Source organism: Denticeps clupeoides, chromosome 5 (genome assembly GCF_900700375.1).
Source record: "Denticeps clupeoides chromosome 5, fDenClu1.1, whole genome shotgun sequence".
In the NCBI taxonomy this organism is placed as follows: Eukaryota; Metazoa; Chordata; class Actinopteri; order Clupeiformes; family Denticipitidae; genus Denticeps; species Denticeps clupeoides.
Window position 1 is genome coordinate 25,569,740 of NC_041711.1, and position 56,887 is coordinate 25,626,626.

At 40.2% G+C, this 56,887-nt stretch overlaps 7 protein-coding genes across 11 annotated transcripts; 2 read left to right on the forward strand and 5 right to left on the reverse strand.

Moving 5' to 3' along the window:
- Positions 1 to 4,406: 4,406 nt before the first annotated feature.
- On the reverse strand, positions 4,407 to 9,453 carry pafah1b3 (platelet-activating factor acetylhydrolase, isoform Ib, gamma subunit). 3 transcript variants are annotated; one of them, XM_028979121.1, is made up of 6 exons: positions 9,366 to 9,444; positions 8,203 to 8,291; positions 8,008 to 8,097; positions 7,797 to 7,913; positions 7,486 to 7,608; positions 4,407 to 5,088 (listed from the first exon to the last, which is right to left on the reverse strand). In XM_028979121.1, the coding sequence occupies exons 2-6, from the start codon at positions 8,281 to 8,283 to the stop codon at positions 4,819 to 4,821; spliced, it is 681 nt and encodes a 226-aa protein (XP_028834954.1). In that variant the 5' UTR covers positions 8,284 to 8,291; positions 9,366 to 9,444; the 3' UTR covers positions 4,407 to 4,818. The 3 variants fall into 3 exon arrangements, with proteins under 3 accessions (XP_028834954.1, XP_028834955.1, XP_028834956.1); XM_028979122.1 differs by lacking the exon at positions 9,366 to 9,444 and adding an exon at positions 8,674 to 8,727; XM_028979123.1 differs by lacking the exon at positions 4,407 to 5,088 and adding an exon at positions 5,095 to 5,686 and having other exon boundaries at positions 9,366 to 9,453.
- Positions 9,454 to 9,643: 190 nt separating this feature from the next.
- prr19 (proline rich 19) lies at positions 9,644 to 13,139 on the forward strand. 3 transcript variants are annotated; one of them, XM_028979117.1, is made up of 5 exons: positions 9,644 to 9,761; positions 9,999 to 10,132; positions 10,257 to 11,551; positions 11,693 to 11,832; positions 12,209 to 13,139. In XM_028979117.1, exons 3-5 carry the CDS (start codon positions 10,285 to 10,287, stop codon positions 12,725 to 12,727), a joined length of 1,926 nt encoding a protein of 641 aa, XP_028834950.1. In that variant the 5' UTR covers positions 9,644 to 9,761; positions 9,999 to 10,132; positions 10,257 to 10,284; the 3' UTR covers positions 12,728 to 13,139. The 3 variants fall into 3 exon arrangements, with proteins under 3 accessions (XP_028834950.1, XP_028834951.1, XP_028834952.1); XM_028979118.1 differs by having other exon boundaries at positions 9,655 to 9,702; XM_028979119.1 differs by having other exon boundaries at positions 9,660 to 10,132; positions 12,213 to 12,334.
- Positions 13,078 to 17,061, reverse strand: tlr21 (toll-like receptor 21). The gene is made up of 2 exons (XM_028979116.1): positions 16,977 to 17,061; positions 13,078 to 16,325 (listed from the first exon to the last, which is right to left on the reverse strand). Exon 2 carries the CDS (start codon positions 16,267 to 16,269, stop codon positions 13,330 to 13,332), a length of 2,940 nt encoding a protein of 979 aa, XP_028834949.1. The 5' UTR covers positions 16,270 to 16,325; positions 16,977 to 17,061; the 3' UTR covers positions 13,078 to 13,329.
- Positions 17,062 to 17,603: 542 nt separating this feature from the next.
- On the reverse strand, positions 17,604 to 18,222 carry cnfn (cornifelin). Its single transcript, XM_028979408.1, has 3 exons — positions 18,102 to 18,222; positions 17,778 to 17,914; positions 17,604 to 17,696 (listed from the first exon to the last, which is right to left on the reverse strand). The coding sequence occupies exons 1-3, from the start codon at positions 18,220 to 18,222 to the stop codon at positions 17,604 to 17,606; spliced, it is 351 nt and encodes a 116-aa protein (XP_028835241.1).
- Positions 18,223 to 20,301: 2,079 nt separating this feature from the next.
- Positions 20,302 to 32,969, forward strand: cxcr3.2 (chemokine (C-X-C motif) receptor 3, tandem duplicate 2). The gene is made up of 6 exons (XM_028979409.1): positions 20,302 to 20,318; positions 20,519 to 20,582; positions 21,704 to 21,821; positions 21,914 to 22,993; positions 31,069 to 31,419; positions 31,822 to 32,969. Exons 3-6 carry the CDS (start codon positions 21,789 to 21,791, stop codon positions 32,572 to 32,574), a joined length of 2,217 nt encoding a protein of 738 aa, XP_028835242.1. The 5' UTR covers positions 20,302 to 20,318; positions 20,519 to 20,582; positions 21,704 to 21,788; the 3' UTR covers positions 32,575 to 32,969.
- Positions 32,970 to 39,093: 6,124 nt separating this feature from the next.
- cxcr3.1 (chemokine (C-X-C motif) receptor 3, tandem duplicate 1) lies at positions 39,094 to 41,751 on the reverse strand. The gene is made up of 3 exons (XM_028979472.1): positions 41,661 to 41,751; positions 40,118 to 40,498; positions 39,094 to 40,022 (listed from the first exon to the last, which is right to left on the reverse strand). The coding sequence occupies exons 1-3, from the start codon at positions 41,670 to 41,672 to the stop codon at positions 39,294 to 39,296; spliced, it is 1,122 nt and encodes a 373-aa protein (XP_028835305.1). The 5' UTR covers positions 41,673 to 41,751; the 3' UTR covers positions 39,094 to 39,293.
- Positions 41,752 to 45,872: 4,121 nt separating this feature from the next.
- trim35-28 (tripartite motif containing 35-28) lies at positions 45,873 to 52,500 on the reverse strand. Its single transcript, XM_028980556.1, has 6 exons — positions 51,936 to 52,500; positions 49,200 to 49,295; positions 48,833 to 49,063; positions 48,586 to 48,608; positions 48,258 to 48,376; positions 45,873 to 47,519 (listed from the first exon to the last, which is right to left on the reverse strand). Exons 1-6 carry the CDS (start codon positions 52,353 to 52,355, stop codon positions 46,984 to 46,986), a joined length of 1,425 nt encoding a protein of 474 aa, XP_028836389.1. The 5' UTR covers positions 52,356 to 52,500; the 3' UTR covers positions 45,873 to 46,983.
- Between the last annotated feature and the right edge of the window lie 4,387 nt (positions 52,501 to 56,887).

The following is a 56,887-nucleotide window of genomic DNA, read 5'->3' on the forward strand; positions in this document are numbered from 1 at the left end:
GTGGACATGGTTCACAATTTATTTTTCTGCAATTCATCATATACTATTATGCATGTAATATAACAAGCAGATTACAGCACATGCTGTTTAATGCATAATATCATTGCAAACTTTGCATACTACTGATATGTCATGAATGTTTAGCCAACCAGTGCCCCAAACAGTTGCTTTGCCTTAGTTGCAAATTTCATCTTTTTAAATTGGTGCTCAATACGGCAGGATTGGGTGCACAATTTGTATTGGTTTTGGGACTTATGAACATTGGTATTTGTAATAAAATTATTTTTATTATCATGAATAACATCTTAAAGTATCCAAGTAAATGTTGACAGTGAGCTTGCTGCTAACAACAATTTCAGAAGTCAAACAGAGAACACGTGAACATCAAGAACAATAGAAACAATCATGTAAAGCAAACTGGACAGGAAATTTAAGTCCAAAAAAAAGTTGTGTGACAGCATAACTATTTACAGCTGTAATATACAAAGTTTCATAAAGAAAGCACCCGACCAGACAAGATGGAAATGGGATTTATTGTCCTCTATTTAGTGTCCTCTATTTCCCTGGGTCCCAGTCTTGCTAAGTGTGTCTTGAAATCCTTTGTAAAATTGTGGTTGATATTGTGTACTTTCATGTAGAACCGTGTTATGCTTAATAATAATAGTATTGTTTTAAAAGCAAGTTGCACAAACACATGTCTAATGTATGCATGCCATACATTACAATCTGTTACCATCTTATTTTGGACACCGTAGGGCAATGCAACGAATTCCTTGATAACATCAGTAATTTTTTAGTCATGATTATATAAACTAGCCCTTGTTGGTAAGGGCCAGCTTTGCTAAAGGCTGTACTTGTAGGGTGTGACATTTACAAAGTGTAGAGGAAGTATGAACTGGGAACAAATCCCAGGTGCCTTGGTAATGGTGGAGGTTGGGACAAATGGAAGTGTATTTAAAGTTGTAAAAAGGCACATTTATGAAGACCATGTGGTGTGGAGAAGAGAATAGAGTGTGTAGAAAAAACTCTTTCTCCCTCCACACAAAGCACTGTATTCAACCACTCCAATTTGATGTTACCTGGCAGAAAGAGGCATGGCACAACAGAGGTTAGAAATGAACAGTTTCTAATTTATTAACACCGGTAAATAATTATTGTAGTTACATGTGAATATTGAATGTAAAAAGGTACCAAGGTTACAGAGAAAGTAAACATGAGAAGAAAGAGTAAAGAGGGAGAAGAGAAAGAGAAGGGAAAGAGAGGGAAACCCCCCTGAGCAAGATAGCTCAGAGCCCCTTTTTCACATGTGTGCAGACATTTATACCCCTGGCCTACAGGAAGTTGTCACTGGCCTACAGGAAGTTGTCACTGGCCTACAGAAAGTTGTCACTGACCAATCAGAACCTGTTGTTTCTGATGTCACGCCCCCGGTGCCTCCCATTTGGTGAAGACAAAGAGGGTGGGTGGTCCTGACGGCTGATACTTCGCACGTTGACGTCGGACAAAAGACATGTAAAAACCGGGGTGTCGAATCTTCACCCACAACCGTCGACACAGGAATGTTACACTTCCCCCTGCAGACATCTGTTATGCAAGACAAAGCAGGCTCCCGCGATGTCCATTCTTACAGACGGCCGGTTGATCCCCTGGGGCACTCGAGTATTCAGGGTCCATGGGGATCACAATTGGGTCATGATTGTGTATCTGCTTGCTTCCTGGTCAGTCGGGAATTCAAATGTAGCCGATAGTTGTGGTTCTGTGTTCTTTGTGATCCTCAGGCGTCTGAGGTCACCCTTGTAGGGAAACCTGTCTTCTTGGCATAGATCAAACACAGCAGCATACATAGAATATTCAACTGGATCCAGGGCTTTTCACACTTGGTTGGGTTCTTTGTCTGGAGTGTGATGAGGTTTGCATACAGATTGTGCATGTAGAAAAACAGTGTTCATCGTACATTAAAACCAAACCAGAAAAACAAATGACAACAATGATCAGATACTGTAATGCAAAAAACATGTAAATATAGTGGGAGGCTTAAAATGATATCAGGGAATTCATAACTCCGCAGATTTGCACTGGCTTATCAAGTCTAATCAACAACAGTGGCCGGAAAAATAAATACAAATAAATAAATAAAAAAGTCCCGCTTGTTGCCATGTGATTGGAGAATTACACCTTTATTAGGGAATTCATAACTCTGCGAATTTGCATCGGCTTAACGAAGTTCAATCAACAACAGTGGCCGGAAAAATAAACACAAATAAATAAATAAATAAGTCCCGCTTGTTGCCATGTGATTGGAGAATTACACCTTTATTAGGGAATTCATAACTCTGCGAATTTGCATCGGCTTAACGAAGTTCAATCAACAACAGTGGCCGGAAAAATAAACACAAATAAAATCCCGCTTGTTGCCATGTGATTAGAGAATTACACCTTTATCACTAAAAGCTATTATTTGAGATTATGGCATTGTTGAGGTGTTCAGAGAGAGAAACAGTTTCACATAAATTCAAATTCTGATCCTAAACATGTTGATCATACTGAACATGAATTTAAAATAAAAACAATTAAGTTTAACAGTGCAATTTCTAATCCCTGATCAGTTATTATCAAATTGTTCACCGTGGGACATGGTTTATGATGTTCAATGTAATACCAGTAATCTAAAATGTCACAAATCCTGGTTATTACTGGTTACAGTTTGGTTTGTGGGTTCATCTATTGTGCCAGCCATATCTACATGCCACATTGTAAGTGATACAGTAATTAGTCTATGTTCATTTTATACCTTGTCGGACTGGATCTGGATTTAGAAATGCCTCGGTTTCTACGGTCCCTGGCTTTTTAGGATATGTAGATCCTTTTTATTTAAATTAAAGCACATAGATTCTATTCCTCCCTATGCAGTAAAATTCAGATAAAAGAGACTTACGGTCACAGATCCACATCCGAGCAAAGGTATCACGTCGGGATCACCATTTGTAAAAAGGCACATTTATGAAGACCATGTGGTGTGGAGAAGAGAATAGAGTGTGTAGAAAAAACTCTTTCTCCCTCCACACAAAGCACTGTATTCAACCACTCCAATTTGATGTTACCTGGCAGAAAGAGGCATGGCACAACAGAGGTTAAAAATGAACAGTTTCTAATTTATTAACACCGGTAAATAATTATTGTAGTTACATGTGAATATTGAATGTAAAAAGGTACCAAGGTTACAGAGAAAGTAAACATGAGAAGAAAGAGTAAAGAGGGAGAAGAGAAAGAGAAGGGAAAGAGAGGGAAACCCCCCTGAGCAAGATAGCTCAGAGCCCCTTTTTCACATGTGTGCAGACATTTATACCCCTGGCCTACAGGAAGTTGTCACTGGCCTACAGGAAGTTGTCACTGACCAATCAGAACCTGTTGTTTCTGATGTCACGCCCCCGGTGCCTCCCATTTGGTGAAGACAAAGAGGGTGGGTGGTCCTGACGGCTGATACTTCGCACGTTGACGTCGGACAAAAGACATGTAAAAACCGGGGTGTCGAATCTTCACCCACAACCGTCGACACAGGAATGTTACACTTCCCCCTGCAGACATCTGTTATGCAAGACAAAGCAGGCTCCCGCGATGTCCATTCTTACAAAGTCAATGGTGGAGGTATTCTTTACCAGAGGTGAATATTGTAATAGGAACATATCATGTATCATTTTCAATGGCATATTATTTAAATGTGATTTATTTATCAGATGACTTATAATGAGAAAAGTGTCCCATAGGTTAATAAACATTTTACTTTGCTCTACAGTTAACAATCTATTTTCATGTTTCCACAGAGCTGGTGTATCTCCTGACAAACCAGCAGGTACAGGGTGGATACTTGTGCCCATTGGCAGTAAATTAATGCATGTGAGCTAACACCAAGGCCACATAAAATGTATTAACTGACTATGTACTGTGATTATATGGCCGTCTGTAAAGTGGCATGCCTCATGCGTGTAAGGGTAAGGTATTCTGAAAATCATTGCAAGCATTGCATTAAAGATATTTAAGTTATGTAAGAGGAAATGGCAGAAGTTGCTCCAGTAATGTACTTAAAGAGCAGTGTCTTGGTAAATGAGGCCAGTGAAATGGTATTGTGACCTTTCAGAACCATCACTGATAAAGTGTTCTAGTGAAACAACAGGCCTCCTTACAAACCAACCAGAACAGTGATCATTATTTGGCAGCTGTGAGTGACAAACCTTTAAACAACATTTTTTTTTACAACATTTTACCAATGGGAGATATTTTAAACTATTATCAATAACAATAAACAACTGGATTTTGTGTATTAAGTTATTAATGACTTCTCCAGTCTTCCCAAAAGAAGAAATATAGTCTATGCTGACATAGATGTATAATAAAAATATTTACAAGAATTAAGTTTGTACTGGTTTAATTAACAGACGTGGTATTAAATTATAGTTTACAGAAGTCAATGTGACAAAAAAGACTATATATAGCCCTATATGTTTTTATCTAATGCCTGCATAGAGATAGCACAGTTTTACCAAAATGTCTCAGAGGAACAAACTTTGATAAAAAGCAGTCATGTTTCACAAGGATGTTTTGTCTGCTATTCACCAAACTCATATTGCAATACATGTAATATAACAAGCAGATTACAGCACATGCTGTCAGATGGCTAGAAATTACAGTGATGATCAGTACTGGACTAACAGCAAACAAAGCATTCTCTAGGATGAGCATATTCTGGCATCTTAGCACATTAGCAGATTCATTAATAACAAGATCTGCAGCCAAAAAAATTCCCAAGTGAGTTATTGCATATTAAGGGCCCTTGTTCTCAGCTGGTCTCTCCAGGAGGGTCTTAATACAGGTGTACAGTGGCTGGCAAACTCTCTGGTAAGCCTGTGGTGTGAGGTGAAGGTAGTCATAGAGGTCCTGGTGGGAAATGGTGCCATCGGACTGCACAAAGCCAGGGTCCACATCCAGGTAGGATGCACAGCTGAGAGAGGACAACTTACCCTGGACCAGCTCATTCACTTTGGCATTACGCTCCCGTAGTCGGTTGGGACTCTTACCTCTTGGCAACAAGCCCTGTTGGACAGCAAGGATGTTCAGTTAACAAATTCTTTATAAAAAATACAGCCCCCAGGTAGTCATGTGGGGTCATAGAAACTACTGTGTACCATTCTGAAGTGCTGCAATGAGATTTTGGACTTGCCTGCCACATCAGTTTTTCCAAATTCAATTTCTTCCTGACTTAGAATTAAGCCACACACCACATTTAGCAGATTTATTCAGTATATATTACCATGCCAAGTTCTTACATAACTCAACAACGGAAGACTAATGGTATGTAATCACACTACCATGGGTTTGCCATAGCGGAATGCATTGCTATCTCTTCCCAGGTAAAAAGTGCACAGGCACCCTGGTAGGGATAAATCAGAACATGAACACCTTCTTCCAAGCTCCAAGGTCCTGTTCTGAGGTTCATGTGCTTATTGTTGGTGCTTACAGTCGTGGATACAGGATAGAAGGGCCATTCTGATTGAACCTGTTGTTGTTGTTGTTGCTCAGATCCTCACTCCTGCCATTTTTCCAATTTACAGATCAACTGACTTCAATTTCCCCAGCAGAAGTTTTGTTGTGGCCTATCAAATTGCCTCCAAAAATTGGAGGCAATTTGAACCTGAAAAGTTACCAAAAATGCAACAGTTTTCAGTTTAACTTGGTCTGTTCAAGCATGTTTTCTTGTTTCAAATATGTCTGGAATTAATTTTTACATTTATTATCTTATTACAGTCCCTGACTGTAGGAACAAAGTCTTGTCTCTTGTGTACAAATTGACCTCAAGTGCCGCTGAAATATATTTCTAATCAAGATTTTTTTTTCACAAGAAATGGCTCATTTTATTCCCAACAGCTTTTGTAATAATGTTTCAGTGCAAAACGAAACTCTAATATTCAAAGCTTGGTAAAGCCCATTGAGTCAAATATTTTTTATTTTTGAGTCAAGTGTTGTCGCCTTGTCACCTGTGACTAATAATGGATGTCTCAATTATGTCTCAGGTGTGTATAAAATGTACCCCAGTACACTAGACCTTCACATCAACTTCAACTAGACCTCTGCAAACATGCCTAAGACTCTGAGACTAAAGTGTTCATTATCAAGAGGCTGAAGACCAGATCCACTGCTGATGTGGCAGACACCTTTAATGTGTCTCAGCGTCAAGTACAGAGGATAAAAAAAAAAAGATTTGAAGAGACTGGAGATGTTTTTGACAAGTACAGGTCAGGCAGTCCAGGTCACCCCGCAAGACGATTGCTCGAGAGAGAAACGTTTGTTGGTTTGAAAATCCAAGGCCAGCCCATTTTCCACTGCACCAGAGCTCCACGAGACCTGGTCACCTGAAGTCCCTGAGTCAACCAGAACAGTATCGGATTCTGTCTCGAAATGGCATTTGGTATTTGCCAAGGCCCACAGCCTGCTAAAAGATGGATGCTGGAAAAGTGGCAGAAGGTGGGTTTTTCAGATGAATCTTCTGTTGAATTACATTTACATTTACATTTACGGCATTTATCAGACGCCCCTTTCCAGAGCGACTTACAACCAGTAGTCACAGGGACAGTCCCCCTGGAGCAACTTAGGGTTTAGTGTCTTGCTCAGGGACACAATGGTAGTAGACAGGATTTGAACCTGGGTCTTCTGGTTCATAGGCGAGTGTGTTACCCACTAGGCTACCACCACACCACAGTCGCAGCAAATATTGCAGTTCTACTGGAGCCTGCATGGATCCAAGGTTCACACAGAAATCTATGAAGTTTGAAAAATAATGGTCTGTGGTTACATACACCTCCTGTATGGGGGTGTGCAGGGTGGAAGGCAACATTATATCCCATAAAAGAGGCCAAATTCTGCAGCAGGATGGTTCTCAATCACATACTTCCATCTCCACATCAAAGTTCCTCAAGGCAAAGAAGATCAAGATGCTGCAGGATTGGCCAGCCCAGTCACCAGACATGAACATCATTGAGCATGTGTGGGGTAGGATGAAAGAGGAAGCATGGAAGACGAAAATTGATGAACTTTGGGAGGCATGAAAGACTGCTTTCTTTGCTATTCCTGATGACTTCATCAATAAATTGTATGAATCCTTGCCAAACAGCATGGATGCAGTCCTTCAAGCTCATGGAAGTCATACAAGATCTTTCTGTTTTGATTAAATGATAAATCTTTTTTCAGTGAAACTAATACATTTCAATGCATTAAACAACATTTGGTAGCGTTTTAGGTTTTCATATGAGCTATTTCTTACACCAATTGATTAATTAAAAGTCAGGTTAATAGCAGGTGTTTCTACAAAATAGAAAGTGACTAGACTTTTGTCAGGGACTGTATATAGTCACCGAACACAGATAATGTATTCCAACAAATGACAGAAAAAAGAAAGAGAGAAAGAGAAAACAACTAAATATTAGAGAAACTGACCAGCACAAGGCAATGAGTGTGAGGGAGCTTTGTGTGGATCAGGTGTACAATTGCAATGATGCCCCCACATATATCTTCAGGGCTGTGACCATGATTGTTGGTTCCAACCCACAACACCACAACCTGAAAAAGAAAAGGATCATTGATATGAGCAAAATGAGTGTGCTCATTTTCTAGTGTCATTATTTAAATGTAAAGGTTTATTACACTAATGCTGCACCATACATTAGAAACTGTAACAATCCAAAATTACAAAGATTACCCAATCACCAAGATTACAGTGGAAGTAAGAAGAGGAATTGCGTTTGTACCTTGGGACTAATATATTCAAGTTCTCCATTGGTTAACCTCCACAAGACATGCTGTGTGGCATCACCACCAATCCCAAAATTCAATGCATGAAGGGGGGAGAACAATTTTCTCCACACCTGCAAAAAAAAACCACATCAGTCCAAAATGTAATATAAAAGTTAACATTTTTATACTGTGCTGACATTTGGACAATGATACTCAACATTGTACCTCAAATTCATGTAGGAGTTGAACAAGAGAGTCTCCAACAAAAAGTACATCAGGTTCTTTGCCTTTGCTTCCTGACACAAACCGATTGTGCTAAGAAGAGAGTGAGGACAAGGACGGATGAGCTCCAAAAAGGGCACAGCCTAACGCAACACAACAAAGGATACTCGCTTGAAATGAAAAATTATTTGCACTCACCATGCTCATCCATCGGCCATCTCCCTGCGTGTCTTGGCATGGATTAGGAGTAGCAGCAGGATTGGAATTAGTCGGGCTCATTGCTGCAGCTGTCAGAAATACAATGGAGGTCAATGTGTCACCTACCCTGTACACAAGCATGTCAACACATGGAGCTACAAAGAATCCATTTACAACCACAGCATTGGGCAGATGCTCTTATCCAGAGTGACTTACAGTACAGGCCAAAAGTTTGGACACACCTTCTCATTCAATGTGTTTTCTTTATTTTCATGACCATTTACATTGGTAGATTCTCACTGAATGCATCAGAGCTATGGGTGAACACGTGGAGTTATGTACTTAACAAATAGAGGTGAAATAACTGAAAACATGTTTTATATTCTAGTTTCTTCAAAATAGCCGCCCTTTGCTCTGATTACTGCTTTGCACATCTTGGCATTCTCTCGATGAGCTTCAAGAGGTCGTCACCTGAAATGGTTTTCCAACAGTCTTGAAGGAGTTCCCAGAGGTGTTTAGCACTTGTTGGCCCCTTTACCTTCACTCTGCGGTCCAGCTCACCCCAAACCATCTCGATTGGGTTCAGGTCCGGTGACTGTGGAGGTCAGGTCTCCACTTTTTGTTAAGTACATAACTCCACATGTGTTCATTCATCGTTTTGATGCCTTCAGTGAGAATCTACCAATGTAAATGGTCATGAAAATAAAGAAAACACAGTGAATGAGAAGGTGTGTCCAAACTTTTGGACACAGAACAATTATCTAACTATATTAAAACAGAATAGTTGATTTGCGTCGTATTTAATATAAATAAAACCAGCTCGTCCACCGGACACCAGCACAGGAACGGGCAGCTGTTAATGATGCTCCTCATTTAGCGTTTTGCTGATAAATATTGCCAGCCACTGCTGCTGAATCTAATGAAATATGCCTGTTGAGGATTGGTGACGAACATCCATGCAATTAAGATTAAGATTTTTTTTTACTTTATTTCAAAAACCATAAATAGGTGCATGGCTCACAACCGGCCGTGCTGCCATCACGGATGCCACATTTAAAGTGGCAGAACCAGATCTGCACTGAACCAAATAAAAACAATGAAAAGCACACGAACGACCGTTTATAAACGAATTAATAAATGTAGCTGCACCAAAAGAGTAATACCTCATGCACTTGGCGTTTTCTCCTTCCTTACTGAGGCGCTGAAACCAGTTTCACGCCCAGATCACACCATTTAGTCAAAATAGGTAGGAACAAAATCGCCTTGAACAGAGTCAAAACCAAAATATATATTTACAATTACAAAAGACAAACCTTTCAGCAGTCAGAAAATATAATCATCTTTCACATTGAAATGTGCATGTTCAATATCATCCAAAAGTGAATTTTGTCGTGTTGTCTTTTACATCCACCCCCCACGGTTGGAATCGTCTGATTGTCATGAGTGCGGAAGAAAATGCTTCATTATCAGCTCGTTGAAAATAAAAGGACAGACTCGGCAGTAATAGGAAGAAGTGTTTATATATATATACATATACATATGTTTCTACACTTACCAAAGTAATTCTAGCAAGCAGTCTCTTTTTGTTTGCTATGTCGGTCTAAAACAAATGCGTCTACTGTGTTCGCCATATTAAATGTGACTTATATTATGCGTGAATTTAAATGTTTCGTTATGGTTGTCGGTCCACAGTTATCCTCGCTCACCTTTATATAATATAAGCTCGTCCGCCATGTATTTAATGTTCGTAAAATCCGAAACAAGATTCAGATGAACATTCCGTCCCTTTAAAACAGGTGTAACAGGAAGCTGCCATCGCACCTCCACGGGTGACCACGACTACACGTTACTTAGCAACAGACGGATTTGCTCCTGGTGTCGGGATGAGAAACTTCAGATGCTGAAACTGTTAACTAGATTTTAGTTGAAGGTAAGACTCTTGTTAATTTAGCGGAATTAGCTTTCATTTGGGTAAATTAGAGCTGATAAGGTTGCTTGCTGACTCATTCAGAATATTAACATTTTTTATAAATATGTTTTCCTATTTTAAACAGAATATTGATTCAACAAATCTTTAGCACAATGAGCTGTCCACACAGCAGACAAATTAAAAAAGGGGTGAGCAGCACTGGCAGCAAACACTTCAGATCACAAGAGAAGGCCACAGTCTCCATCAGCAACGCTGTCCCCTGTTGTGACCGCTCTGACATGGCAGGGACGTTTCCTGCTCAACGCAAAATGAAACGCCTGAAGACCTATAAAGAGAGAAGCCAGATACGAGATGGACAGAAACTGCGCCAACGTCACCACAGCAAAGCAAAAGGACACAGCCATGGACACAGCCGTGGACAGTCTCAGTTTCAGACTGCAGTTGCAAAGATCTTTCCACATCTTAAGCCCTGCATCATCACTGAGCGACGTCTTGTTGGACACCAAGGCTTGTTCAACCATGAAGTTAAGTCCTTTGACATTGAACGTCTGTTAACTAAAAGCAAGAAAGGAACACGGTCAGATACAAGAGGGATTCAAAACAGCAAGCACAAAAGTTCTGATTCTCAGGTTCTAATGTCTCCTTCTAATGTAGGCGACTCTGATGGAGGCATTGATTGCGCTGCCAGTCCTGAGAACAGCATACAGCACCGTGCATCACTGCACACTGCAAATGCAGGGTCTATACCGCAATCTGCTGCTTGTGGACAAGCGCTTCAGAGAAATCATGATGCTTTGCTTAAGCATGTTGGGAAAAGTCTCACATCAACTCAAAGTGATGAGAGTCCTGAATGTTGTGCTAAAGGTGAGGATTCAGGAGCCTCACTCATCAGGAAAGACTGCATGGCTTTGTGTTCCTCAGAAAGCGACCCTGACCCCTGTTGTCCCTCGAGAACCAGTGCTGTGTCTAACTCTACAATGAAATCAAGAGCCAACACTGCAGTACCTGAAGTTTCAAGGACTTTTAAAGTGAAGGAGCAATGCTCACAACAGGCTCTTAAACCCCAACCAGCTATTCCACTGGATCTGACCCCTGGGTCACATCCGTCTATAGGTGATGGCAGTTTAACCTCAGATGGGACACAGAGGGAGTTATTAAGAGCAGATTCCAAGGAGGTTTCCCGGCAGCAACAGGTAAGCATGGTGGCAGCCCGTCTGTGTCAGTCTCTGAAAATGCCACGCAGAAAACATCTATTGGATGAGACCAGAGGGGTGCTGCTCCAAGCTTTGAGAGAAAGACACGGCGCTCAGATTCAGGAGAACATGCTCAATCTACAGAGACACCTCTTTGAGCAAGGACAAAACAATAGAGGACACATATCTTTGGGAAAGACCCCAGCATTGGATGATCAATGCATAGGTACAGTATTCTGCAATCATATATGCCTTAAATATTTAAATACTATTAAACTTAATGTTTGAGTTCTCCAATATTTAAAAATGCAGATTTTTATAGATTTTTTTTTTTGTATTTTTGTTGGCATACTCAATGTTGCACAAGGCACTGGACAAGATTGCATGGAGCAGCCACACCTTGACTCTCAAAGGAAGCCTTACTGTAACAGAAGGAGGAAGCAGCCATGTCCACAAAGACGTTCACCACTTCCACTGGCTTTCACACCACAGCATAGCTCTGAGCGGGTGAATGCAAACACTACACAAACTAATAGTGTCTTGATATTTTACAAGTACATTCTACTGCTTAATGCACTGCTTTTGCAGATCATTTATTTGGTTTAATTTAAATGTAATGCACATGAAATGTGGGTAAATATTAACAGAGTTACTCAGAATGAGTTTTAGTGATGATAAGACTAATTTATTTTAGGGGTGGCATTTGGGTGTTGGGGGAGGTTAATAATTAATTTTGGGACTGGTCTGTCCATAAAAATAACTATTGCATGTTCTAAATGTGCTTTTTTTGCAGTGACTCAGTAGTTGCTGTAGATGCTAAGTGTAGTCTGACCTTAAATCAGCATTTATTAGTTACAACCCGTCACTGCTTTATTGTCCTAAGGCAGCACCCTGGAGTCTTAAACTGGGAGCTGAAGAGGAGGCCATTAAGCCACCGCTGAAGACCCCATCTTCTCTGCTCGCAATGGACATTCAGCACACTTTTACCTCGTCACCCTGTTCTTCGAACTGGGGCTTACAACAAAACCAGATTTTTGGTGAATCAAATGTTCTGTTTGATCAAAAGGGTATCAAATTTCAAGCTCAAGGTGACCATTTGGAATGGAGACTAAACTCAAGTTTTTTGTGCCAGTCAAAACATTTTGAGGATTCGTTTTCAAAGAATTGCTCCGTGGCATCAGATATACATATGAAAGACAAGAATGCAATTTTTTTTCCAGAAAACCCACAAATTCACCATCACTCTTCTGTTATCCATTCCCAGCCTTCAGCCAGTAATATTAACAGGTTCAACAGAGATTTAATGTCGTTTTATCCTGCCTCAGAGCTGCTAGAGATTGGGATGTCTCCACTACTTCCTAGTCCAGAGCATTGGTCATACCCCAGGATGAGGTTGTACTGACTCTTACAAAGCCATTTTTCATGACAATCCCAGTTTGTCAAAATAGTTTGCATTTCAAATGTTGCAATAGCATATTTTCTTATTTTCTATAGAGGATTGGAAGTGGCAAATCTCAATTAGCTTATTACTTCTGATCCAAGTTAGTAAACCATTAATAAAGACTTAAGCAATTATGTCCCCCAACAAAATGCATTTAAACATGCTTTAACATTTTCATTTACGATTGCAAAAACAGTCACTGATCTAAGAATAAAATGTGACAGCTGAATGTTTAGCACATTAAATACATAGACTTTATTTATATGCACTATAAACATTAAAGAAAAATGCTACTGATTAATTTGTTCTGCTCTATTCTGTTCGGGTTCTTTTTTTCCTGTAATAGTCAATTTATCATTTCAACTAGTCATTTAAAAACTTGTAGTAACAAATGTTGTTGCATTCATGATATTTGTACTCAAATGACAATATTGTTCTTTAATCAACACAAATAAAATTATATTGAGGTTTCACTGGATTAAATTCCACAACTGTCATAATTATTTTATGTTAATACAAATGAAAATCATATATCAAATTTTCTTTATTACCATCTAAAATGATCATAAAAGCATGTGCTCATGATTTTTCTCTGGCTGGTGTTCAAAATTTTCCCTCTCCAGTCCATCATTTTTCTTTCTGTGCTCCTCCACCATTTCATCATCCTCTTGGGATCTTAAATTACCACTTCTCAGTGCTCTCTTTAGTTGATTCCAGAAGATCCCCTGTGCCTGGTCTGGATTGGAAGAATCACATCCTGGCCATTGCAGGTAGGTCTTTTTAAGCATGACATTTCGCATGCGGTGGTAAGCAGAGATCTGCCTTTCTGGTATTGGCTCCAAAAAAACTAGTACAAGAACATCACAGAGCTCATGGAAGAGGCGGTAACTAGCTAGCTGGATTTCAAGTGAGCACCACTCACTGCGCAGGAAGTTCTGACTGATCACACACACAGTCTTGCGGCTTTCGTACACAGCTGCCACTATGTTGTCCACAATGTAACGGCCTGGCTCAAAGTCACGGTGATGAAGACAGAGTTGGAATCCATCCCCTTCCAAGTTTGGCAGCAGTTTTTCTAGGACCCAAGGTTCATCTGCTGAGTTGTAAGAGATGAATGCATCATATTTGCATTCCTTCTCCTGCTCCCGCAGCCTTCGCCATTGCTCCCCCAACCATGACCGAAGAGCATAGTAGCCATACTTAATATGCCAGTAGAGCTTGGTGTAGAGCAGAGGTATAATTGAGAACAAAAGGGTTAAGCTGCTCGTTGTGGCAAACAGGTAAAGTCCAATGTCCAGGTAACAGACCTTTGTGTCAAAGTTGTGGAAAGTTGATCTGTGGTCTTCAGGACATGTTAAGCTGTAAAGATAGACCATCTGGACGTTCTGGTTTTTGTTGGTCCAGTTCTGTAGGTCAATGTTGGGACACGTGCAGCTGAGTGGAGTGTTTCTTAGGTCAAGATACCTGAGGTTGGGAAGGTCTTCCAGCACAGACAGGTCCATAGTCTGCATGGCATTGCGGTTTAGCTGTAATTTCTGCAGCAAAGTTAAATTCCCAAAAACGTCCTTGGAAAATGAGCCAATCCCCATGTTTTCAGCACTCAATGTTACCAGTTTTTGCAGATTTTTAAAAATTCCTGCTGGGAGTTGTTGAACCCCAACACAAGAGTTGTCCAGGGTAAGAAACTCCAAGCTTGTCAGATCATCAAAGGTGTCTGATGCAAAACCAGATATATGATTATTTGTGAGATACAGAGATTTTAGAGTACTTAATCCATGAAAGAATGCATGAGGAACCACGGTAATGCCGTATGGTTGCTGTGAATCTAGTTTAAGGTCTTCGAGTTTGTGAAGATGTTTGAAGGGAGAAGTGGTTTTTCGAGAGAGGTACTGAATTTCATTTCCTTGCAGATCCAGCACCTTTAGAGTGTCACAAAGCCTTGCAAACAGGTTGATGTGAGTATTTTTAAGACGATTACGGTCAAGGTAGAGATTGGATAGGTTATGAAGTCCTGCAAATGAATCTTTTTGAAAATGACTGATTTTGTTCCCTCCTAGATCTAAAATCCTTAGCTGACTTAGATTTTGGAAAGTGTTGTTAAAAATGACAGCAATCTGATTATTACGAAGGTTGAGTGTCTTCAGTCGTAGCAGATCAACAAAACTCTTTTCATAAAGATCAGACAAAAGATTATTATCGAGCCGCAGGGTTTCAAGATGTTTTAGACCACTTAAAGCATTGGGGTGCATGTACGCAATTATATTTATATTCAGTTTTAGGGTTTTTAAATATGGAGTGGACCTAAATGCAAGCTGATTGACTTTTAAAATGCGATTGTAACGATAGCTCAGGCTTGTCAGATTTGCTGTCATTAAATTGTTCTGGCAAGTCTTCAGTTCAGTCAAATGGTTGTGCTCCACAGTGATGTTCAACAAACGTTTATGATGTTTTAGGAAGCTGAGGCAGTTCATATCATTTATCTTATTAAAAGAAAGGTCTAAAAAATCAGTGATATTAGGACATGCAAAAAGGCTGTTAAAACTCTTGAGCCCATTCCTCTGTAGTATCATTGTGTCCACTGTTTTGTGTGACTTTGTTAACATTGTGCAGGCATTTTTTAACAGTGCATTATTTATTTTTAAGCCAGAAAAGTCCACTTTTGCAGGGTTTAGGTGTTTGCTGAGGTTAAGAAGTTCTGTCAAATTCACACTTGTGTTACACAAGCGCAAATATGTAATTTGACCTAAATCTAATTTATTGAAATGTTTGGATAAGAGTCGTCTGTTGTAAGAAAGATCTAGCACATGGATGTTGCACAGAAAAACATCACCACAATTCAAGGTCACCAGACGGTTATTGCTGAGATAGAGGTTAGTCAGCGACAGTGGAAGATTAGCAGAATTCTGAAGGGTTTTTAACACATTAAAACTCAGATCCAGTTTTGTCAGGTTTGTCAGCATCTTCACTGATTCAACCACATCCGAAAAATTATCCAGGCGGTTTTTACGAAGACCTACGCTTTCCAAAGTAGTAAGACCATTAAAAAGGTTTTTAGGAAGACTTTGTAGCTTGTTATTACTTAAGATGAGTTCAGCCAGATTTGATAGGTTGTAGAATGCATTGGGAAAAAGCTCTGTTATATTGTTAGATGAAAGGTTCAGAGTTTGCAAATTGTCAAGTCCTCTGAATGCATCATTTTCTATGAAGCTTAGCTGGTTGACATCAAGCTGCAAATTAATCAGGTTTGGAAGATGCTCAAATCCACCTTGAGGGACATGGTTGATCTTGTTATGTGAAATGTTGAGATGAGTAGCTGAAGTTCGTAGGTCTCTCACAATGTCACTGATGGAAATGTTTGGGACAGGACGGTTCATACATTTGAAGGCTGTGTGATTGGACCTTGGGTCCTCAATACAGTTTCTGAAGCTGTAGCTGAAAGTGAGCTGAATAAGATGAACCAAAAGAGTTGCTGATGTGACTCCATGGTATTTGCCCTGTGCCATTTTCAACTAACCCAGATAGAAAACCTATGCTGGCATGAAGTCATCTAGTTGGTAACCTGTAAAAAATGAAAAGTTACAAACAAAGTAAAATTATTTGGTTTCACACATCTATGGGGCAAAAAGATCAATCATTATATATTTTTGGTTTTGTAATGCGTATCTATCATACGCATAATTACTGTTATTATAATTACATTCTAAATTTTTTATTGTGCGATATTCAAGGTGTAGCAGCATTTAAATGTTTTTTTTTGTATTGGACCTTTGACCATTTCTTCCAATAGCTGTGTTGCATGACAATATTTAATACATTAAGGGTGTCCCTCCTTTTTTGCAGGGATCTATAATACATTATAAATCTTCTAATGTTGCATGACTTCTTCATCAAGCCTGTTTGTCATCTCATTTTGCTGCTCACTTGCCAATATTCTCACAGAACATAATAAAGCCAAATTGTCACATCTGCCTAATAATGTTGTGACGGTGAAACTTTCAGTTGTATCACCACAAAATTCTTTTTCTAGTGAAATAATTTACCTTTGTTGACTTGATGTAATTTGTAAAATATTTTATGTAAAATATTATACATGACCGATTAAACAAAATGCCACTCTATCAATTTAGGATATCATCAACATGATCAATAACAATTAATGCATTGGAGAGGACATTGTGATAACAAAACCCAAGTTATTGATTTGTCTTACCGGTATTCAAAGTCTTGATCTCTAGAATGCAAGTGTAAGAGACAGCATGTTCTATGTCTGTCTTTCTGAGTTCTTCCTAAATTACAGATTCTACTTCATGTGAATAGAAAGAGGAACATGAAAGAGTGATTCTCTGAATTATAAGGAATTGTGCACCACAAGGATGTCAGCAGCCATTTGCAAAACATGCTTTCTCCACGTTATAACAATACTTTGGCAAAATAATCTACTATAAATTCACATTTTAGTTTGTGCTGATATTTGCCATACTTATTTGTACATGACATACAGGAGAGGCCATGTTGGAATGCTGTTTTTTTCTATGACTGTGGATCAGAATTGATATCAGACAAACTGGAAGCCCATTGGGGGGGGGATGTGCTCCAAAAAGAGGAACAGAGCATAATGCATAATGTAAAATTGGGGAGGTAAGACAGAGAACACAACTGGAAACAGGCCAATTGATTTGAAATACATTTAATGAAAAATATATTTTAATAAACATTTAATTATGAGTTCAGAAGTTAAAATCACATGTTAAAATCATAACAGCATTGAATGTAAGAACTTTGATTCATACGAAGCAGTTGGGTTATAATATAAAATACGGACCCACATCTCTTTCATTTACACTCCTCTAGTCTTCTGCTCTCTTGCCATCTGGCAGAGTCCACACAGAGGACAGCAAGACATGACTATCCAGTCATCGCAGATGGAGCCCTGTAGGGGGAGACATATCCAAATTTCATAGTTGAAATATCCTGACAAAGTCTCTCTTGAAATTGGAGCTGTCATACTTACATTGATGCTGTATCTATTTCTGATGCCGGTCCTCAGAGCAATTAGGGCACCGGGAAGGAAGGGTAGACAGCAGCTTTCACCATGATCTTGAGCCACTTTGCAGCCAAGAATGCAGGGTATAAATGCCCCACACAGACCTATGGATGTTGAAATAAGACTGGACATTTCAGTGTATGAGGTAAAATACATAAAAATATTTATTTCAAATGTATCATAATAAAAGTATGTGTCAAAATATTGTGCTGGTGCTTGAATTACTTTTAGAAGCTTCTACATATTTAATTGATAAAATAATGGTCTTTAACATGCAAACGAAACTCTTACAGATGCCACAGTCTTCGCAGCAATCACACACATTGGAGCTCCAGTCGGAGGAGCCAGAAGTCACTGTGAAGCTTGTTACTGACACTGGCTGAGTGCTGATTATTTCTGTTTGGTATGCCATGCCTGGAAATATAGGCTGTGTTATCACGACTTCACATGAACATGCATGAAATGATCTGGAGATTCAGGAATCGTGACCCACACTTTCTAGATGTTCCCAAAATGTTAGAGTATTGTGGAACAGCCACTGCTGAACCGTGTACTAAATTAAGCAGCTTACCTGTGAAGATAGAAGCCTTTCAGCATCGGGTGGTGTCACACGTCTTGAATGAACACAAAGATAAGGTAGAAGTAGGGACTTCTTTTACTCTCTTACTCTCTTATATCTGCAGTGTCGTCATAGCTGGAACTGACCTTACAAGCAATGTATAGTGTTTGGTTTTGGGGTGTAGGAGTTTTTGTTCTTTCCCCACCTTCACATGACGTGTACTGTTATCAAGATGTTGTTATCAGTCCATTAAAGGGATGGATGTGTGTGTTTATTTCTCAGTGTGTCGGTTGCGATTGGGCCTCACCTTTCTGTGCCACATTATCAGCGCTGTTAATGACAGACTAATGAGGTACTAATGAGGCAGAAAACTAAATCTAATGCTGCTATGTGTAATAAAGGACTAGTCCAGTTCAAGTTTTCCATTTAAGTGTACTAGACATGCTAAAAGTTGAACATGAATCCTGTCACTTTGTTAAGAGTCAAAAGGCATCAAAGATTTATTTACATAGTGTATTTGTGTTGAAGGGAGTGTCCATGGTACAGTTAGATAACACCTAGTACTGTTTAATTTTTTTGTAGAGATACCTTTTCTACTTTGCAATGCACAGCTTAAGATGGATCTAAGTCTATTTAACAAATCACAAAATGCATTGGAGAATGGTTCAAAATAAGCCTAGGTCTGCTATGCAACTCACTTTGTGAGACCACAGAGACACAAACACATGATGCTGCATGTATAGTACACTGCTCAGCCATTACATTAACACCACCAGTCTAATTTAATCCTGTCTATTCGTATTGCCACCAAAACAGTTCTGACCTGTCCAGGTGTGGATTCAACTGGACCTCTGTTTTTGGGGGAGGCAAAGTCAGCACCTTTAACTCTCTCTCATCCTCCTGAAATTATGAGGGATGTTACGCACTTGGCGGCATTGTTCAGGTTAGATGCGTAAATGTAAACATAAAGACCCGAGCCTGCAGTGCTTCATGCTGCCTCCTCTTTCCCAGGTGAAAAAGTACTCACCTGCCAGTCCACCTGATCGAGAGTTCACATGGCCTTTGTACACAGTTTCTGCAATGAACAGGTACCCATGCTGACTGCTTGTCCATTTTGGGTTCAGTATTAACCCCTGCACACCAGAAACACCTCACGAGATGTGCAAGAGGCTTGCAGAGGCTTGTTGCTTCGATCAATGGTTCTCAAAGTGGGGTCAACAAAAAACAGCAAACAGCAAACATGTGTATGCCTCTTGGATACCTAATGATCTCATGGATCTACAGATCACTCATACTATCTCATACTATACTATATTCACTCATACTATAAATAAAAGTATGATATACAAAAACTAATCACTGAAAAATGTTAACATATTAATGTGTTACATTTTATGACACATACTGCGTTTCATGGGAAGATATGGTTACACAAATAGAAAACCACAGGTATCTTTAAAGAAATCTTCTGGTAACTGTGGAAAAGAGGACAATTTTGTTGTGTAAAATAACCTGTTCAAGACCTGGTCAAGAGCACAGAAATGCCCTCTTCTTCTAACGATGTTGGGCTCTGTTGACCTATTTAATATTCAGTGGGTTAATATTAATGGTTATGTAAGTTTTCACCAGAAATGTTTTATTCTTTCATCATTAGTGTATAAAAACCAGGAATCAGAAGCCCAGGCACCTCAACCCCATTGACAACCTGGGAAAGAGGATATGTAGACAAAAGAAACTATAGAAAACTACACAAATTCTATCCAATACCCTTACTTACTAAGTAATAGTAAACAGTAAAACAGTCTGTCATCATCACAAAAATGTGATGTCATGTCTAAACGGTGAAATTGCCTAATCACATGCCATAAGATCAGCAAAGATTTTTTCCAGAAAATAGTGATGCTATGTTAAAAAGCATAGATTTGCTTTTTAATTGGATATGTATAAAGGTAGAATTTTCATGTTTAACAGTTTAAACTGTTGCACAATATTGTACCTATAGTATTAATAAGTAATAATATATTACTAATAATTCTTAATTTTCCAACTATTCTAAAAGTAACATTGTGCTTTGGGTTCACAGCACATAAGCCACTGTGTGACTGTAATGCACAGGAAGCTTAAATAGGTTTCCTGTTCTCTTTTACAGCTTGGGGTTCAATACAAGAACAGCATCAGAATCAGGACCTAGAATCTCCACCGTTAGGAGACGGGTGAGATCATGTTCTTTTTCTTATATATTCCAGTTATATATACCACAGAAATGACTAGGACATTTTAGATGATTATTTGAAAATGTAATTGATTATTGACAAATGTTGTATATGTTTAATTTGGAGTAATGTTAAAGTAGACATATTGGTGTTGAAACATTCCTACTAAGTTAACCAAAACATTAAATTATACAGATTGTGTACTGTTACTATTTATACTTCAGTAAATTAACACTAAAATGGTTTTGACAAAAATCCATGATGCATGTTTATCTACTGTGAAATGAATTCATATTTAATATACATATTAATAATATTTCATCTAAATATTTAATGTTATTGTTTACATGACATCTCAAAATTGGGTGCTCTACTAAATTTCTAATATGTCATCAAAGGTTTCTGTGGTACATTTTGGTTGTCCTTTGCATTATGAATGACATTATTACACACAGAAATTGTAAGTGGACAGCTAATTCAATTATCTTGTCTTCAATTATCTGCATCCATCATATGCAGAAAAAGCTATTAAAATTATTTTAATCGTTTGGCACATTGACCCATTATAAGGTTTGGGTCTGTATGTATGTACCCATATACGTAATGCATGCCCCATAAATAAAATATACAAAATCAAATTTTAATTTATTGGATAAACCCCCAAAATGTATTGCATGAATCCAAAGAGCTGCCAAAAAAAGGACACCAAGAATTTCACTTCAGCACAAAACAGTGCAGACCACAAGGAAAAACCACACACTTAACGTAAGTCTTGCACATTGTCCTACTCAGCACTCTCAGTTCCCCCTCGCCATGGTTTGTATGAGTGTATTTACAACCCCAAAACACCCCGTTCTTACAATCATCTCAGCTTCTCTATGTCTGAGATGTTGGTGGTGACTTTGGTGGATTATGGATTCTTATGGCTAGTGGTTATGATCCATCTGTTTTCCAACTCCATTTTTAGGCAGGTTCAATCACATGTTCAAATTACAAACTGCTCTCTTATAATAGCAGCCAGGTGCCATGTTTCACACCAGTGGTGATCCAATGTAGATTCACTTCCTGAAATGTGACCTTCTTCTTTACTTCTGTGTCCTCTGTTTTATTCCAAATTCAAGAAAAAGGAAGAATTTAGAGTCTAAGAGAACAAAGAATCAAAGCGGTACCAGTCAAGGTGCCTTTCTTCATTAGCAGAATCTGATAATGGACTCATCCACAAACACAACTGATGATTATGTGAGTAATGCTGCTGGAGGGTATATTTAATAGGATTCTTCCATTCTGGTTTTTCCGGTTATTCTCACATTTTTCTTCCTTTATTTGTCCAGTATTACGACAGCAATCCCATCAACCCGGAGGAGCTGTTGTCAGCCGTGCCCTGTCGTATTGAAGACACATGGAGCTTTACCCGCACCTTCACTCCAGTGATTAACGTCCTTGTGTTCGTTCTAGCCGTGGTTGGTAATGTGCTGGTGCTGTGTGTGGTCCAGCGCTATCGCCTGTCCCATCACGGGCGCTGCTCCTTCTCCCTCACTGACACCTTCCTTCTCAACCTGGCCGTGTCTGACCTGCTCCTTGCTTTTTCACTGCCCTTCTTTGCAGTCCAGTCTGCACATGGGTGGGTCTTTGGGAGAGGTACCTGCAAGGTAATCGGTGCTTTGTTCTCCCTCAACATTTACTGTGGCATCCTTTTCTTAGCCTGCATCAGCTTTGATCGTTACCTGGCCATCGTCCATGCTGTCAGTAGTGGGTGGAAACGACACACCTTCCATGCCCCATTAGCCTGTGCGGTCATCTGGGTGACATGTTTTGGCCTGGCTATCGTGGATGTACAGTTTCGTGAGGTGGATCGCCTGCCAAATGGCCTGTTGGGGTGCAAAATTGTCTTCACAAACAACTATTCTGTGGAGATCCAGGTAGGCCTGCAGCTGATGAACCTGGTGCTGGCCTTCGCGCTCCCCCTGCTGGTCATGCTGTACTGCTACATGCGCATCCTCCGCTCACTTTGCCACGCCACACGCAGGCAAAAGCGCAAGTCGCTCCGCCTCATCATCACCCTGGTCTCCGTATTTGTGCTCTGCTGGGCGCCGTACCAATGTTTCCGTTTAGTGGACAGCCTGCAGATGCTCCAAGTGATCCCAAAGAGCTGCAGTCTGAACAGACTGATGGACATAGGCACAGTGGTGACTGAAAGCATGGGGCTGTGCCACTGTGCCCTGAACCCACTGCTGTATGGTTTTGTGGGCGTGAAGTTTCGCAAAGAGCTGGGTCAGATGTTCAAAACCATGCTCAGACCTGGGGGTTGCATGAGCTTGGTCAACTATATGCAAACCCAAGGGTCAAGACGCAGAATGAATGGGTCTTTTAGTTCTGTTGAGAGTGAGAACAGTTCCTACTTCTCAGTAATGGTGTGAGTACAGTAAAAGAGAGATGAGGAATCAAGAAAATAAAGACAATTTTGAGAAAAGTGGTGAGATGAGGAAGTGTTTTTGCTGTAGCATGTTGTAAGTACGAGAGATTAGAGGTATAATATTCACCTTTGTGTCTGTGCATACATTTCATCCATTTTGTGAATTTGCTTATCATTATTTGCAAGATTATGAACATTTTACGCATTAACTCTTAAGGCCTTTAGCCTTTTCCTCAGTTTTCATAAAAGACACTGTGTCTATTCTGTGTTGTTTCCTTGACAACCCACTGTTTAATGAAGTAACATAACAGGAAAGAGGATCACTAGGTTCTTGTTTTCACTACAGTCATTATGGAATTACGACCGGAGGGCTGAAGATTAAGATCAATTATTTGTAACTAATCCTTTTTATCATTGCTATGGTATAATACATGGAATGAGCTTTGGTGCTTTAGCAGACATGAGCTCATTCAGATGCCAAGCTAAATAAGTTGCTGTACAGAAATCTTCTTACATGACCATGGTTTATATTAAGGATAGAATTTTTTTAAATAAACCTGTTTCATCACCTCACTGAAAAATATGACTTTTCCATTTGAGAACACACTGCCATTTGGCTATCACTACTGTGGTGCCAAACACAGTTAAATGAGACTGTCACATCCTGCATGGAATTATAACACTTTCTGTTGTACAAATGGTATATTCTCATTTTTTTATGCATTAAATCATTTTTTTAAAAGTCTGTTCATTTTCTTTATTTACACTGATTTGTGCAAATATCAGAGGTAATTGCTAAATAATGATTGTCACAAGTTTCACCTAATAAACTGATTTATATATATAATAGTGTCTATATAATAGTTTATTAGGTGAAACTATAATTAAAGAACAATTAGCCCTGAGCAATTTTTTTATTTCAATTTATCCACTTTCATTTAATTCACAAATGTCGTTAAATCAAACCAGTATGTGAAACTCAATAGTTAAATTAACTTCTTATTGTTTGATTTAAAGCAATGTGTACAACAGTCCCCTCTAGTGTTAGGTCATTTTGCAGGATTTAATAATTACTCGGTTATTTTACACGAAAACGGTTAGAAACCTTCTGATATGCCAACCCCTGCCCCACATGTTCTGTGATGATCTGTTGACCAAGAGAGGTGGATTACATTTAGAGATTTGTTTGCAGTTATATTTCTCAAATCAAATAAATCGAATAATGTCAATAGTGACTTGTCACTAGTACACTGGTACAGTGCATGTGAATGAAAATGTTCCCATAGCAGAAGTGGTATTATAAAAGATACAGGGCATACAATACAAGCATACATATCGAGAGACAGGAACCAGCATTATTTAATTAACTAATTAATTATTATTAATATTTTTATGATTATTATATTATTATTGATAATCTTTTTCTACGAAACAAATCTCAAATTACTTAACACTAACTACACATTCAGATCAAAATGTGTTTTTTTTTTGTTGGCAAAATGTCATTTATGGTTCTCCCCCCTAAACATGTAGTGAATATTTCTGCAGTAATATATGCTCTGTGTGAATGTGGTGAATAATATTCCGATTGCAATTAACAGCATCCTGGTTAGTGCGATTTTAAATAATGTTATTACTTTCATGGTTGTTTTCTTTTCACTGGTTTTATTTTATTTTGATTTAACTGCATTTTATTTAAACTCTATATTAGACTTATATTAGAGTTATTGTATTTTATTTTTTTTTTACATTATTCTTGTCTCTGTGACGTGCCGGTCTCCATACAAACAGGTTTTTCTGGTTCTGATTATCTGCAGGTCCGCTTTTCACCGAGGTGTGGCGCCACAGGCGCAGAGCCTGATCCCGATCGAGGGCAGACATTGCGCAGACCTGAGAGTGTGTTGTTTATGTCGATTTTGACCTGGGTCGTGTGGCCGAGAGGACAGACAAAAACGACGAGCCGCGTGACGTCATCGGCTGAGTTAGTTGTCGTTGTTTGTTTCTTTGTTTCTTTCTTTCTTTGTAATGGATCGACGCCGTCGAGGAAAGGACAGACAGACAGACGAGCGTCCGCCTCGCTCCCCTTGACGTTTTGCGTGTCAGGTTTGGTAATGGCGTGTTGCTGGTGAGTTCGTCTACTTTCACTTTGCGCTGTCTTCGGTTCCGAGTTCACGTAGCGCCGCGGGAAGCGACTGTAACAACAAGTTCGGTCAGTGTTTCGCTCTTATAAATCTTACAGATAAACCGCCACAACGCCTGCCGCGTTTCTCTGTCGTGTAGACGGGCACGCTCGCGTGGGTTCCGTGGGTTTCCTTCCGAACGAAGTTTCGGCACGATCCCTTCAAGTTAAGTGTGCAGATATAGATGCGTATAAGTGAACGGGCGCGTCTCTTCATCCGATTTAAAGTGCGTTCAGAGAGTTAGAGTAAAACTGACTGGGCTGGGATGGAAGCCAGATGTTCATCTCCCCTGCAGATACATGTACAGCCACAAACTCAGCCATGCAACCGCTGAATAATGGTGTAACATTTTATTTCTGCACGCTATCTGTGTGATGCAGTCTGTAGAAAACTGGCACACAAAAGCAGATTTGTACAATCATTGAGTAGTTTTATATATATATATACACACACACACACACACACACACACACACACACACACACACAAACCGGATTCCAAAAAAGTTGGGACACTAAACAAATCGTGAATAAAAACTGAATGCAATGTTGTGGAGGTGCCAACTTCTAATATTTTATTCAGAATAGAACATAAATCACAGAACAAAAGTTTAAACTGAGAAAATGTATAATTTTAAGGGACAAATATGTTGATTCAGAATTTTATGGTGTCAACAAATCCCAAAAAAGTTGGGACAAGGTCATTTTCACCACTGTGTGGCATCTCCCCTTCTTCTTACAAATCTCAACAGACGTCTGGGGACTGAGGAGACCAGTTTCTCAAGTTTAGAAATAGGAATGCTCTCCCATTCTTGTCTAATACAGGCCTCTAACTGTTCAATCGTCTTGGGCCTTCGCACCTTACCCTTTATGATGCGCCAAATGTTCTCTATAGGTGAAAGATCTGGACTGCAGACTGGCCATTTCAGTACCTGGATCCTTCTCCTACGCAGCCATGATGATGTGATTGATGCAGAATGTGGTCTGGCATTATCTTGTTGAAAGATGCAGGGTCTTCCCTGAAAGAGATGACATCTGGATGGGAGCATATGTTGTTCTAGAACCTGAATATATTTTTCTGCATTGATGGTGCCTTTCCAGACATGCAAGCTGCCAATGTCACACGCACTAATGCAACCCCATACCATCAGAGATGCAGGCTACTGAACTGAGTGTTGATAACAACTTGGGTTGTCCTTGTCCTCTTTGGTCCGAATGACATGGCGTCCCAGATTTCCAAAAAGAACTTCGAATCTTGACTCGTCTGACCACAGAACAGTGAAAACGCCTGAGCTTGTGGATCTTGCTTAGAAATGGCTTCTTCTTTGCACTGTAGAGTTTCAGCTGGCAACGGCGGATGGCACGGTGGATTGTGTTCACTAACAATGGTTTCTGGAAGTATTCTGTGCCATCCACTGCTGCTCAAACTGCTTTCTTCAAAGCAAAACTAGAAACCTCTGCTCACAACCCTCAAAAACTAATCCTACTCTTCCTTCTGAAAATTCGACAACTACTCTAAATCAATTTTCTAATCTCACATCTGATTAAATCATTCAGATTATATCCATAGGCAACCCAACCACCTGTCCACTAGATCCAATACCTTCTGCAATGTTTCAAACTATCTCCCCTGACCTCATCCCTTTCATTTCTTATATCATAAACAGCTCAATCTCATCCGGCCATGTACCATCCGCCTTTAAAACAGCCAGGGTTCTTCCAAACCTAAAGAAACCCACTGCTGATCCTAGAGACATTAACAATTACAGACCAGTTTCCCTCCTCTCATTTCTATCCAAAATCCTTGAGCGCTGTGTCTACAACCAGCTATCACTCCATCTATCACAGAACAACCTCCTGGATCCTAACCAGTCTGGCTTCAGAACAGCTCATTACACCGAGACTGCCCTTTTGGCGGTTACCGAGCAGCCAGATTGGCAAAACTGTCATCGGTTCTTATTCTCCTCGACCTCTCTGCAGCATTTGACACCGTTAACCACAAGACTCTCTTGTCAATCCTGAAGAGGCTTGGAATTCGGGGCTCAGCATGGCAGTGGTTTGCTTCCTACCTTGATGAGCGATCTTACCAAGTAACATGAAAAGGATCCACCTCTACCTCACGTAGACTCTCCACTGGTGTCCCTCAAGGCTCAGTGCTAGGTCCTCTCCTTTTCTCCCTCTACACGAGATCACTTGGTGAGGTAATTTCCTCACATGGATTATCCTACCACTGCTATGCTGACGACACACAACTCCTCTTCTCCTTTCCTCCCTCTGATCTTCATGCTGCTTCCAAAATCTCTGCATGTCTAACCGACATCTCGTCTTGGGTGGCAGCCCATCACCTCCAACTCAATCCCACCAAAACTGAACTAATATTCATTTCACCACATCAGGATCTTGCTATTTACCTAGACAACTCGCAGCTCTCTCCTTCTGCAACAGCCCACGACCTTGGTGTAACAATAGACAACCAACTCTCCTTCTCAACTCACATCAGCAACTTTTCCCGCTCATGTAGATTCCTTCTCTACAATATCAGACGAATCCACCCTTATCTGTCAACCCAGGCCACCCAACTACTGGTTCAGTCCTTAGTAATCTCACGACTGGACTACTGCAACTCCCTTCTAGCTGGTCTACCACTATGTACCATCCGACCTCTACAACTACTACAAAATGCAGCAGCACGACTGATCTTCAACCTTCCCAAATTCTCCCATACCACCCCTCTGCTACGTTCCCTCCACTGGTCCCAGTAGCTGCACGCATCAGATTCAAAATACTGATGCTGGCCTACAAAGCCAAACATGGAGTAGCCCCATCCTACCTCACAGCCCTTATTACACCTCGCACTGCACCTTGTTTACTCCGAGCCTCCAGCACTGCTCGCCTGGTCCCTCCATCTCTGAAGGTGAAAGGAAAACATTCATCTAGACTCATCTCTGTCTTGGCCCCTCGGTGGTGGAATGAACTTCCCCTCGAGGTCAGAACAGCTCAGTCACTGAGTATTTTCAAACGACAGCTCAAGACCTTCCTCTTTGAAGGATATTTAGATTAAATTGTAATTTTCTTGTTGTCGAACTTGTGTACAGAAACTACAACAGAGTGAATAAAATAGATGTATTCATAGTTGGGGTCCTAGTGAACCGGAATTGATCTCTTCATCGATGGTAACTTAAGCACGTTGTAAGTCGCTCTGGATAAGGGTGTCTGCCAAATGCCGTAAAAGGTAAATGTAAATGTATTCCTGAGCCCATCCTGTGATTTCCTTTACAGTAGCATTCCTGGTTGTGGTGCAGTGTCATTTAAGGGCCCGGAGATCACGGGCATCCAGTATGTTTTTTTTCGGCCTTGACCCTTACGCACAGAGATTGTTCCAGATTCTCTGAATCTTTGGATGATGTTATGTACAGTTGATGATGATAGATGCAAAGTCTTTGCAATTTTTCGCTGGGTAACACCTTTCTGATATTGCTCCACTATCTTTCTGCGCAACATTGTGGGAATTGGTGATCCTCTACCCATCTTGGCTTCTGAGAGACACTGCCACTCTGAGAAGCTCTTTTTATACCCAATCATGTTGCCAATTGACCGAATTAGTGTTAATTGGTCTTCCAGCTCTTCGCTATGTTCAAATTTACTTTTTTCAGCCTCTTATTGCTACTTTTTGGGATTTGTTGACAGAGTGAAATTTTGAATCAACATATTTTTTAAATTATACATGTACTCGGATTAATCATCTACATTGTATTACAAATAAAATATTGACATTTGCCATCTCCACATCATTGCATTCAGTTTTTATTCACAATTTGTTTAGTGTCCCAACTTTTTTGGAATCCGGTTTGTGTGTGTGTGTGTGTGTGTGTGTGTGTGTGTGTGTGTGTGTGTGTGTGTGTGTGTGTGTGTGTATAAATATAGAGAGGGAGAGGCCTATACCAAGGGTCACCACCCTGGTCCTGGAGGGCACTTGTCCTGCACAGTTTGCACTGCACTGGCCACAATTTGCCCACCAAGATTTTTTTTAGCTTTTCATTAATCCATAGAAAACAGCTCAGGTGTATCTCCACAAGAACTTTTACCAACTTGTGTCATAAATCTATATATTAGTGGTGGGCCGTTATCGGCGTTAACGTGAGACTCTTATCGCACGATTAAAAACGTGCTGCGTTAACGCGAGACTTTTATCTGCGATAAAAAAATATCGCCGTTAATCTATTTACAAAATTGGGTTGGGAGCTGGGTCTATACTACGCAAGCTATTGTGCCGGAGTTAAATGGTTACACTAGATTTATAAGTATATTTCTTATTTCTTGTGTCTTTTAGTTTCTTATTTCCTAAAGACTTTTATTTTGTTTTTGAGACCCGGTTTAGTTCTCTTGGACACATGGCGTGAGCTGTGAGAGGTGCGTGGGGTTTGTGTGCCAAAAGTTATTTCTTTCATTTTAATTTATGTACATATTAGGAATATTTTGCATGTGTGTTATTTTGTGAATATTTTTTTATGTTCTTTTAATACTGTATATTGTAGAGAGAGGTGCAGAAAGACGCGATGTTCTGACGCGACCTTGCTTTTTGCACGGAAAATCTCTTGGGTGTCAGCTCATCATTTGTGGTTCAAGAAATGAAATCAAAAAGTTACACAACGCAGAAGAAGAACCGCTACACTATGATGACTTTCACCTTGATATTTTAGCGCGGACGTATACCTAGCCGAATTGCACTGTAGGGGGCGAGAACGAGTCTTCGAACTGTGAAATGACCACATCAAATGTGACGTGGTAACATGGATGCAGCTATTTAACTGAATAAACAGTTGGTAAACACAATAACATTTTATTGAACATAATTTATTTTCATCACCAATTATCATAGTAGAACAGCTTTCTCAAGCAGTTTGTGATGCATTTTGGAAACAGGAGATGAGCCCCTGGTCTAATGCGCCACCTGGCTTGAGAAACCCGTTCTCAAAGACTTACTTTTAGTCATTATTTGGGTAGCACATATATTCGGAATGCCTTCGGCAGAATTCAAATGAGCCATTTTAATCTAGATTAATATAGATTAATCTAAAATCTAGATTAATCTAGATTAATTCAAAGATTACAGTGAGATTAATCTAGATTAAGAAAATTAATCTATGCCCACCTCTACTATATATCTATATATATTTAGTAAATTCATTCAAGCAAATGATTAGTTCAAAGTAACAACCTCTATAATTTCTTTTTTTTTTTTAATAATAATAATTTGTTGTTATGATGAGATAATTAGATTGCAAAAAGGGTTGTGTGGCTACAGGAGTCCTTTGACCTTGCAGGAGGACTTTCCACTGATGTCACTCTTCTGGGTCTTGTGGTGTTTTGTACTTGTGGTGACTTGCGAGAGCGTGTGAGATTGCACAAGATCTCCCTCACATGAACTGAATGTGAGCGGATGTCTCCCACGAAGCTGAGTTTCCCACTTGTGGCACTAATAAAGGATCCTCTTATCTTATCTCTCTTATCTCAAAAGATCGAATAAAAGGTGTAAAAAGGAAAAAAGTCAGAGCAAAGCTACAAAGATTTTAAGTCTCTTTTCCAGACAAGCAGCCAACTAGGTACTTGTTTAAGAATAGTTTTTTTATTATATTCACGTTAAATAATTGGTGCGCAAATCCACACAATAAAGAAATGACCTGTGTCTGTGTTGTGGTGAAGAGAGCTCCAGTAGTGAAAAGAAAGTTCCATCACAACTTGCATCATTTCTTGTCATGTGACATGGGGGGAAGATATATATACTCGGGCAGCAGTAGCACAGATGTTGAGTTAGATGCGTTACATCTCTGAATTCCTCTCTCTCTCTCTCTCTCTCTCTCTCTCTCTCTCTCTCTCTCTTTTGAATCCAAATGATTTCTCTTCAGTATGAGATGGACGTGGATTTACACGGATTGTTCAAAGAAAACGCATCCTTTGAGTATGATGACTATGAGATCGGGGGAGTGTGTGTGCCGGTGCGAGATGGGCTCTTCATCCCAGCTCTGTACTCATTGGCTCTGGTGCTGGGGCTTGCCGGCAATGGAGTTGTGCTGCTAGTTCTGTATCAGAAGAGGCAGAAGTGGAGTGTGACTGACGTCTTTGTCCTCCACCTTGCTGTGGCTGACGTGCTGCTGTTGCTGGCACTGCCCTTCTGGGCTGTGGATGCAGTTAAAGGATGGTCATTCTTCGCCGACTTCTGCAAGGTGACCGGTGCCGTGTTTAAGGTGAGAGAAAATTCCTTTTATTGTAGTCATGAGCCAGAGCTGCTCACAGTCACGTCATATTTAGTGTGAATAAATATCCGTCTGACAAGCGCAGCCATGAAACATCATTTGATCTTTTAGTTTTATAAGATAAGTTTTATCTTCATTTTACATTGATACACTCATATAAAAAAAAAAAAACACTTCTGTAAAGGGGAAAAGAAGAAGGGAATAAGTACAATATAAACACAGTAACTGATTTTGGTTGATCTGTGGCACTGCTTCTGCAGCTATGAACACAAACCCCTCTTCTATTTACGTAGAAAATAAGGGCAAATAGATGCTTTGTTATCAGCTGTGTGTAAATAATATGATAATTCATAATTATATTCATAATATGATTCTTTTTAATTCTTCACCCAGATCAATATGTACTGTGGGATGTTCCTGCTGGTCAGCTTCAGCCTGGAGCGCTACTTGTCCATTGTCCACTCCCTGAAGGCGTTGTCGCGCCGCAGGCTCAGGCTGGGGCATGCCTGTTGCGTGACGGTGTGGATCTGCTGCATCCTCCTCTCCATCCCAGACTGGATCTCCCTGCAGCCGATAAACAACCCCGGTCAAGAGAACAAGCAGAGATGTCTCCCGGCCATGTCGTATTGGTTTGGAAGTGCTGTGATCTTCCTGGTCGCTGCGGCCTTCGAGGCTTTCTGCTTCTTCAGCATCGCGCTGAAGCTGCACGGTGACTCGCCGAGCCAGCAGAGGCAGAGGGCCGCCTGCCTCATTCTGGTCCTGGTGTTGACGTTCTTCATTAGCTGGATGCCGTACAACATTGCCATTATTGTGGACACACGTCGGGGCAGGCAAAGGACCATGGGCAAGGGCTCAAATCAGGCATTATGTGAGGATGGACAAAGGACCAGCCTGGAGAATGGTCTGATTGTCACGTCGGCTCTGGCCTGCCTGCACTGCTGTCTGAACCCCTTCATTTACATGGGCTTTGTGGAAAAGTTTCGGAACCACATGCTGGGGGTTCTAAGGTGTCATAAGGTCAAGGATGTTCAGACCACAGTTTCACTGTCGGACTCTTGTGTGGTACAACCTTCAACTCAGCAGGCTTTGGAAAATACCTCACTGAACCAAATGCCCAGAACAGTTCCGGACACAGCAGATGAATAGATTTATGCATGAAATTTTTATTTTTTTTTACTTTAAATGAACTTTGAGTGTTGAACACTACAACATTGCATGTAATTTCACTTCAGCTGCACTTTAACATGCACTACCAGTAAGGACACACCAACGTGTTCCTTCATTACTGTCATTTCTCCACAGAACAATGACGTGACACAGGTCATGCTGTAGGGCCACACAGTGACACGGCAATAAGCTTTGTTTGTGTTTGGCTTGCGAGCTCTCCCCAGGTTTCCCCCAGGTTCCTCCCACCACCATGCACACTAGGTGAACTGGTGACTCTAAAGTGTCTTTAGCTGTGAGTGTGAGTGATACACACTGTGCACACAACAAGATGATTTCTTACATTTACAGCATTTATCAGACGCCCTTATCCAGAGAGACTTACAATCAGTAGTTACAGGGACAGTCCCCCCCTGGAGCAACTCTGGAGGTCCCCCTCTGGAGGGTTAAGTGTCTTGCTCAGGGACACGATGGTAGTAAGTGGGATTTGAACCTGGGTCTTCTGGTTCATAGGTGAGTGTGTTACCCACTAGGCTACTGCCACCCTCTGCATTTAACCCAACACACTTGAGCAGTGAGTGAGAGGTTATGTAGTAAACAAAAGCGAAACGTTTTATATGTTCAAAGGAACAAATTTCCCACTCAGTGTTAATATCTGTTACGATGACGACAGTAGTGTGCAGAGCAGTCATGAAGAAATATTCTTAGTATTCTCTGTTTTTATTAATATATTGATGTTTTCTGTATTTGTTTCTTTAAAATAGCCCCTTTCATAGTGTCCTTAACCTCCTCAAATTAGGTCCAAACTTTTGACTGGAACTGTATGGATGTTCTTTCACTTGCTGACCCTGTGTTGCGAAATATGTCTGAACCTGGGAAATTCCATTTTGTTTGGGATGGAAACTGAAAGCACTTATCACAAGACACTGGATTATACCATGTTGGAATTCCCATCAGTATGGATTCCCGGTCACACGTCTAACTTTCCTGTGCCTGTGCCTGTGCCCCCTGTTACATAATATGCTGTGAGGACATTTTAATAAAAATACTTTTTATTTGTATACTTTATCTACTGTAACCCAACCTGATGCTCCATTTCAATGCCCCATTATTATTTGTGCTATTGAAGGGTCTGGTAGTGAGTATAAATTGCAGTCTTCCTTCCTCTTTTTTACACATCCGTTCTGGGCTCTTGTTGCATTCAGTGCTATTCAGAGAAGCATTGACAGGTTGCTATTGTCACTGTTTCTGCTACACTGTCTTCATTCTGGTTTTATATTTTCACTGGGGTGAACTGCTACTGGTGTCTTTATCACACTGGCTCTGTTTTCTGTCAGCCATTAGCTGTTCCGTTCTCGTAGATCCTCTGGTTAAGCAGCAGTTGTGAAACTCGTCTTGTGATTTAGTGAGTGCTTGTGATCACCATGTATGGCTATGTCCTGCTTGTTGGCCCGCCTGCTTGGGAATAGCGTAACTAGGACATTTACACGCACTTTATTTTTATGTATGGAGTTCTGTACTGCAGTCTGCAATTTTTACAATATATTGACACTTGAAAAAGTGACTAATATCCCAATTGATGCCACTGTAATAAACCTACACTGAAAATCAGCAACCACTGAAGATTTATCCTTGTTAATGGTGCTGAAACATCTCAGTTCTATTAATTCGATTTATTTTATTTAGCTGCTGAGGGACAAGAATATTTGTGACTGAGGGACAGCTGATTCATAGGTGAGGTCACTGACCATGCGGCTACAACCTCCCACTATTTACACCAATGCTTTTAGCCAAATCGAGTGTTACAGAAAAGGGTAATTTTAAGGCCTTTTCTCCTTTCTGGGTTTCGATCTTGGAGGCGTGAGAGCATGTCGCTCGATTTTGTCACGTGAGGGCATTAGGAAACAGCACAGAAACATCCTGTATAAAAAATCGTCTTTAAAGTGTACTCAGAAATAGTGTTTAGTTTTATCTGGCTGTCACAATCAGATTTTTGAGATTGTAATTAATACGATCAAATGGAAACAGTCAAAAAGTTCTTAACACATGAACTTACAGGTCTTCTCTATAGGGTGGTTGAGAGAAGCAAAGAGTGAGAAATGCTGTCATCACAGCAACAGCTTGCTGCTTTGAAGAGCTTCAAATTTACATTCAAATAATTTTTTGCTCACTAATGATGGCACTTTTTAATTAATACATGCCTTTAAATGCCTTTAAACACAATGTTCTCCTTGTGTTTATTGTCTCTAAATAAAGGCGTACATTATAATAACTGCTCTCTGCTCAAACGTGAGAGGACTTTGCGAATGCACTTGTCCTACCAAATGGGGGTGAAATGTTGCCTCCTGGTGGTTAGAAAGTCATCATACTTTTGAAGGAAGCTACTGCATAAGACTGTACTGGTCTACACAAGTCAACTAAACTTACACAGAGTGAATAAAAACATTGTATTTTAGCTGTGGGTCCTAGTGAACCAGAATTGACCACTTCATCGATGGTAACATGAAAGTACGTTGTAAATCGTTCTGGATAAGGGCATCTGTCAAATGCCTTAAATCTAAATGTAATATGTAAATGTAAATCATGAAACACCGTGGCCCACAACACAAATATGTCCTCTACATTTAGCCCATCTCCCATCGTGAGCAGTAGGCAGCTATGAAAGCAGTCTCTTCATAAGACAGCAAATGTAAAATAGACAGGATCAGATCCTGAAAATATTCGATGGGAATGAACCCTGCTGCAAATGTCCTGCTGATGTCCTAGTTGCACACATTGCCGCTGCAGCAGGAGTCTCTTGAATTGTTGCGGTCGTAGTTTTAGTCATATTCATCCTTGTTAAATGCTCAATTTGTTCATTCTTCACCACTGAGCATCAACTTTCTTTCTAAAAGACCTTGTTAAATAAAGCATGGCTGCAGGATGTCAGTAGCTTTCTCACTCTCATGAGTTCAACACAATTGATCAGTATGGTGTTTTGTGAATGTTTCCTTTACTTTACTTTATTTAGCAGACGCTTTTATCCAAAGCGACTTACAAGAGGAAGACACCAGCAATTCTCATTCGATTTCTATAGAATATTGAGTTTACAAACTAAGAGTCCTGATAAGGCTCAGACTTGTCAGTGAAGAGCATGCTCAGAGATTGTTAGGTGCTAGATGAAGAAAAATTATAATTATAAAAATTATAATGTATTTATAATGTGTTTCCAATTATTTTCCTTTGTACTAAGTTCAGAGAAAACCATACAAATTATGTTCTGGTAATTGACTGAAGGCTGCAGATTCAGCAGAATAAGATGTGGTTACATGACCTCAGGTGTCCTCTTGAAGTCATTTAGGTTACAGTGGCTCTTTCATGATAGTGTCACCACAGTTTTTTTTTTCCCTTAAGGCTGGGCAGGGTGAGGCCAGAGTGAATGAGGGTGGAGTTCCTTTCCACACAACTCCACTTCACGCAAATACAGTGGCATGCAAGATGCTAGGCCACCCTTGCTTAAAATGCCTGATCAAAGTTATTAAATGTTTAGTTTAGTATTAATTTAGACTGAAAATTTTGAGTTGTCAGGTAACTTTTAGTAATTTTCCATAGCTTAAATAGCATATTGAACTATGATGTGGACACAATCAACATTAGGAAAGGTCAGGTGATGCGGGTTTTGAAACTAGTCCCTGAACGCAACAGCCATGGTCTCCTCAAACCTTGCATTATGAAAAATACACTAAAAATACACTCACAGGAGAAGACTACAAGTGGATAGCAAAGTGTTTTCACATACTGTAACTGGCAAAATTCTCCTAATTAAGATTTTAAGGAATAGAATGCCTAAAGAATTGGAATTTATAATGCCTAAAGAATTGAAATTAATAATAAAGTGTGGTCGTGCTTAAAGAAATGTGTCATTTTTTGCCCTTTTTAATTTGTAAATAAACTGTGTTAATTATATTGTTATTAGCTTGATGTTAGCTAAGGATTAGTTTGGTATGTCACGCTGCAGAAAAAGAGACAATTGCACGACATTGTGAAGTTTAATTAATAAAAAAAAGTAAAAGTCACCAGGGGCTGGACATTAACGAGTGGTCTACACTGTGTTTGAACAGCACAAGACAGAGCAGAAAAGTGAAAAGGGATGGAGGGAAGGCATGGAATATAAAAGGGAAACCGTTATTATGGAGGAATGGAAAACAAATGGCGGTTATTAGGGGAGACTAGACAGTGAATGGGTGCCACCAGGTGTAAAATAACACAAACCTTTAGTTTCTGTTCCAGGTGCACAACAGATACAAGTGCTTATGCTTTGTGGAAAACATGATTTCTTAATGACACACTGTAAGAACCTTAATGGTGGTGTTCACTGGGCTCCACTAGGTGGCAGTACAGGCACCAACAGGCAGGTGGCAGGTGGTTAGATGGGCGAGTTTACTGTTTTTGACCTCTATCACTGACGTTTACGCAATTCTGATCATTCCTGCTGTTGATCTCACTCTTCTGCCACTACTCACCATTTGTAGGTTTATGTTTATGGACTCTGATAATAGTTATAGATTATGTAAAAGACTGGATACTTTGTGCACCATAAATAATGCATTAAAAGAAGACCAAAGCCTAGATAACGTACATCCACCTTAAATTTTCTAGCACCCCTCAGCAGCTTTAATTAGTATTATATTTTTGTAGATTTGTATTTCCTTCCTCTATTTACTACATTCATGTCAGCACCAAAGGAGCTGCTTTCAATCTCATTGTACATGCGTATGGTGACAATAAAACTGAAATGGATGAAATCGAGTTTTATGTGTTTTGAATGATAGACAATAGGAACGTACTTTTTTGTAGCCATAGCAATGTGTATGCATGTGCTCTCATGAGAGTGGGGGCTGGCTTTCTGAATATTCTTGTTTTTTTGCATGTGCCTTCTGCTCAGTTACATTAATTCCATGAAATTAACATTGTTTATGGGTTATGGCTCACAAGTCACAGCATCCAAGTCTCAGGTCGTTGAGGACAAGTCTAAAATCAAGTCACAAGATGTTGTTTGTGCAACTTAAGTGTGACTCGAGTCCAAGTCTCAGACATGTGTCCCCATCTCTGGCTCACACCATTGTCGTGAGGTCCTCTGGACCTTCACCCGCTGTTGCATCCCTGCACTGCAGCTCTCCCTCTCTCTCAGCCCTCTCACGCCAGCACCTGTAAGAAGTTCTGCAAATGTCCCTGCAACATGCCATCGTGACAATTAACTGAATTAATGTAATGGGTACTGAACTCACACTCCATAAGAACCAGAAAGTGGCAGCAGAACCTCATCCTTGCATGGGGATAAACCGGACAGATTTTGAGTCCATGGAATGTGACTCCTTGTGGTTTTGGTGGTAGGGTGTGCAGGTAACAGAGGATGAGCCAGAAGGTTCAAGGTTCAAATCCCACTTACTACCATTGTGTACCATCCTGAGCAGGACACTTAATCCTGCTCCAGAAGAACTGTCCCTGTAACTACTGATTGTAAGTTACTCTGGATAAGGGCGTCTGATAAATACTGTAAATGTAACAAAAATGCTCAGTGTGGACCTGGGCTCTGTGTTACTTGTCACATGTTGTTTATTGTTTATGGCCACAGACAACCCCAGTGTTTTTACTTCTTTCACCAGTGAAGAGGCTGTGGATTACAATGTATGTGACATAACTTGTGTCATTGTAGCAAACCTCAATTGGCTGTCATGGAACAGTTGTCCTTCAGGTCACAGAGACAGTCATATGAGAATTCTTAAGTCATCCATGTCATATGTAAAATTGCAAAAGCACTTATGGTTCCTGAGGTTGTTCGGGCTTGACTGTTCTCCGAAATGCTTCAGTTCCGTCCTAAAATATCATGATGATGTCATGATCATAACTGGAGGTTGTTTTACTTGAAAAGGCTAATGATGGCACTTTTTAATTAATACATGCCTTTAAATTCCTTTAAACACAATGTTCTCCTAACCCTATTGTCTCCAAATAAAGGCACAAAAGGCTAACCCTACTGAAAAGAATGGTTTGACCCCCCCCCCCCCCACCACCACCACCACCACCACCACCACCACCAATTCAATTGGTTGTAATGAGAAATTACCACTCTGAGTATTCATTAGTTTAGACATTAGTTTTATTGTAAGCATGTAATAGAAAAAAATGTTTACACAAAAAACATTACACTCATGAATTATAGGACAAGCTAATCATATGCTAATGAACAGTTTAACAAGCCATGCCACAGGATGCATTTCAAGGAACTGATTTATTCTTCACATAAACACTCCTATGCTTATTTATCTGTACACCCTTCTTTACACAACTATACATAATGAAATTTGTAATTTAAAAAAATGTAAAGTCATTGGCAGTTGTTTTTTTTTTTTTTAGATCAGACACACTACATATGTTGGTGGTAGTAGCCTAGTGGGTAACACACTCGCCTATGAACCAGAAGACCCAGCCTCAAATCCCACTTACTACCATTATGTCCCTGAGCAAGACACTTAACCCTAAGTGTCACCAGGGGGACTGTCTCTGTCACCACTGACTGTAAGTCACTCTGGATAAGGGCGTCTGATAAATGCTGTAAATGTAAATGTTCAATAAACTCTATTTGCTGTGTTATTCTATGGGCCCTACCTTGGTTCACCAGCCAACCAGACATATCAAGCTGCCATTACCACTCCTACTTCTCAGAAGGCAGAGGTGTTTGAAGTGTCCACGGAATCAGACCATACAGAACTCTTCCTGGACACAGGTGCCACCCATCTACTGATCTGACATCCCAGGGATTTGAGCAGTTCCAGCAGGTGACGGCGAAACTTCACTCCCACAAAGGCATAGAGCACGGGGTTCAGGCAGCAGTGCATGTAGCCCAGGGTGGTTGTGGCTGTGAGGGATATGTCCAGAGTGGTGTAGGTGTCACATTCTACAGACTGGTTCTGACTCTTGATTGTGTTGGCAGTCTCCATGATCAGGACAATGTTGTAAGGTGTCCAGCAGACGAAGAAGGTCACCACCAGGCCCATGATGACCCGCATAGCCCTCTGCTTCTGCACACTCTGTGAGCCACGGTGCAGTCGCAGTAGGATGCAGGTGTAACAGAAGACCATGGTTGTGGCTGGGATCAAAAAACCCACAATGTGGTAGAGAATACGGAAAGCCTGCCTCCATTCAGACATGGTATCAATAGGGAAGCTGTAGATACACTCTATTTTGTCCCCTTTTCTTGGTTCACTGTAAGTATCCAGCAGGACCAAATCAGGGACAGACAAAAGCACGCAGAAGATCCACACCCCAAGGCAGCTGGCCTGAACCATCCAAGGTTTTCTGCGGGAATACATCTGCACTGCATGGACAATGGACATATAGCGGTCCAGACTGATACAAGACAATAGGAAGATCCCACAGTAGAAGTTGATCTGTAGCAAAAGAATATTAGCGATCACACAGACATTTAAATAAAATGTTTTAATGATCTTTGCAAAGAAATCATTCTAGGAAATTCTCCAGCTACCTTAAAAACAGCTCCTGTAATCTTGCAAAGTCCTTTTCCAAACACCCATTCGTCAGCTGCCTCTACAGCCCAGAATGGTAGAGTGACCAATAGCAGGATGTCAGCCACTCCCAGGTGCAGAATGAAAGTATCGGTCACACTCCACATCCGCCTCTTTTGCCACAGAACAGCCAAAACCAGCCCATTGCCCACCAGACCCAGGGTCAGAGCCAGAGAATATAGGACGGGGATGAACACTGCCGCAAACTTCCTGCTGGTGTCCCAGTTGCACACAGTGCCACTGCAACAGGTGTCACTTTGATTGTCATCGTTTTCATAGGAGTATGTATAATTGAGCATTAAATCTTCAGCAAGGAACGTCATCTTCTGCCCTGAAAAACTCTTTGAAATATAAAATATAAATAAATAACTGTAAAAGGTAAATTGCAAAAAAATATTAACCCTGGTGTATTTAATAATACAATTCTAAAAAATCATCAGTTGTACCAGGGACAGGAGTGTATGTCTTCATACAATATTTGGCCACAGTAACTTTCTCTGAAAAATGTCTCATCATTTCAAGACAACTAAATAGTATGACGCTTTGTCATTCATATCATTCATACCTGAGTGGAATTGAACACAATCAATTTACACCATACGAAGAAATCACATTGGACCAGACAGAAAGCTGTTTCATCATTTGTCACCCTAGCATCCATGGCATTAATCCATTGGCAGGTTCAAGTCCTCAACCTTTACAGACCAGTCTAATCTCAGTTTTTGTTTTTTTCAAATCCAATTTTTTCAAAAATGTTTTTTACCAAATTACGTTTGGTAATTGACTGACAATCACTTCACTTTCGAATAAAGCATACTGGTGGGTATGCTCTCTCAGAACCTGCTCTCTGAAGGAAGTAAGTTCTTACTCTTATGCAGCATGCGGTGCAAATACGTACGTGATAAAACAACACTCATTTCTGAACTTAACACGTACTCCTTTGGCAGTTGAATGGTGTTTCCCCTGGTCATTTACAATTTCCACGAAATATACATTTTTACACTAATTATGTCCTGTCCCCTGTACACTGAAAATCTCTTGCAACCGGAGAACTTATAATCGGACTTATAATCGAATTCATAATTATTTATACAAGAGAATATACTAGAGAAGATGATTCTTGCGATTGCAAAGTAAGTATCTGTTTTAAAATATATTTAAACAGCGAAATTTCCATGATTGTGAAAGGATCTATTGTGTGCAAGGAAAATTAACCACAAACATTTGGTTACTGCTTTAAGGAATGAACAGATCTATATTCTGCTTCTGCTTTCTCAAAATGGCAATTTGTGGAACATTGACAAAGTTTTTTTTTTGGAATGAACAATGTTAAACATTAAATCAGATGGCTTCACCATTTATATATGCCTCTCAATTTGTGTATGAAACACATACAAATTTGACTAGATGATAAAATGACATCAAATCATGTTAAATTTTACACAAATTTACAAATTCAGATTTTTCTGTACTGGGTAAGATAATAAAATAAATAAAACTTACAAAGTCAGTCATAATGTTTGGTTGAAGGTTTGTCAGTTGTGAAGTCAGCAGTGCTGGTAGCTTCCTTAGGGAACAAGCTGCACTCAACCCTTTCTTTTTCATCTGCGAAGGTGGTGCTTACAAGAAGGAAATGTGCTTGTGTCATCCATTCACATTTTCTATTTCCAGTGAATGATGGCCACAAGCTGAGTTATTTAGTCCAAATCCTGTCGTTCTACTGTTCTACATTAGCGGCATCATTTTGCATTTGGCTTCCGTCAATCGCTAAAAAAATTGTGTTCAGAAAGACATAATGCCGTGATTGTAATTATTATTCTTCTGCAGCATACATTTTGTGTTGTGAAGAGCAATGGATTCAAGACTGGTTTAGCAGACGCAGAGCAGACACAGAGGTGCAGGTGTCACTTCAGCTTTCAGCGAGAGTTTTGCTGGTTTAATGAAGCAGGTTGACAGCCAGTCAAACAGGGCAAACCATAGAAATGTCAATGGGAATTGTTGGATTCATCTTTTCTTTCAGCTTCATCAGGATGGTAAATTCAGAAGTGCTCATAATTAACATTGTGTGGTACAATCTTAGTTTCAGTTTGAAGTCATGGCACTGATATGAAACTGATTTACAGCACTGATAAATGAAAATGCAGAGAATTTCATTCACACAGAAACAATCTTTTTTTTTTCAAATAGTTTTCCTGTTCATGGAGGTCAATATTACCTTGGATCCAGCAATACCTTGCTGAAAAGTAAAGCTGTATCTACATAAGTGCTAAATGTAGAGACCACTGGAAAGTGAGACAACTTTTTCTGATTTTTCAGTTTAATTTCAAATTGTGGAAAAATTAAAAAATACTTTTCCTCAGCATAAAATTTAGAAAAACTTGAACATCTCATCATTGTCAGTAAGGGTACTAGTAGCATTGCGGGTAACCACTTGCTTGTGAACCAGAAGGCCACAAAGTCACAGGTTCAAACCCCCCTTCTTAATTCTGAGTTGCTCCATGAGGACATCTGTTAAAATTACATGCATGTAAGTTTATAAAATCTTCAGTAGAATTTGGTTAAATCTTGGATGCCCCTGATCTTCTGGCCATCATTATTAAAAATAATGCATGAGAGCAATGCATGGGCCGAGAAACATTGCAAAATTCTTTGTCTGTAAACACAGTTTGCTTTGTCAAACGCTGATTAAATCTCTACCATACAAAGAAACAGCGTGTGAACATAATCCAGAAACCCAAAACTCCTTTACAATAGACTGAAGCAAGGCCATTTGGCATGGTTCAAGGATTTTTTTTTATTTTGACCACCTCAGATAAAAATAAAATGTTATGTCAAAAGGTGTTAAGTCTCTGAGCAGGTGTGTTCTGTCATGTGAGACCTTTACTGACATTGTCTGCATGCGTTCCTGAGATCAGACCTAGCTGTTTTACATTTCTTTCCACCAAAGCACAGTCCTGTTTTCACACCTATTCTGCATTTGCTGCATGTGGTCTGTGCGCCATGCTGACGTTCTTATATTTTTTTCATTACACCTTGTGGTAAAGTTAAAGGGGAGGAAGGAAGAATCATATAATTACAAGGCGAGAATGTCTAAGGCTTTCACATTTTAAAAAAAAGAAAATGGTATGAACACTGTAAATACAGACAGTAAATGTTGATGTCACATTAAAGGTCAGCGTGTTTAGAATATGTGACACTGACCCTGCACTGTGTTAATTAGTACCGCATTGTCACATGACACATTTTAAACCACATACAAACCAAGCAACAATGAACTACCTTCGTGTCATCTTAACCAAAATGTCACACACAACAAAGGACATTAGTTGTAACCACCCTCACAATTTTTTTTCTCCTAAATTCAGGGAAGCCTTCAGATGTACAGCATAGCATTTACAGGACACTACGTGCTGAGCTTTACACTGAGCCTGGTCATTTACTAGATAAATGACCATATCATGGTTTTCCATATCATGAAGAAGAGAAACTAACTCCCCTTTTTATTTGGTGTGCAATTATTTCTGTCACCCAAAACACGATCTTTAATGCTGTTTTTAAATTTTTAAAAAGTTTAAAATTGCAGGAGCTTGATGAGTGACAGCGCACACACACACTACGCCTTCATTCTGGATGGTTCACACACACACACCCGTCAATATATCTCATGCCCAAACGTAATTGATGATCGTGTTTCTTTCACAAAGTAATCCACGTAGCACCGGTTTGAAAACAGTGTCCAAGATGTCATTGTGGAAAGGCTGCTACATGTAACATATATAGCACAGGGCAAAAGTTTGGACACAACTTCTTATTCAATGTGTTTTCATGACCATTTACATTGGTAGATTCTCACTGAAGGCATCAAAACTATGAATGAACACATGTGGAGTTATGTACTTAACATACATAAGTGGAGTTATGTACTTAACATACCGCAGAGTGAAGGCAAAGGGGTCAACAAGTGCTAAACACCTCTGGGAACTCCACGTGTGTTCATTCATAGTTTTGATGCCTTCAGTGAGAATCTACCAATGTAAATGTTCATGAAAATAAAGAATACACATTGAATTAGAAGGTGTGTCCAAACTTTTGGCCTGTACATGTATATTGCACAAGGGGTATTTTTTAAAGCCACTTGTGTCATATTCTTTCAGTCACCACATTCATTTGATCCTTATTAGGTTCATAGATTTTGGTCAATGCGATAAGACTGGTACAACATGCTTGTCTGCATTAGCTCAGAAACCTCTCCAGTGTCCTACACCAGCATATTCATGCGCACAGGTGTCCATGTTAGTTCAGATTCACATATAAGGAGAACTGAAAGCAAAAAAGTGTAAAGTGAAACTAATGTCAAGACAGTTCCCTAAACCCCCATGTATAGTATTTTCTTTTGTGACACTAAGCAACAACAAAACAAAGAATATTAATATGTAACTCATGCCACACCAAAAATGTATTCTTTTTATATGCCAAAGAACCTATGGGAACTCAAATTTATTCTTCAAATAAATCTTTATTCGTTTTGTATGTAGGTGCTTCCGGTTGTTTGGTTAAGCAGATTTTGGTTAACACCTTCTGTTGCTAAAGCAATCTTCTCTGTTTGCTAAAGAACTTCTCTGAACCTTTGAGTCCCTCAGAATGCTCACAAACTATCTGTGTTCAACACATTTGTGGTTTCCTGTGCACACAACAGTGAGGCCCTTCTGTCTGAAAATGTTTCACATCTCTTAACTCTTCCTTTAGGCTGGCTATGATGGACAAACATTGTGAACTCCCACTTCTCCTCATCCTGACAAGCGATGGAGGTCTGCAACCTGAAAGTGCCAAAAGTGTCACATCAACCTCAGTTAATTAATCGAGTAGCTTGATTTCACAAGGTCTTAGTGACCTTGACCTTTGACCTCCAACAAAACGCATTCAGTTCATGCCCAAAAATGTTAAACTTGATGATTTCATTTAATTTGGTTTCATGGAGCAGGAAAAATGCCCATTACAGCTTTTTTTAAAACTTTTTTAATAAAACCCAAGTGCAAGAAGGCAACATGAGACAATCTTCAATGTGATTTATTGATTATGCCTCCTGAATGATGTTATTACTGCCATGTATCAGCAGGCATTGGTGGTCTCTTTTACAGATGTGCATGTTCTGATGTACAGTTTCTAAGTGTTTCTGTCTACATGAAAAAGCTCTATGGGAAGCTCCTTTGCTAAGCAAGCTGACCGGTGACGACTGACTACAGGGAAAAAATACATCAATAACTGAGCAGTTTAGCCACATGCGTTCTTAACAAATGTAGAATTTCAGAGACAGGGAATGCTGTATTTCAGTCAATGTATATTTATGTTGATTTGGATTTTAAAACCATATTCTGCCTGAGGAGGATGTGTTCTCTCTCCAAGCCAAGTTTTATATGGTGCTTTTGTGACATTGCAAATAGTATACAGAAGTATAGCTGATTATTACACAGGCATTTGTTCACTGTAACCCCTGTATGGTGTTCTGGACTGTGGGACCCATTTCATATTACACATTGTCAGTACGTGACACTGTACACCAACCCTTGACTGGAATTGAAAAAAAAAAAAAAAACACCACAAACTACTACTACTACTACTACTGACACCAAAGGACAAGCACTGGTTTTTAATTGTCTAAGAACTATATTTTAACCCAGCCACTAGGGATGCATGTGGCCAGGGAAATGGGGAGAGTTGTGCCCAACTTTTGCCAGGTCAACTGCACGGCCGACCCCCACCTCATATGAATCTGGTATGAGAAAGTAGATTTAGAAACGTTTTTTTTGTAAACTTCATTTTGGAAAGTTCACCTGCAAACAATCTTTTACTTCATACTCAGGGCATCAAAGCAATGCAAGTTTTATTATTATACAATAAAATATTTCATAACAAGAAGAACAATAATTACACAATATTATGTAATTACATAACATATTATTACATAATAAACATATTTACACACAAAGTTTTTTCAAATAAAAAGGATTATAATGCTTATATAAACAAACTAAATCTGGCATTACTTTATGACAAAAGGCACATAATAGAGTGATAGAAATGATATCAATATCTATACATTCATTTCACCTAATCTCCTGAACACTTGCTCCCCCTGCTGGGGTATCCATTTTTTAAAAAACGCCAATAATAGTGTTGTTATTGCTACGAGGGCCAAAACGAAATAAATAAATTATTTTATAATAATTTGCTTATTTATTACTCATTAATTACTTAAAATGAGAAATTAAAGGCCTATTAATTCATTCAATATGACATGCAATATAAAAATATACTTTAATAAATGTGTCATACTGAAATATTTCACAATTTAATTTGGGCTCATTCAACACACCATGAATTACTTCTATGTCAGTCTGACCAATCAAACTAAGTGGGCAGGACTAACAGTGATCTAGTCTGTGTTGTTTCAAATATGGAGTCACCATTCAAAATATTGATAAGATACTTATCTATTTTTTTGACACTCGTAGCACCCCATACCCGAACCCACTGAAAGCCATAACCCAATATAATCATACGCTAATTTAAATAGTGTCGAAGTTTATTAGTTACTAGAGTGACTAAATTTACCAACTAAAGCAGTTAATGTACAAATGTAATTTGTTAATTACAAATGTAATTTGTACATGGTTAAATATCTGTATAATCTCAGTTATGGCAATGCAGTGTTTTGGCCAGCAATAAAATGTTAAAAAGAGAATTTGGTAATTACTTGAAGTAAATGTTTATGATTCTACACAGAAAACTGTAAAATGCACACATTTGTAAGGCACTGTGGCTACAGCTACAGTTTACGTATGGTTATGTTAGATGGTAAAACAGCCATAGGTGTGTCGTGCAGGCCAGGACCAAAGAGTGGAAACAATTTTTCAGGAAACTTATCGGTGTAGGTGCACAGGTGCTTGTTGTTGCCCAAATCCCAGAAAGAGACTTCTCCCTTCTCCATATTGAGCTTGACCCTCACAGTCTCAGGTCTCCTCTCCACCTTCAGCGAAGTACGGGGTGATGTCAAAGCATGATACTCGCCTTTGCTCAGGCCAATAGTCCACACCCCTCCATCTGTAGTAACTGTGAACTTCCTCTTCCTGGACACTGACTCCTTGCACACCCCTAGAATCCACTTTGGGTTGTCGCCCACGTGGACATCCCAGCGGTGGCGTCCTGCAGTGAAGCCCTCAGAGCCGAGGACGAACACACAGGGGTCAAACCGCTCAGCATTGTCCGGCAATGATTGTCGACCTGAGCTTTTGTGCACACTGCTGAAATCTGGCGTCATGGAGAGCCAAGGGGAGGCTGTGTTGGGGTCCATGAGCACTGGCACTGTGAGAGTGACACGCATAATTATATGGACATAAATAAATAAAGAAAAAGAAATAAGCCGCTAACAACATAATTCCTTCTATACATTTTTATACAAATGATTAAAGTGCTCCTGAGATACTGAGTACTCTCACTCAGTCCTATACAGGGTCGTGGCTGCTGGAGCCCAATCCCAGGACACTGAGCGCTGAGCAGGGAACCAACCCACCACAGGGTACATGCATGCACACACACACACACACACACCTATGGACAATTCAGGGTTGCCAATTCACCTAGTGGGCATGCCTTTGGACAATGGGAAGAAAACTGAAGGAAACCCATGCCAACACACAGAGAGCATGCAAACCCGGCACACACAGTGTGAGATGGGATTCAAACTCAGTGTACCACAGTGCCAAGTATATATAGTCTAATAAATCTACCAATAAAGGGCAAGTGGTATAGAACTGAAAAAAATTCAGGCAGGTCAACCACAGACCCAGATAATGCGACTGGGATCAGCTGAAAGCAAACGGCACTGCTATTCTCTTTCCTTTCAGCGTCTGCCTTCAGAGAATATTGTAACTACAAACAATTATATGCATGTTGTTTCTGCACACACTAAAATATCGAGCTGTGATTTCAGTACAGGCACAAGGACAGTGCTGCAGTTCAGATAAATTGTGCATGGACATCCTCTGCCAGTAAACTTTCCAGAATCCACTCCCTCTCCATGCCACACCAGGTAATACTCACGGCATGTGATATATGACTGCATTTTCGCCCAGATCTTGAACCCTAGTGAGCCCAGGTGTTTGCTCATGTTTATGAGCTCATCTGGGTCTTTTGTATTGGGTTCGCTGGTCCACTGGGCCCTGTGTCAGTGAAGAGAAGTGTGTTATGGTGAGCAGCTGACCACCAGAAGGTATAGTGTTAAAATGTAAGAAAAAATGAAGTCTAAAAATCTGCCAATGAAGTAATAAGGTGCTTATTGTAGGCAAAAGTTATTGAACAGTAACTACAAATGAAAGATCATCATTCCTATATTACACAACAAATCTTACTTGATTTATAAATTACATACCTTTGCTTCATATTTTGGAAGTTCTAAGAAGAAAAAGAAGAAAAAGATTATTTATTTCATAATCAACCTATTATAACATTCAATGGCCCAATAATGATTGGTGAGAATTTAACGGTTCATCTTTAAACTTTGACATTACAAAAATACTAAAATTGTAATTTGTAAAAATTACAAAATTGTTAAAAAAAAAATTTTTAAACCAAAAGTAATAAGGTGAGTGTAATGGGTCTGCAATTAAGTGGTGTACCAGAAGAAAGTTCAGATCTTCTGCTCCCATCTCCCTCTTTACTGACTGGATGAGCTCTGAGAGAGCTTTGATTTCAGTGTTCAGGCAGCTAATTTTTTCCTTAATCTTCACTTTCTTCTGCTCCTCTTCCTTCTTCACAGCAAGAACTCTGGATTCCTCTTCTGTATTCAGAAGTGCACGCAGCCTGTCGAACTCGCTCCTTATCTGCATCTCAGCTTGCTCAGACTGGGCCTAAAATGGAGAGAAGACATTGTAAGCCAGCACTCGTGGCCTGGGAGTGACTTAAACAAATTTTGATTACTGAGTCCGGAGAAAAAGAAAGAAATAAATGAATAAAATAAAAAAATTCTGATGCACATTAGCCTACCTGTATGAACGACATGGTATCACCAAACCTTTTTTTCAGCTTCCTGAAGTATTCAACTTTCTCATCCAAGATACTAATTTTCAGGTTCAACTCCGCCTTGAATATGAAAACATTAAAAATGATATTAGGAACAGACAACTAATGACAGTAATTAGCAAAATTATCACAAAAAACTATTATTCAAGCAAAGAACTCACAAAACCAAAAGGTTCACAGCATAATAATAATAATGTGCCTTTCCTTATAATAATAATAATAATAATACATTTTATTTCAGGGTGCCTTTCTAAAACCCAAAGTCACCTAACAGAATGAAATATAAAACAAATTAATTAAAACAACAGAACAGTGAGTTCCAGAGCCAAGCAGCAGCGCAAGTAACTCAAATGATTCGATTACAAAAAATATGCGAGGAAAATTCTTCGTTTAATTAGTCACCAATGTGCATCTATTATTGTATCACTCCTGCTTTGTAGATGACTGTGCAGCCCTGGAATCATTGTTTTATTGGCGAAAACTGAAGATATTGGTGTGCATAAAAAGGCATAAAATGTGGGAGCATTTTACGCTGTGTAAGGTGAACTATGTAGTGCAGTGTATATACTGTAAAACGGACCTGGTTTACCGTAATAGTACTTTGTCAATGCTACAGCACCTGAACCAAAAGCATCCTCACGTAAACCGCACTTCTCCAAGCGGACTCGGAGCTTCTACAAGGTATCGTATTTGTATGATTGCTAACTAACATTAGCGCTTCTTAGAATGTACATTATTTGTAATTATTTGTGTTATGTGTCGATAGTGATAAGGAATGAGATCTCACTCATGTAATTCATCCCTCCCTCCTGCCCCCCCACACCCCCCCCCTCCCCAACCACCACCACCACACACACACACACACTGATAGGTTACATCTCAAAACACGCCTTCCCCATACATAAGGTAGTAATAATAAATGCTACAGATGGACAAATCTACATTCATTAGCATATAGATTTAACTTTGGGCGAGTTTATGGCATTTGTTGCACAATGTTTTTTTTCTTCCCCACAGTACATGCACACACCTGCACTAAGACTAATTCTCTCTCTCTCTATTTTGCACATAACATTGCACAAAGACCAACATTCTACCTACCTACCTCATCTGGATACAACTGGAAACTGAACTGTATTGTTTAAGTTGGATTATTAGTAATACTTGAATTGTTTGTTTATATTTTCTTTTTACTATTTTGTACCTTTATACTTTTTATTCGTTATTCTGAGATGGGCTATAGCAGGGAGTGCACCCCTTTTTTCTTTTTTATTAAAATAAAACTATGGACAAATAGGCTAACCTATGTTTGTGAATTTCATAGTTTTTCATGTAGATGAATGTTTCACAGAAAGGTTGATTAAATGGGCTTAATTCTGGAGCCAGTAACCTTAAGGTTTTGATCTAATAAAAGTATCGAGTTTGAATAAAAAACTTTTTTGTGAGGAATAACAGCCAATTGCTTGCTCATTTTAAGAGGATTTTCATGTTGCATAACACTAATATTGAAAGAGTTGTTTAAAAACGCAAAAGTATGATTGATCCGATTACTCAATTAAATCAATAAAAAAATTACAGAATACTCAATTCCAAAAATATTCAATAGTTGCAGCCCTTGTTTTAGAATGTCATTTTTGCAATACAAAAAGATCATATTTATGGCCAACATGTCCAGACATCCCCTGCATTCCAGGAGTGTACTCAAGTCACGTGACTTGGACACTTATCACTGTTAAGTATGAAAACTAGTCAAAAGACAAAGGAGTTGATAGTGGACTTTAGTACCAAGCAGGAGAGGAATTACCAGACCCCTGTCATCAACAGGTGCCCAGTGGAGAGAGTGAACAGCTTCCAATACCTCTGTGATTACATCATGCAGGACCTGTCATGGTCCTGTCACATCAACACCGTGGTGAAAAAGGCCCGGCAGCGTCTCTACCACCTCAGACGCCTGAGAGACTTCAGACTGCCCTCCAAGGTGCTTAGGAACTTCTGCTCCTGCACCACAGAGAGCATCCTGACAGGAAACATCTCAACCTGGTTCGAGAACAGCACCATGCAGGACAGGCGAGCCCTACAGAGGGTGGTTCCATCAACTGAACGCATCATCTGTACCAAGTTCCCTGACCTTCAATCGATTTACAGCAAGCGGTGCTGGACCAGGGCCAGGAAGATAGTGAAGGACCTCAGCCATCCCAACAATGGACTGTTCTCTCTGCTGTGATCAGGGAAGCGCTTCCGCTCCCTGAAGTCCAACACAGAGAGAATGAGGAGGAGCTTCTTCCCGCAGGCTGTCCGAGCTATTTGATTACTGGTTCAATTGAATACTTGCAATATTTGCAATATTGAGGTCTATAGCAGTCGCAAAAACATGTCACTGCATATCATACCATGTATGACTGTGTATTTGAAAGGTTTCACACAGATAGATTTGTTGTTTTGCCAAATACATTTGAAAGTACGAGATGTTAATCTTTAAAATAGTGTTATTGGAGTAAAAGTTAACATGTGCTCAGTGGTAAAGGGTACGATGGTGACCATGTGAAAGTGAAGTGACACAGCACACTGTGACACAACGAAATGTGTCCTCTGCTTTTCACAATCACGCTTGGAGAGCAACCCTCTGATCAGGGGTCGCGACCCGCTAGGCCACCACGTGTCGACCAAGGCTCTGGAAAGTTGAAGGCGCTCTTGTCTCACCTTGCAGAACGGCAGAGCTTCGGACATCGGCATCAGGTCGTGGCCCCCGTGCAGGGTCACGCACTCCACGCATATCGGCGCCTCGTCGCGCACGCAGAACAGCTGGAAGTCGCTTTTGTGGATCCCGCAAATGACGTCGCTCGCACTCGTCACACGCCAGCCTTTCTCCTTCTGGTACGACTCGCAGGTGCTCTTCAGGGAGCGGTTGGGGATGGGCTGCTCGCCGTCGCAGTTCTTCCGGCAGATCGGGCACTGCTTCTTCACCGCCCAGCTGCTCTCCAGGCAGGCGCTGCAGAAGCTGTGGCCACACGACAACAGGACGGGGTTCTGGAAGAGAGACTTGCACACCGGACACGTCAGGTCGTCCTCGATTAAGGAAGGTCTGTCTGCCATTTCGTCATCGGAGAGGCACTCGGCCATGGTTGTCCTCGGGGCAGGAACGGGTCTGCTCGATGTACTTTCAGTTTCTCATAAAAATAAAAAAACCCAAACAAAACTCGACCACACGTCCGTGGACTAGGAACTGCCCAACTTATGCCGGAAGCCCGGTTTAGACTACGCATGCGCACCATCGAGACACGCGACACTGGATGTCGCATTCAGCCTCTCGGCAGGCGTCGGTGGCGCCGCCACGTTTGGACGGGGGTTCCAAGCTCATTCAACCACGCTTCTCTGACGGTACGAGCGAAGATGCAGGACTGGCTGTAATCATCCATAACATGTTCATGAAGCAGAAGTATTTTATCAACTCATATGTTATGAAATTTTGTGTTCGACGAATAGTTATTCATGTTACAGACCCAGCCACATAGGAAAGGCACAGCTTCTGTTCTGACACCTGTATATATTGCATGGTTCATTGTCCATAGTTCTTGACAAATCTACAGTATATAAAATGCCTCTGTGTATGGACCTGCCCTATCTATAGTTTATTTGAATGGGTGTTAATTTTTCATGTTAAATATTAAAAAAAAATTCCTTGTCTGAAAAATGTATTGTGTATAGTTCATTGTCTATAGTTCTATACAAATCCATATAAATGCTTGTTGCTTTGGATAAATATAAATGTATGAGTGGTAATGTTACAGGACTTGCAGGGGTCTTTCAGCTTACATTGCTGCCTTTGTTGTGGTGTTTCTATTTGCATTTTTCTACATGTATTATGAGTGTAGTTTAAGTTTATTTCAAATGAACGAAAAATACCTATATGCAGATTACAGTTTGAACATATAATTATCCTATATATTTTTTTTCCAAAAAAATTCACGGTTCGGTCGTAAAAACATGTTTGACATTTGAAACAAACCAAGACAAGTTCCACCATGTCCCCGATAGACGTTCATTCAATTAAAAGGAGCACAATCCCGTCCCAAGATGGCGGCTCTATTGACGCAGTCGCTACCATAGACGACAGCTACTGTTTAAATCTATGACGCACACAAACTGCTTTACGGCTGGAGCCAGGTGCTCTTGCTTGCGAGAGCCTTGATACCATACGTCCACCGACCGCCATGTTGCAAGTGGCAGGTCCACAATGTACTAGTACAGATAGACGTGAAAACGGTAAAAAACAACGTTTACATTCAAGCTGAACTGCTTTTATTATTATATTAATCTAAGTATTAATAATGGCAATCGATCAACAGATATGATTAGATTAGATTAGATTCAACTTTTTTGTCCTTACACATGTACAAGTACAGGGCAACGAAATGCAGTTTAGGTCTAACCAGAAGTGCAATAAGCAGCAAGTGCAGGATACAGTTCAAATAAGTTATGTATGTATGTGCCGGAGTTAAATGGTTACACTTGATTTATAAGTGTATTTCTTCTTTCTTGTGTCTTTTATTTTCTTATTTTCTAAAGACTTTTATTTTGTTTACCTGTATTCTGATGTGGGTAAGGGAATTATAACGACAATCAGGGTGTTTGTTAAATTGTAGAATGTTAAAATCCGAAGAACCGCTACATATACATAAAGTGATATGTGCAGGAGATGGAAAATAAGTATGAGGAGTGTATGGGGGGGGCAGAGGAGTTCAGCAAGGAGACAGTCTGCTGGTTCTTGTCCGTGGTAGCCTGAAGTGTCTGCCCGAAGGCAGGAGAGAGAACAGTCCGTGGACCGGGTGGGAGGAGTCCTTAAGAATACTGCGAGCGCGACGCAGGCAGTGCTTCCTCTGGATTTCCTCAATGGATGGAAGTGGAGTCCCTGTGATGCGCTGGGCAATTTCTACCACCCGCTGCATCGCCTTATGCTCAGCAACAGTGCAGCTTCCATACCACACTGTGAGACAGCTGGTAAGGATGTTCTCTATTGTAGAGCAGTAGAAGTTCACCAGGATGGAAGTGGGTAGCTGGTTCTTTTTTAATGTTCTCAAGAAGAAGAGGCGCTGGTGAGCCTTCTTGACCAGGCTGGAGGTGTTGATGCTCCAGGACAGGTCCTCTGAGATGTGGGTCCCCAGGAACTTGAAGGATGTAACAGGCTCCACAGTCATCCCATTGATGTGGATGGGATCATCCGAGCCTCTTCTCTCCCTCCTGAAGTCCACAATGAGCTCCTTGGTCTTGGTGGTGTTTAGGAGCAGATTATTTTCTGTGCACCAAGTGGCCAGATGCTGGACCTCCTCCCTGTAGGCAGTGTCATCGTTGTTGTCGACCTATCACCGTGGTGTCATCTGCAAACTTAATAACGGAGTTTGATCCATACATAGGTCGGCAGTCATGGGTGAAGAGGGAGTAGAGGAAGGGTCTCAGCACACAGCCCTGTGGTACACCAGTGCTGAGCGTGACAGTACATTTACATTTACGGCATTTATCAGACGCCCTTATCCAGAGGGACTTACAATCAGTAGTCACAGGGGACAGTCCCCCTGGAGCAATTTAGTGTTAAGTGTCTTGCTCAGGGACACAATGGTAGTAAGCGGGATTTGAACCTGGGTCTTCTGGTTCATAGGCGAGTGTGTTATCCACTAGGCTACAACCACCCCAGTAGTGGAGCAGATGTGGCCTGACCTTACATGCTGTGGTCTGATGGTCAGAAAGTCCATAATCCAGTTGCAAAGTGAGGTGTTAATGTCCAGGGCTCTAAGTTTAGAGATTAATTTAAAGGGGATGACAGTGTTAAATGCTGAGCTGAAATCAACAAACAGCATCCGTGCATATGTGTTTTGCTTGTCCAGGTGTGTGAGTACAGAGTGCAGCGCTATGGAGACTGCATCCTCTGTGCTCCTATTGCTACGGCAAACTGGTGTGGGTCCAGAGTTGGTGGGAGAAAGTCCCTCAGATGTGCCAGGACTAACCGCTCGAAGCACTTCATGATTATGGGTGTGAGTGCTACAGGGCGGTAGTCATTCAGGCATGTTGGGCTAGAATGTTTCGGCACTGGCACAATGGAGGTGGATTTGAGGCATGTAGGAACAGCTGCTTGGGCGAGGGACATGTTAAAATGTCTGTGAATACACCAGCGAGCTGCTCTGCACATGCTCTAAGTATGCGCCGTGCAGTCTGGTCCAGCAGCCCTGCGCGCGTTGATCCGGCTCAGTGCAGTGCAAACATCTAAGGAGGTGAATATGAGGGGATCCTGACAGCAGGTTGCTTGTTGTCTCTTTCAAAGCGAGCATAAAAGTCATTAAGCTCATTCAGAAAGAGGATATTTGTGGTTGTGGGGGCTGAGTTGCTGGGTTTATAGTCTGTAATGGCCTGAATGCCCTGCCACAAGTGTCGAGGATCAGCATTGGAGAAGTACTCCTCTAGCTTTAGTTTGTGGCAGTGCTTGGCCTTTTTGATGCCACTCTTCAGATTTGCCCTGGAAATGCCGTAGGCCTGTGCATCACCCGATCTGAAGGCATTGTTGCGTGCCTTCAGCAGGAGACGCACCTCCTTGTTCATCCAAGGCTTCTGGTTTGGGTATGTGGTGATCTGTTTCTGAGTAGTAACCGTGTCTATGGTGGTGTTAATGTAGTTCAGAACAGAGGAGGTGTAGATGTCTATGTCTGTGTGAGAGCCACAGGTGGCCTGTGAAGCAAACATACTCCAGTCTGTGTGTTGGAACCTGTCCTGGAGTGTGATGTCAGCCCCTGCTGGCCACACTTTGATGGTCCTCACTGATGACAAGTCAAATAAAAATTCTGCAGTTAAATGAGGTGTTTAATGTCTATGATTTTATTCTATACAATAACATAAAGTAACATATAAAAATAACGCATTTATTCAGCAGTTTACTACTATATTGAGGGGTGAGAAACATACATTCACACGTGACATTTAGGGCAAAAGAGATATACAGTACACAAGTTTGGACACAGTTTTCTTTATTTTCATGACCATTTACATTGGTAGATTCTCACTGAAGGCATCAAAACTATGAATGAACCCACGTGGAGTTATACACTTAACAAAAAGTGGAGACCTGGCTTCCACAGTCACCGGACCTGAACCCAATCAAGATGGTTTGGGATGAGCTGGACTGTATACCTGAACGCTCTTGCTCAACTTTCTACTGGCAAAAGGATATGAATAACCCAAAATTAAACAAAACACATAACTTAATAGTGAACACACAGGGGCAGTTGGTGCCTAAATGATCTCATGACTAAAATGAAGAGCAAACAGTTCTATCTAAATGTTGTGTGTAAAGAAATTAAATCAACACACAAAGCGAAATCATTTAAGATTGACATTAAGAATAAAAACCTCACCGATTGCAGTCCCTTAACAGACACACATACATACAACATATGCAATAATGGTAATAGTCAACATAGTAATAGTCAAATAGTTGTAATAGTCAAATTCATGCAGGAACTATTGTTCTGCCTTACCTAAAAAAGCAAATCCCTTCAATCTGGTTTGCAGCCTACAGTATTGGCCAAAGGTTTTGAGAATGACACAAATACTGGTTTTCACAAAGTTTGCTGCTTCCATCTTTTTATGGCAATCTGTATATACTCCAG

What these genes read in the sequence shown, in the direction of transcription:
- pafah1b3 (XM_028979121.1), bottom strand. Translation starts at nt 8,283, where the DNA reads ATGAGCCCGACTAATTCCAATCCTGCTGCTACTCCTAATCCATGCCAA. An exon ending in ATGGCCGATGGATGAGCATG is followed by an intron (nt 8,098 to 8,202) that starts GTGAGTGCAAAT and finishes CTCTCTTCTTAG; the next exon opens with CACAATCGGTTTGTGTCAGG. An exon ending in AACTCCTACATGAATTTGAG is followed by an intron (nt 7,914 to 8,007) that starts GTACAATGTTGA and finishes TTTTTTTTGCAG; the next exon opens with GTGTGGAGAAAATTGTTCTC.
- prr19 (XM_028979117.1), top strand. Translation starts at nt 10,285, where the DNA reads ATGAGCTGTCCACACAGCAGACAAATTAAAAAAGGGGTGAGCAGCACT. An exon ending in ATTGGATGATCAATGCATAG is followed by an intron (nt 11,552 to 11,692) that starts GTACAGTATTCT and finishes ATGTTGCACAAG; the next exon opens with GCACTGGACAAGATTGCATG. An exon ending in CACAGCATAGCTCTGAGCGG is followed by an intron (nt 11,833 to 12,208) that starts GTGAATGCAAAC and finishes TATTGTCCTAAG; the next exon opens with GCAGCACCCTGGAGTCTTAA.
- tlr21 (XM_028979116.1), bottom strand. Translation starts at nt 16,269, where the DNA reads ATGGCACAGGGCAAATACCATGGAGTCACATCAGCAACTCTTTTGGTT.
- cnfn (XM_028979408.1), bottom strand. Translation starts at nt 18,222, where the DNA reads ATGGCATACCAAACAGAAATAATCAGCACTCAGCCAGTGTCAGTAACA. An exon ending in CTGCGAAGACTGTGGCATCT is followed by an intron (nt 17,915 to 18,101) that starts GTAAGAGTTTCG and finishes CAACATCCATAG; the next exon opens with GTCTGTGTGGGGCATTTATA. An exon ending in GAAATAGATACAGCATCAAT is followed by an intron (nt 17,697 to 17,777) that starts GTAAGTATGACA and finishes CTCCCCCTACAG; the next exon opens with GGCTCCATCTGCGATGACTG.
- cxcr3.2 (XM_028979409.1), top strand. Translation starts at nt 21,789, where the DNA reads ATGGACTCATCCACAAACACAACTGATGATTAT. An exon ending in CAAACACAACTGATGATTAT is followed by an intron (nt 21,822 to 21,913) that starts GTGAGTAATGCT and finishes TTATTTGTCCAG; the next exon opens with TATTACGACAGCAATCCCAT. An exon ending in GTTCCTACTTCTCAGTAATG is followed by an intron (nt 22,994 to 31,068) that starts GTGTGAGTACAG and finishes TGAATCCAAATG; the next exon opens with ATTTCTCTTCAGTATGAGAT.
- cxcr3.1 (XM_028979472.1), bottom strand. An exon ending in TTACAGGAGCTGTTTTTAAG is followed by an intron (nt 40,023 to 40,117) that starts GTAGCTGGAGAA and finishes CTTTTGCTACAG; the next exon opens with ATCAACTTCTACTGTGGGAT.
- trim35-28 (XM_028980556.1), bottom strand. Translation starts at nt 52,355, where the DNA reads ATGGCCGAGTGCCTCTCCGATGACGAAATGGCAGACAGACCTTCCTTA. An exon ending in AAGCTCTGCCGTTCTGCAAG is followed by an intron (nt 49,296 to 51,935) that starts GTGAGACAAGAG and finishes TTCATATTCAAG; the next exon opens with GCGGAGTTGAACCTGAAAAT. An exon ending in TTCCAAAATATGAAGCAAAG is followed by an intron (nt 48,377 to 48,585) that starts GTATGTAATTTA and finishes TCACTGACACAG; the next exon opens with GGCCCAGTGGACCAGCGAAC.